We start from the raw sequence: 60,948 nt of genomic DNA, 5'->3' as shown, positions 1-60,948 counted from the left end.
GGTTTCTTAGGATATATTCCTAGAAGTGGGATCATTGGGTCAAATGGGAGTTCCGTTTTTAATTTTTTGAGGAAACTCCATATTGTTTTCCATAATGGTTGCACCAGTCTGCATTCTGAAGTACTCTTCATGCAATCTTGGTGATAATGTACCTTTATTAACAAAAATGCTAGTTATAAAATACTTAACAGGTTTATTCTTTTTTTAGTGAATCAATACAAACATTCCTCAATATGGAAAAATATGACCCACATAAATAACAGTTCTTTTTTTAAAAATATATTTTATTGATTTTTTTACAGAGAGGAAGGGGACAGAGAGCCAGAAACATCGATGAGAGAGAAACATCGATCAGCTGCCTCCTGCACACCCCCTACTGGGGATGTGCCTGCAACCAAGGTACATGCCCTTGACCGGAATCGAACCTGGGACCTTTCAGTCTGCAGGCCGACGCTCTATCCACTGAGCCAAACCGGTTTTGGCAATAACAGTTCTTTAAGGTTCTCATTGATATGTAGCAGTGCAAAGGGGTCCTGAGACCAAAAAATGTGAGACCTGCTGCCCTTGGATGCCTTCTCCTTATCCTGCTGCCCAATCCCAGGGCAGAGAGTTAAGATATTACAGTGTTGACTGGTCTCTCTAAAAACCTTCCCTGACGCCCTAGCTGGTTTGGCTCAGTGCATAGAGCATTCACCTGCGGACTGAAGGGTTCCGGGTTTGATTCCCATCAAGGACTCCTCCCTGGTTTGGGCCCTGGTCGGGGCACGTACAGGAGGCAGCCAATTGATGTCTCTCACATTGATATTTCTCTGTCTTTCCCTCTCTCTAAAATTCAATGGGAAAACTGTTGTGGGGTCGAACCCTGGAGTCAAAAATAAGACCACCGGAGGCTGCTGATTGATTAAAAAAGCAGGCAAGGATTTATTGAACTGGCCAGGACGACCGCGCCGTCCCAGGTGTAGGCAGTCCTTTTAAAGGTCCAAACCACAAAAATTTTCCTTTGTTCTAAATTCTAAATTCTAAAGGCTGGGAACAGCCTGCAGGGGGGTTCCCAGCCCCTGCTGGACATTATTGGAATGTGGCCCTATCTTGCGAAAGCAGGTTTTTACAGAAGCAGAACCAAGCGGACTCAGTTATCTCTAAAGGTTATCTACAGTTTCTACTCCTGGAGCTACTGAGTCAGTGGGAATCAATCTCCTGTGGTTCTGGTCCACAGGCACAGGGAAATGACCTCTGTGAGTCTCCAGGTCTCAGTCTGGAAGCTGAGGTAACCACCCTATTGTCCAAGCAAGCAAGTGTGTGCAGAAGCCAGAATAGCAGGGTTAAAATTCAAACAGCAGTTTTTACCTAAGTATGGTTGCTACCATACTTCAAAAACATCCTCTTGCCGAAACCAGTTTGGCTCAGCGGATAGAGCGTCAACCTGCAGACTCAAGGGTCACAGGTTCGATTCCGGTCAAGGGCATGTACCTTGGTTGCAGGCACATCCCCAGTAGGGGGTGTGCAAAGGCAGCTGATCGATGTTTCTAACTCTCTATCCCTCTCTCTTCCTCTCTGTAAAAAAATCAATAAAATATACTTTAAAAAAAAAATCCTCTGGTGAGGATTAAAAAAGGGGGAAAAGGCCGTGCACTCCTGGATCCGGGTGAGGCTGGGTCCCTGGTCCGGGAGAGGCCACGTGCCCCTGGGTCTGGGTGAGGCCACGTGCCCCTGGGTCTGGATGAAGCCGTGCCCCTGGGTCCGGGCGAGACCAAACCAGAGGGAGTCGGACCTGCATTACCACCATTTGTCCACCATCCAGAGCTGAAAAGTCAGTGCCGACATGTGCACATAAGGAACTGGTGGACATTGAAATTGGGTCTCAAAAGAACTGTTGGTCCAGAAAGAAACTCACTACAGACTGATTCATTTGCCTGTCAGCATAACTATTATTGCTCGTCTCACATTCCGTTCTTATATTTCTAGTAACACATGATCTCACTCATCTAGGGGAAATGATGAACAACATAGACTGATGAACAAGAACAGACCCAGAAACAAGGAGGCATCGATTGGACTGTCGGGCCTCAGAGGGAGGGTGGGGAGGGTAGGCGTAGGGGAGAGAGATCAACCAAAGGACTGTGTGCATGCATATGAGCCTATCCAATGGTTAAGGACAACAGGGGGGTGGGGTGGGGGATGGGAATGGGGGGATGAGGACAAATATGTGACACCTTAATCAATAAAGAAATAAAATAAATAAATAAATAAATAATAAATAAATAAATAAAGGAGGGAAACAATCTTCCCTGATGGACCACAGTCTACTCACTACCCCTATTCTGCATCCCCTCTTCAGTTATGCTGTTCCAGTTTCCCCTGCTGCATTCAGACCTCTCTGGTTCTTGGCAGGTACGGGTAGGTAAAGGAACTGGTATACTTTCTCTGGGCTGGACAGCCGCTTCCAGGTGCGTCCTCAACTCAGCGGTCAACCTTTCTAGGGAAGAGTCCGACATGTTCACATCAGGGAGCACTACAGGGACACTACCGCCTGGAGAGGCCTAAGGAGAGCGGGAGGGCTCAGAGGTACCCTCCAGCATCCTCCACCACCAGGTGAGTCAAGGCCCGCCCCGTCCCGTCCCGCCCCGAAGCTTCCTCGCTTTGCCTTCTGCCGCCAAGCAGGGAGCCAGGGTCCGCCGGCTACGGCCCTTCACGACAGTCCCAACGCTTTCCGGCCGGCTGCTCCCTGCTGACGTGTCGGGGAGGCGGGGCTTAGGGGAGCGGCCCCTCTCCCGTGGGTGGCTGCTGCGGGTGACTTACCTGCGCAGAACGATGGCGATGTCTGCCCGGTCCTCGCGGGCCGCGTCCGGCTCAGGTAGGCTCAGAGCCCCACCCTGCGGCGGAGGGAGAGAGGGGCGCTGGTCTCGGAGTGGCGGGGACAGGAGGACTGCCCTGTGGGTCCTGGGGATGGGGCTTCCAGAGACAGGTTGCAGCCTGCAGTTTGGGGTGACGGTGACATGCGATTAGCGATTAGGGGGCTGTAGTCTGAGAAGTTCTGGGGCATTGGCGCGTCCTGGAGGAGGGGCTGCCCCGCAGGGTGTTCCTGGTAGAGATCAGCGGGAGAACCCAGGGAGGCAGAAGCCCTCGGATTGTTGGGGCTGTTGATTTGGGAAGGAGCCGATTTTTTTTTTTTAAATATATATTTTATTGATTTTTTACAGAGAGGAAGGGAGAGGGATAGAGAGTTAGAAACATTGATCAGCTGCCTCCTTGCACACCCCCCACTGGGGATGTGCCCGCAACCAATGTACATGCCCTTGACCGGAATCGAACCTGGGACCCTTCAGTCCGCAGGCCGACGCTCTATCCACTGAGCCAAACCGGTTTTGGCAAGGAGCCGATTTTAAAGCACCTCCACCCCACACGTGCACACATCTTTCTCCATTTGTTGGTTACAGATAAAGTACGGAAAGACAAGACTGCACAGACCTCAGGCCCCGGTCAGGCCAGCCGCATGGGGAAACTCTTGGGTTTTGAGTGGACAGATGTATCCAGCTGGGGGAGGCTGGTGACCCTGCTGAATCGGCCAATGGATCCTGCAAGCCTGGCTGTCTTCCGTTTTCTCTTTGGTAAGTCCAATTTCTGGGAGGGGCCAGTGTGATTGGGGCGGGAGCGTGACAATGGGAAGGTGATTTGAGATGGACATCTAGAAAACGTCAAGTGCCTGCTTTCAGAACTCGGAAACTGGGATTAGAGTCTGCGCCGATCATTAGCCTTTGCTTTTCTCTTGTTCCACAGAGAGGCCTCTTATATACCCGATTGCTTGCATCAGAGGCTTATAAACTTTGGGAGTATCACTGCCTCCCAACCTTGTCTATTTCTTGGTTACTTACTTTGTGGACTTCCCTCCCCTTTTCTCACATCGGAAGACATCAGTGTCCTGGAAGAGGTTATTTGTGGAGTTTAGGATCAAACCCAGCTTTGTCTCCTCTGATTAGCGTTTGGAGGCCAGAAATGCTTTGATCTGAGGCTATAGGAAATATAGAGGCAGAGGAACAGGGATTCATTTTCCTTATGTCATGCAGGTGTTCAGTAATTACACTAAGGACTAGACTTTAGAGAAATAGCAGACATGTTGGCTGTAACTCCCTAATCCAGAGCTCCCGCTTGGAATGGGTTATGATATGCTGAGATATTAATCCCGATAGCCCAGTGGTTCTCAATTTAGGGCTTTTTTTTTTGTTGGGGAGGGGGCGACACTTGGCAATGTCCGGGGACATTTTTATTTGTCATATGTGGGGCGCGGGGATAGGTGGCTGCTGGCATCTACATAGGAGCCAGAGATGCTGCTTATTGGACCTATGATGCACAGGATAGTCCCTCCCAGCAAATAATTAACCAGCCCCAAATGTCATTGGTCCTGAGGTTGCGAAACACTGCCTTAACTGGAGCTGCTTCCTGACCTGAGTAGCCCCTTCTGTTTACCCCAGTGTGCTGGCCAAATACTGCTGTTTTCTGGGTATGCCAGGAAGTGGAAAAGGTTGAGAAGCAAACACCATCCTTGAGCACTTTCTGTAGCCCAATGTGACAGACCTTTGTAAATATTAACTATCAAAACCTGAACAGCTTTTATAGCATTTTGTATGTTTCTCTCATTTAATCCTCTCTGTAACCCTGTAAACTATTATGAGCCCCCTTTTCCAAATGGGGAATTGGCTTAGTGAGGTACAGTAGCTGATCACACAACTGGCATAGTGCCTGTCACAGAGGAGGTACTCAGTAATGCTTGTTGGATGAATGAATAAATGGTGAAGCCTGGTTAGGAAAGAAGTCTGACCTTGGAGCTAGATTCAGTCAACTGTATTCAAATGTATTCTACTGCTTCCTTTGCTGAGGCCTAATGGCCCCCGCTCTAACTGCCTTCTCAGGGCTGTTGATGGTGCTCGACATTCCCCAGGAGCGGGGGCTCAGCTCCCTGGACCGAAGATACCTGGATGGGCTGGAGGTGTGCCGCTTCCCCTTGCTGGATGGCCTGCAGCCACTGCCACTTGACTGGATGTATCTTGTCTATACCGTCATGTTTCTGGGTGAGGGGAACAGGGAATATTGATTGGCCTATCTAAAACAGAGAAATACAAAGTATGAGCAAGGTCTTGGGTTCCTTATTCACTTCTATTGTGACTCATAATTTCATCTTCCCGACCTGTGTGTCATCTGAGCTGTGACCCCATAGCTCTTTTTAAAAATATTAAAATAACATTTAATTTTGATTTAGTGGTACCTGATTATAAGATGTCTGATGACTTTTCTTAATCCCACCCACAGCCTGTCCCAGGGGAGCTGGGCCTGTGGTGACCTTTGACCTCTTAATCCTCTCTCCCACAAATCCCAGGGGCACTGGGCATGATGCTGGGCCTGTGCTACCGGATAAGCTGTGTGTTATTCCTGCTGCCGTACTGGTATGTGTTTCTCCTGGACAAGACGTCATGGAACAACCACTCCTATCTGTATGGTTTGTTAGCTTTTCAGCTGACATTCATGGATGCAAACCACTACTGGTATGAATCTAGGGAAAAAGAGGGGAGGGGTCGGCTGGGTCAGGATGTTTACCAGAGATAGGGGCCCATTGAGGTCCTAGAATTTGCCCCAGCAAGAATAATTTCAGCAATGCTTTGCAAAGGTCACACTTTAATTTGGATGGATTTGGGAGGGGGAAGAGTCAGCGAGGTTGTGGCACTTGGGATGACAAAAAGCAAAATGGCTCCATTCCCACCCCTTCACTCTTTCCGTATCTCCCCAGGTGCCTTGATCTTTGCACTTCCTGTAATCTTCTTAGAAGAAGAGAAGACTAAAGCCAGACATAGCCGTTTTCAGATACTTCAAGGGTGGTCATGTGGAAGAGGGAGCAGACTGTCTCTGTATGAGCCCAGAGGTGCAGAGTTAGAGCTCAGAGTAGACGTTGCTGTGAGGCAGAGTCATGTCAGGAGGAGAGGGCCCACCAGGGCTGCTCAGCAGCGCTGTCCTGGGAGGAGGTAACCTCCTCCACCTCTGGTTTAAGGTGACCATCTTTCAGGGGAGGTGGAGAAGGGATCTGCAAACCAGATGGCAGGGCAGACAACCTTTGAGGATTTTTCCCTTTATTAAGTGAAAAGCAAATATGAGATCTCAGTAAGATGGGTATAAGTAAAGAATCTCAAGCATTGAATTAATTACTGATTTATCAGTCATTAAGTTTCATTTGTTAATACACACATACAAATACTCCTTTTATAAACCATTAGACTCATTCAGAATGGCCAACTCTGCTCATATAGAATTAAGAGACAGTTTTGGCAGAATACTCCTGACAAAAATTTTTTTAAATACATACCACTTACTTACTGATGGATTTCCAAATACCATGCTAAACACTTTAATTTTTCCTCAGTATAACCCCATGAGGTCCATAGTGCTTTCCACATTTTACAGATGAAGACACTAAGGCTTAGGGAAGTAAAAGATTTGCCCAAGGTCACACACCAGCAAGAGGCACAAGTGAGAATCGAGGCCTCCTTAGCTGTAGGCTCCAGTGCTCTTGACCACAGTGTAAGCTGCCCTTCCCCAACTTCTCGGCTCATTCATTGTCTTCTTGAAACTCTGCTTTGCTTCTGCCTCCCCAGAGTACATCTAGTCTTAGAGCCTGCGTTTACCCGTTCTCTCCCAAGGTAGGCTGTTGGTAGGGACCCTCTGGCACTAGATCCTGGCATCCAGGTCTACAAGTGTCAGTTTGTTTTGGATATTGAAAAAATTTTTTAATCTATTTCTATAAACCTCAAACGTTTTAAACACTTCCTTAAACGAATTCTTTACTAAATTCAGTCATATTCTAGCATTGTAGTCTTTTTACTGACTTTTCCCATTAGGACTAACGAATTTGCTAAGTCACTAATGGTAAACACGGAACTTTTTGTTGTTATAACTCACTAGTAAAATTTCTGTTAGGAGTTGAAATAATCACAGTTCCAGTTTTCTCATATAATTCTAAAGGGCCTCAAAATAGTCCAGAGGACCCGAGAGCATATGGGAGTTGTCCTGAGATAGATTATTACATTTATAAAGGAAGGTGGAAATGTGGCTGGACTGAGAAGCTCTCCTCAGTCCTTACCTTACTTGGTGTAGGTCTGTGGATGGCCTGCTGAATACCCGGAAGCGGAATGCCCACGTGCCTCTTTGGAACTATGCTGTGCTGCGTGGCCAGGTACAAGACCTTAGGAAAGAGGGGGGTGTTCTTTGACCGTCATTGTCAGCATGGCCGTCCCACGGCAGATTGCACTCTACTCTGCCTCCCTAGGTCCGTGGTCGGCAAACTGCGGCTCACGAGCCACATGCGGCTCTTTGGCCCCTTGAGTGTGGCTCTTCCACAAAATACCATGGCCTGGGCGAGTCTATTTTGAAGAAGTGGCGTTAGAAGAAGTGTAAGTTAAAAAAATTTGGCTCTCAAAAGAAATTTCAATCGTTGTCCTGTTGATATTTGGCTCTGTTGACTAAGGAGTTTGCCGACCACTGCCCTAGATCTTCTCTTTCTTCCCTTTTACTGGAAGGCTAGGCTGGCTTTTCTGTTGTTTCCAAAACCCTAATCTCTGGGCTGTCTCACCTTGTCATGGAAAGAATAGGGCTTTGTCCCTGCCAGGTTAGAATCCTCATGAGAGAGAGAATAATATCTGTGCTTTATGACTCTCCTTGGTGCCTAATACTGTGCCTGGCATTGGTAGGAGGTCAGTAGATACTTGTTGGATGAGTGAATATCTGAGGTGAGTGAATAGGAGAATGGAACTAATCTTCCTTGGTCCCTTAACTGAGATGAGATCTTATCCTTCCTTCCTTCCTTCCTTCCTTCCTTCCTTCCTTCCTTCCTTCCTTCCTTCCTTCCTCCCTTCCTTCCTCCCTCCCTCCCTCCCTCCCTCCCTCCCTCTCTCCCCCTCTCCCTCCCTCCCTTCCTCTTTCTTTCTTCCTTCCTTCATTTCTTTCTTTCTTTCTTTCTTTCTTCTTCTTCTTCTTCTTCTTCTTCTTCTTCTTCCTTTCTTTCTTTCTTTCTTTCTAATTTAAATTCTTTATTGTTTAAAGTATTACATGAGTCTCCTTTCCCCCCCCATTGACCTCTCCCCGGCCGCTCCCACCCCCCAGCACATTCCCTCACCCTGCTACTGTCTGTGTCCATTGGTTATGCTCATATACATGCATACACGTTCTTTGGTTGATCTCTTACCCCTTTATCCCCCTTCGATGCTTCTGTATCTCTGGCTCTATTTTTTGTTCATCAGTTTACTAGCATGTTGTTCATTATATTCCACAAATGAGTGAGATCATGTGATATTTATCTTTCTCTAACTGGCTTATTTCACTTAGTATAATGGTCTCCAGTACTCTTTTTCTTTAAACATTTGCTTTGTGTTTTGTGTTTGCAGATTTTCATTGTGTACTTCATTGCGGGTGTGAAAAAGCTGGATGCAGACTGGGTGGAAGGCTATTCCATGGAGAACCTGTCCCGGCACTGGCTCTTCAGTCCCTTCAAGTGAGTGGCAGTCCGGGCAGAGGCCTCACTGAAGCACAGGTGCAGAGTGGGTGACTCACCTCTGTCATGTCTGCAGTAATGGCTGCTGTTCCTACTTCGCCTGAATTTGCAACATACTTTCCTCTGTCCACTCATCTCCCTATTCAGCAGAAGGCTGCCCCTGTGAAACTTATGCTGTGGGTGGCAATGGAGGGAAATAAATTTAAAAAGAAGGGGAAAGCCCGACCGGTATGGCTCAGTGGTTGAGCATCAACCTATACACCAAGAAGTCTCCGGTTCAATTCCTGGTCAGGGCACATGCCCAGGTTGCGGGCTTGATCCCCAGTAAGGATTGTGCAGGAGGCAGCCTATTGATGATTCAATCCCATCGATGTTTCTGTCTCTCTTCCTCTCTTTCTGAGATCAATACAAACATTAAAAAAAAAAAAAAAAAAAGGAGAGGAAAGAGCTGGAACTAGGTGACTTGGTGAATGAGTTGGTTGCCACCCCAGCCTCTCCAGGACTCCTCAGCCGTGTACTGAGAAGATGGACAGTGTGCCTGCCCTGACACAACCAGTGCTACCAACTCTTCTCACAGCAGAAGTTCGCCTCTCTGACTTCTCTCTTCCTCCCATTTCTTCTCTCTTTTTTTGCTTTGTTCTTTTTCCTCTTCCCTGGTATTTCTCAGTTCCTGTAGTTTGACTTCAGAATCATATTGGTCAAGCATTCACCTTTTTTTTTTTTTTTAAATATATTTTTATTGATTTCAGAGAGGAAGGAAGAAGGAGAGAGAGATAGAAACATCCATGATGAGAGAGAATCATGGATCGGCTGCCTCCTGCAAGTCCCCCACTGGGGATCAAGCCCACAACCCGGGCAGGTGCCCTTGACCGGAATCGAACCTGGGACCTTTCAGTTCGCAGGCCGACGCTCTAACCCCCGAGCAAAACTGGCTAGGGCTAGCATTCACCTTTTAAAATTTCTTCTAATTTGTAACCTCTATGCGGAGCCTCCCTGCCACAGCACCCACACTTCTCCGTCAGATTTGCCCTAGGAGATTTGCCCTTGCTTCTGACAGAGGGTATGTTGAAAACAGCTGGACACCTAATGTGCATGGAAATGTACAGGGGTTGGAAAACCTCTGGGGTGTCTGTGTGCAGAGTTCTACCCACCCGCCGGGGCGGCTCCTTTGGCAAGGACAGGGTAGCAGAGGTGCTTTTGCTGTGCGTGTGCTGTGTCCGCCAGGCTCCCAGCGGGCGGGTGCCTGACCCTGTCCCCGGTGTCCGCAGGCTCGTCTTGTCCGAAGAGATGACCAGTCTGCTGGTGGTGCACTGGTGCGGACTGCTCCTTGACCTCTCAGCCGGTTTCCTGCTCTTCTTCGACGCCTCAAGATCCGTGGGCCTCCTCTTCGTGTCCTACTTCCACTGCATGAATTCCCAGCTTTTCAGCATTGGTTAGTACCTGTCGTCTGGCAGGAAATAGGAAACCACAGGGAGGGACTTGCCAGAGGCGTTGTTTGGGACTGGGAGATGATGATGGGAATAGCAGCCCCATTGAGCCCGATGCAGTCACTGTGGCATGGAAATAAACTGGGAAGAGAGAATTGGGACTTCTGGGCTCAGCTAGTCTGCTGTATAGTAAGGAATCTCTGGGAAGTAAGTATCCTTTAGTTAAGGACTTCTTTTATCGTAAGTGGGATACTTGAGAGAGGTTTCTTAAGGGAAAGGGGTCAAGGGGATTACCCACATTTCCCCAAACCAAACTCCTGAAATCCTCATTTTCTCCTTGCTTTTCTTTCTAGGTATGTTCCCCTATGTCATGCTGGCCAGCAGCCCTCTCTTCTGCTCCCCTGAGTGGCCTCGGAAGCTGGTATCTCACTGCCCCAAAAGGCTGCAAGAACTGCTGCCCCTCAAGGCTGCCCCTCAGCCCAGTGCTTCCTGCATGTATAAGAGGAACCGGGCCAAAGGCAGCCAGAAGCCAGGGCTGCGCCATCAGCTAGGCACTGCCTTCACCCTGATCTACCTCCTGGAGCAGCTCTTCCTGCCCTATTCCCATTTCCTCACCCAGGTATGTGTAGGCTGTGGTTAGCGTGGAGAGTGGCAGAGTGACAGCCATAGGGAAAGAATGGCTGGTTATGTAGCCCTTTCTTGATAGAGGATGGGATTAGCCTAAGAACCATTATGCTGATCTCCTCTGCCTTGCCTTCTCAGGGCTATAACAATTGGACAAATGGACTCTATGGCTACTCCTGGGACATGATGGTGCACTCCCGCTCCCACCAGCACGTGAAGATCACCTACCGTGATGGCCGCACTGGCGAGCTGGGCTACCTTAACCCTGGGGTGAGATTTCTGATGCTGACAATGTATTGTTCTTCAGAGCTTCCTTGAGCTCTGGGATCTGGTTTGGTCCTAAACACAATTGTAAAATAAAACAAATTTGGGTCACTCCCCTTTCTCAGGAGCCAGGTTCAACCTTCTTTTATGTGGGTTGAAATAGGGCAATGTCATTCACCTCCTTAAACTGAGATTAGATTTAAGAAAGGTAAGTAAACCACTAGCCCAGCAAGGAAAAACTCTTCCCCAAAAACAAGGTCAGGTTTTTATTCCTGGTCAAAACAACCAGATCTCTTTGAACCATTGGCAGTGCATGACTCATCCAGGAGGCAATACGATGAGGTGGGACTAATATGGGGGTTTGGGACAGGTATTCACACAGAGCCGGCGATGGAAGGATCATGCAGACATGCTGAAGCAATATGCCACTTGCCTGAGCCGCCTGCTTCCCAAGTACAATGTTACTGAGCCCCAGATCTACTTTGATATCTGGGTGTCCATCAATGACCGCTTCCAGCAGAGGTGGGCAAGGGGAGCAGGGAAGGGGGAAAAATGAAGTCCAGCTCCTTTTGCCAAGATGAATAGGCCACGCTCCCCAGTGCTGTCTTGCTTGAAAGGCTATCCTCTGATGCATGTCCCTGTAGACCTGGCTGTGGGCATAGCTGATTGCTTCCAGCAGGGGGCCCCATCACCCAGAAGAAAAGGTAATATGACTTGTTCTGCTAGAAACTTAACACTATTCTCAGATGGCCACTAATCCTCATTCTTCCCAGTGCTCCAGAATCTCTTTCCCCTCTGTGCCTCTGACTGGTCATAACATGCTGACACAGGCCATGTTTTCTATCTGGAAACCCTGTTCCCTCTCTCTGGGAATGGTGATGAGAGAAACAGAACCGGAAATTCTGATGGGTAGGTGGCTGTGGCCTTCTTAAAACATGGTTTTCTTTCCTAAGGCTTTTTGACCCTCATGTGGACATTGTGCAGGCTGCCTGGTCCCCCTTCCAGCCTACACCTTGGCTGCAGCCACTGTTGATGGACCTGTCTCCCTGGAGGGCCAAGTTACAGGAAATCAAGAGCAGCTTGGACAACTATACTATGGTGGTCTTCATTGCAGATTTCCCTGGTATGGAAGAAAGCTAGGAGACACTTTGCTGTCTTTCCTTCTTGCTTCCTTGGTCAGGGACCTTGCATGTGGTGGAGAGGGGAGGGGTACTCATGGTAGGAGGAATGTTTTTGAAATCTGAGGGGTGGTAGTGGTGAAGTGTAATGCCTGTTCTGGCTGGAAGTGAGTTCACTCACGGTGGGCATTGGGGAACTTGGTTGTCCCTGTCAGGGCTGCACCTAGAGAATTTTGTGAATGAAGACCTGGGCAACACTAGCATCCAGCTGCTGCAAGGGGAGGTGATTGTGGAGCTGGTGGCAGAACAGAAGAACTACACTCTTCAGGAGGGAGAAAAAATGCAGGTATTTTTGCTGGAATTAACAATAGCAGAAAAGTTTAGATGAGTGGAGTTCATTTATTATAGACTCAATGTTTTACCATAGCAGTAATGTTGTGGGGGCTCAAAAAAGTAAAGATTCCTGGGGCTGTGAATAGCCTCATCTAGGATTCTAGAGGTCAGTTCCTTTGGACTCCAAAACACAGTAAGAAGAAAGATGCCCGGTGGGTGGGGAGCGGGTGGTGTTAGGAGCCCGTAGGCTGACTAGGAAAAGTTTAAAGAGTGAAATATATTCATTTCTATCCCCTGCTCAGTTGCCTGCTGGCGAGTACCATAAGGTGTACACAGTGTCACCCAGTCCTTCCTGCTACATGTACATCTATGTCAACACTACGGAAGTTGCACTGGAGCAAGACCTGGCATATCTGCAAGAATTGAAAGAGAAGGTGGAGAATGGAAGTGGTGAGTAAATAAATATTCGGGCTGAGGTAACCCCCGAGTACAAGAAGTTAGGGTTGTAAATGAGGATCTAGCCATTAAAAATGGAACTTGAAGCCTCTAGCTGGTGAAAGGAGAGTTGTAGGAGAGAGAATGCTCTCTCTCTCTCTCAGTGATTCCTCTTTTTGCTGACTTTGAGCAGAAACAGGACCTCTACCCCCCGAGCTGCAACCTCTGCTAGAAGGGGAAGTAAAAGGAGGTCCTGAGCCAACACCTCTGGTTCAGACCTTTCTTAAACGCCAGCAAAGGCTCCAGGAGATTGAACGCCGGCGAAACTCCCCTTTCCATGAGCGATTCTTCCGCTTCTTGATGCGAAAGCTCTATATTTTTCGCCGCAGGTAAGTTTTACCCACAATAATACTTGTTGCCATCAGATATTTGCAAGTTGGGTAACTTCCCTGGTGAGAGTAACAGTAGGGACTTTGTCCCAGGAAAGGACAGTTGAGGGCTAAATAGCTTTTCCCATCCCTTCTCATCTCCCTGATTTAATGGAAGAGTAAATGATGTGTGTCTGACAGCCTGCTGTCTTGCTCTGCCTCAGTTGACATCCAGCCTCCCCATGGGTTATTCTTCCCCCACCCTGGAATCCTGCCAGACTATATAAGGAGTGGGGTGGGGTGCCTCCAGCTAGGATATGGGGGCCCCTGCGAGGCAATTCTCATTCGTGCCTGTGTGAGAGAAGGTAGGACCAGGTGTCCCGAAAGGGCTTTGGTAGGAATTCCCATGTTGAAACAGGAGTTTGGACTGGGTGGCCTTTTTCCTCTTTTTCAGCTTCCTGATGACTTGTATCTCACTTCGAAATCTGGCATTAGGTCGCCCTTCCCTGGAGCAACTGGCCCAAGAGGTGACTTATGCAAACTTGCGACCCTTTGAGCCACTTGGAGAGTTGAATCCTTCAAACACAGATTCTTCAAATTCTAATCCTCCTGAACCAAATTCTGAGCATATCCACTCAGAGTTCTGAGGGGGGCCAGATATTGGGTACAGCCAGTCATAGGACCATTACCTGTGCAGTGGAGATTTGAAAAAACTTTTACAGATATTTATATTTTTCTTCCTTGTCTATAGCTCTTTTAAATTCAGAGATGATATCTTAGAAGAAGGAGCCAAGGAAGTAAAGCAAGGATAAGATTTATCAATCCAAGGTTTAGAGGCCAGGAGGGGGTTAAAAGCAATGTGAAAAGGTCCTTCTACGATAAAGGGGACAGTCAGGTTTAAAGTGACTGGCTCCTTGGGGAAAGAGATTTTATGTACCATGATGAAAATAGTAGCCAAGTATTCTCAAGTGCTTGCCATATGCACAGTGCTTCACACAGTGCCTACATTACATTTAGTCCTTAATGGTCATTAGTCTTATTTTACAGTTGGAGAAACTGACATTGAGAGGTACTATAATTTGCTCAAAGACATAAACCTAGTAAGGGATGGATTGATGGTTTGAACCTCATGTCTGACTTAAGGTCCTTCACCCTGTCTCTTGTAATTTTGAGAATCACAATAATTCTGAAATAATGTAACTTAAAACTTGTCTTCTTAATTATAAGTATGATGATTAGTATGGTGATGAGGTTCTGAATGCACAAATTTTCTCTTCACTATAATTCTGGTTCCTTCTTAGTTTCTCATATCTACGTATCCTGTAAGTTTTTCACTAGCAGCTATGAGAGTAGTTAGGATAGCAGAAAGTTAAACTATAAGGAAATTTAATGATTGGTATTAGTATTTTGCTAAAAACAAGCTTAACATTTAGCATTATTCTAGCACTTACTGAGAAGGTAATGTAAAGTGAGTATTAACCAAACTTGGTGAGGGATAAGGGAATGTAGGTTTGGATATACAAGGAAACTCCTCAGGTCCGTGAATGTTCAAAGGCCTGGCACTGGGCTAGGAAGTGAGAATGCAGTTTTAAAAAAAGAGCTCATGATTTGGTAACAGACTGGCAGTCCCAGTACTTTGATAAAAGATTGCATCTGTTATCAATCTTCCCGTGCCCCACCCCACCTAACCCCCTTGGACAGTGGGCTCAGGGTTCTTTCCCAGGCATTTTTTTCCCCTGTACACACTATTCTATGGTTTCCAGTGATGCTATGCTTAGATTTCTTTCCTGTGCCCTAGACCTTGACTTATGTCTCTACCTTGATATCCCAGAGCTTTCAAACCCTGTCCTGAATAGAACTTAGCTTCATTTCCAACTCAAGACCTGCTCCTCCTTTATTAGTGAATGGCAACTATATTTTTTTTCACCGAATCATCAGTCTCAAGTCTTTTCCTCACATTTCTTGTAATTTCCAGTCCCAGCAATTCTACCTCTTATTTCTTAAATCTATTAATTTCATCTCCTCTGCTATAGGGAGATCAGAGCAGGGCTACCATGAAGATGTACAGGTTGGGCCAAGTGGGGCCTGGCAGTGAGTCCCTTGGATTCATACAAGGCATTGTATGCAATGGCTGTGCCACGAGGTCGTTTTTTTTTTTTTTTAACCCTTACCCGAATTATTTAGAGTGGGAGGGAGGGGGAAACAGAAAAACGGATTGGTTGCCTCCCTAGAATTGAGGTCTAGAGCAGCAGTCGCCAACCTTTTGGACCTCATGGACCACCAGTTGGTGACCATGATCTAGAGTGGAAGGGAGAAACTGAAATGATTGGTTGCCTCCCTATCGAACCTGCTACCCAGCCAGGTACGAGCCTGGGAATCAAAGCCGTGACCCTTTGGTGTGCGCAGGCCAACGCACTAGCCACTGAGCACCACCTCCACAGGTATTGAGCAAGAATGGTGTGGGGGAAACTGCACAACTCTGACACAATGTACCTCAGCACTATGTCCTTTGCCAGTAAGTTCTACCTTCTGTTCCCGGGTCCACCACCCTCTCCCCTTTGGTAAGAATAGCAGCTTTCTCCTTCACTTTGGGAGGGGACCCTCACAAGGATGCTATTCCCAGACTGCTAGTGTACCACCTCTGTGACTTGTTTTCCCAGTGGAAGTGCTGGGAGGATGGGATAGAGGGAAAGGGTGGTCATCTTAACTGTTAAACATTGTTCAATGTAATAAATCTGGGTTATTCAGATTTTAGGAGGAATCAGGTCTAAAATCTGTTTTGGGAGTGGGTTATCAATGTCCATTTAGCCAGAGGCATTTTAGTATTTAGATCTCCCGATTGATGTCACCCTTTAACTTTATAGAAAGGCAAATGAACTGTTTTGACATTCTCTTCTGAACTCTTAACTACCCCGTTTCTTGCCTTTGCTCTTCTCTCTGGGCTCATGCTCCTCTGCCTTTCCGGTCTTTAAAATCCTTTTCCCCCAAAACAGGAAAAGCACCTCTTCTTAAACCTTCCTAGCTATAAGGCAGGTACTTCTCTGGTGCTGCCCCTCCATCCTGCAGGGGTCCACTCATCCTCAGATCCCCTTTATTTGGCCAACGTAATTATGTCTTCAGACAGCAGTGCATTATCTAAGCATTCCAAAACCTTCTGGAGCTTTTCCCTGTCGTGAAAGTTGAAGCTCTTGTTTCTGAGCAAATTAGAGAAACTATATTCATACTAAGATTTAACACCCCTCAATTTCTAAAATTTTAAGCCTCCAGGTGAGCAAGTATAAGCAAGCATTCCTTGGGTCTCACATTTGCAGCAGGTCCAAGTAAAAAGTTGAACCACTACTTGACTTCCCACATGTGCTGGTGTAAACATATGCCAGCTAGCATGTGCCCATCTGTACTTCAGCTCCTAGACCCAAAAAAGGACAGTTCAAAGATATGTAGAATAAGTTCCTTTTATAAACTGCCACAAATTTAGAGTAACTCATTGGAAATTTGTATCTTCACTGTTATTTTAAATTGTAGTCCATTTATTATCCTAGCTTGGAAGCCGTTTCCCATTTAGAAACTTTTCAACCTCCAACACCTATTTGAAAATGGGTTTATAGATTTAAGACTGAACAGTACCACTTCCTTAATATAGGTATCCCCTCCCTTTCCAAGTTTGCAGTAGGCCACTTCACTTTTAAAGACCTGTTAGTACCTGTTTGTGCCGATAGGAATCTGAAGAGGCTTTTTGTGTTTATGCCGGTGGGGGGAACGGGGGACAATCTATTACGGAGCCTGTTTTATTGCCCTCAATCTTAGATAATGCAAAACATTGGCAGTGTAGCAATGGCTACTGTAATAAAAAGACACATGAAATTTTGACTATTTCTTTGGCCAAAAAAGACAGTGCTTAAAAAAACCAAACCTTTGCCCTAACCAGTTTGGCTCAGTGGATAGAGTGTCGGCCTGTGGACTGAAAGGTCCCAGGTTCAATTCCGGTCTAGGGCATGTACCTTGGTTGCAGGCACCTCCCCTAGTAGGGGGTGTGCAGGAGGCAGCTGATCTGTTTCTCTCTCATCGATGTTTCTAACTTTCTATCCCTCTCCCTTTCTCTCTGTAAAAAAAAAAAATCAATAAAATATATTAACAAAAAAACAAACAAACCTTGAACTTCCTTAGTGCTGGGGATATATAGAATTTATAAACATATTAAATGTCTGCAGTCAGGATTGAGATAATTGCCCTGAACAATGGGTAGAATTACAACTAATCAAGGTCAGAGTATGTTCTCAGATCACATTCATACCAAATACTTAAAAAAAAAAAGATGGACACAGTTAAGGTAGAACCTAGCATTTTATTTAGATCTTCATTAAACTGTTGGAATTGAGAACCAGACATACGTAATAAACCTCCAAAAATAGATCCTGAAAGGCACTTTCTGCTTAGGGCAAGCAGTCATGGAATAAGCATGTAAACAAGCTGGCTTCTCTGTACCACACCAGCCAAGTCAGCTTTCTCCATGGCCAGCTGCACCAGCTCTGCCCTCCCTTGTTAACACCAGCCAGAACCCCTGTAGGTCTAACCCAAGGTTTTTCTGTAGGACACCTTGGCCTACCTGGGAATGCTGGAAACATATTAAAGGAATCATGGTGTTGAGGAAAAAAAAAAATCTTTTAAAAGCTGCCATCTGAGGTGATGGCTTCTCTGTACTTACGCCATACCCCAGAATACAATAAATAAGCAATTAGAAAATGTTCAAGTATGAAGGGATTTTCCTCCTCCCCGCCAAAAGCACTGCTGTCTGAAGGAAGCTGGTTTCTCTGTAGCTACACCAGCTGTTCAGAAAGCTCATTGGACCTGGTTTTGAAAACAAAACAAAGTTAAAACCTTGGGAGGAATTATTGTGCAGTGTGGAGTACTTAGTCTTTCTTATAAAGAAAAAAAAAAGTTATCTGGTACCAAAGTGTGCAACCTACAGACCCTCAGGTACTGCCCTATGACTTCTCTGTATGATATCACAAGGGTGCCAAGTGCCTGTTTTTCTAGAGCTAGGAGTTGGTGGTTTGGCTAGTGCTGAAACCATGCATAGGATTGGTTTACTAAATAAAACCTTATTACGTACGTCCTCCAAGACAGCTGAGTAAGTGGAGAGATTTGATTTGGTGCTGTTTAAGAGATGGCAATTAAGAGCATAAGCACCAGGGAGATGGTTTAATGGTAACTGCCTTTTTTTTTTTCCGTCAGGCTAGAGCTCCATCTGGAACTTGCGTTACATGCAAGAATGATTGAATAGGGAACACTCCCTGACAAAAAGCTACATAATTAGAAATGGATCATGTTATAGGGAGGATAAGGAAAAGCTTCACATCCATAATAGAGCTGGAGACATTACAAATTCATGCTGACAGGGCTGTGGCATTGCCAGACAGAAGCTATAATAATGGAACTACTAGTACTTTACGTGCACATTACAAGGACATTTTCAGCATTTGGTGAGGAAGTCAATGCAATTAGAATTTTAGGGGGTTGGATGATAGGGCACAAAGGTTCAATTTCAAAGCATTATTTACTACAGTGTCGTTGGTTTGTTTCTAGGCAGTTACATGGATCACCTATGCTCACTAAATTCATTATAATGGTGAACAAAAAAACCTAGGGACAGAATAGCAAGCGAACTTACAGTCAGTCCCCCACACAAGCTAAAATTCATGTCATTGACTAGAGTGACTGCAACTGCTCAGGAGCTGAAAGAGGACAGGAAATTTTAGGAAGAAGGGCCCTTTCCCTCAGAGCTTGAAGGCTTCTCTGTAGCCTACGCCAACAAGTCTGGGGAAAAAAGGCTAACACTTTTAATATTTAAGCTTTCTGGGCACTTCCCATGGGAAGCTGTCCCTACCAAAGTGGCCATAGGCTGCAGTCCTCTGATAAATTGGCTTCTTCAGATCCAGATCCCTGGAATATACAAGTCCGTAACTTAATATGTAGCAATTAATTAAAAATTAAGCAAAACAATCAGCAAGACTCATTTTCAAGACTCCTGGCAAATGAGTTCAGTTCTCTGGTGTATGCTAGGAAAAAAGTTTGTGGCAAAAGTGTTTGTTACTTCCCTGGTGTCCAAACTCCTTGCACAGTCCTTATTAGTAACTATAGTTCTTGTTTTTCGGTCCCTGGCTCAACAAATATGAAAACTTGTCATTATTCTGAGAAATTCCAAGTATCAAAAGCTCATCTGAGACCATGAAATACTTACCAAAGTCCCATGTCCACCCCCTACCATGGTTATTTTATCAATAGCCTTGAGTATCCCATTTATCTGTACTAATTTCTTTGAAGTAAACATTCTTAGCTAAGATGAGCACAAAGCCCAATATGAAGTATGGAGGACTCTCTAGGGTGGTTAAGCCATGGAGCACTATACTTTTGGATTTTTTCTTAATATAAGCCTGTCCTGAAGGCAACTTAAAAGATAACACCAACACATTCTAGGAACTAAAATATTTCCCGCTTTAGTAGTCTTCCTTCACCGTCTCAGATCAAAATATATCTCTGATATACACACACCCACACCCTTAATAGTTTTCACTAGCAATAGGCTTTACCATCTTTACCTGACAATGACACCAGGGCGGAGGTCAAAATTCTTCTTCACAATCTCTAATAGCTCTCTCTCACTCTTCTGAGAAGTGCCATAATGGAAAATGGAGATAGACAATGGGTGAGAAACTCCAATAGCGTAAGAAACCTAAAAGGATTCAAATATAAGAATCAGTCATCAAGACTCAGACACTTGTGTAATACACTTGTATAAAAAAAGACAAGTAGATAACTACCCTCCCGCTAACATGCCTTTTAATCACTCATTATATAAAAAGAGTACACTATACCTGCACAAGAACCCTTCTGCATAGACCTTCTTTGACAAGGGATTTTGCCACCCAACGAGCAGCATAAGCTGCCGAACGATCCACCTTGGTATAATCCTTTCCTGAAAAGGCACCTCCTCCATGAGCTCCCCAACCGCCATAAGTATCCACAATGATCTTCCGGCCAGTCAAACCAGCATCACCCTGAAATTACGAAGGATTTAAGTCACTTTATGCCTTATCCTTCCAGTAAGTGGTCCTAGATCAACTTTGTTAAATGCATATTCTGTATCACTCAACAAATATCCTCCGAAGATTCACATGTAGGACTCAAAAACCTAGAAATAAGTTGGTGGTAGCCAAATTTTTACAAGTAACCATCACAGAAAAATAAACTGGATTGACATGAATGCCTTACCTGAGGCCCACCAATAACAAATCTACCACTTGGCTGTAGATGATAGATTGTATCCTCATCAAGGTATTTTGCAGGTACAACGGCTTTGATGACTTTCTCCTTTAGGGCATCCCTCATCTCATCCAGACAAACTTCCTCATCATGCTGAACAGATATAACGATTGTGTGGACTCTGATGGGAATCACAGCACCTCGATCCTGCATATACTGCACAGTCACCTTGAAGGCAACACAGGTCATCAGAATATCAGTCTAGTTTTGTTTTTGGTTTTCTACCCTAAGTTACAAAAGACAAATGCTATTCTTTTTTAAATTAGTCAGCTTTAATCAAACATCACTAATGTTTGATATTAAGTGTAATAATCATGTGTTATCACTTACTTGAGTCTTAGAATCTGGGCGTAACCAAGGTAAAGTGCCATTACGGCGCAGTTCAGCCAGTTTGGCATTGAGCTTGTGTGCTAAGACTATGGTTAAAGGCATGCATTCTTCGGTCTCATCAGTGGCATAACCAAACATCAAACCCTAAAAAAGCAAAGTCACCAATGTCATCAATCCAAGCCTCAGAATTTAATGTTAGAAGAGATGCAAATAGTGTCTATCTCAATACCTGATCTCCCGCACCAATGTCTTCCTCATTCCGGTCAAGGTGAACACCTTGAGCAATATCTGGTGACTGTTGCTCCAAGGCCACTAGCACATTACAAGTCTTGTAGTCAAACCCTATAACAAAACCAAAGATTAAAAAAAAAAAAAAAAATCCCATAGCAACAGAGTTGACCCTTGAATAATACATCTGCCACTTGGCTGTATATAGGTGATACAGACAATTATTTGGGAGTGGGGGGTCTGGTGTCAGTGGTCAGTCAGGTCAGTGCCCTAACCCCCTATATGTTGTTCAAGAGTGACCTGTACTGCTAAAGAAGGCAAATATACTTAAAAGCTAGTACTTTTGGAGAATGGAACAGAGCTGGAATCAAAGGATAGTAAAACTATACAATTGGAGTTAAAGATTAACAGGAACACCCTAGAAAATAGAGCTAGAGGGTTGAAAAAAATGAGCTTAGAAAAGCCAACTCATTAAAACGCACCTTTGGAAGAATCATCATATCCAATGTGCTTAATAGTTTCACGAACCACTTTCTGGTAGTCAATAGCGGCTCTGGATGTAATTTCCCCGGCAAGAAGGATCATTCCAGTTTTAGCAACAGTTTCTAATAAAAGAGAGGTTTATACTCAAATGTCACTTTTATAAAGTAATTTTCATAATGCTAACTTTCTCATCAGTTAAGAAGCAATAGTGTGAACCTACCACAAGCCACTTTGGCATCAGGATCCTGCAGAAGGTGAGCATCAAGGACAGCATCACTGATCTGGTCACAAATCTTATCTGGAAAAAAAATTCCTAAGCTCAATTTCTTTTACTGTTAATATAAGCATTATCATACCTCCTTTCTTTTCTTTTTAAACATATTTTTTAAAATTGATTTCAGAGAGGAAGGGACAGGGAGAGAGAGATAGAAACATCAATGATGTGAGAGAATCATTGATTGGCTGCCTCCTGCACACCCCCTACTGGGGATCAAGCCAGAAACCCAGCCGATGCTCTATCCACTGAACCAGATCAGCGAGGGCCATGCCTCCTTTCTTATGACCCACAGCTGTAAAGATCTTTGCTAGAGCTTCCTTTTATAATTGTGGTTGAAACCTACATAAGACTTAACAATTTAAACATTTTCAAGTGTACAATTCAGTAGCATTCCAAATATGGAGACCTTAACCGCTGTATAATTAAAGCACTGCTTTACCAAAAGCCATTGGCCTGAAGAATAAATGCTGGATGTAATAATGTTACATGTTACTTGAAAACTTGACACCATGGTCTTAATATAGCTGTACCACAAGCTCACCAATTCAGATAAGCCAGCAGAATATCCAGCATGTTTATTAATACATTTAAACTTGTTACTGCATATGTATTTTATACCCAATGTGGACTTCAGTCCCGTATCTCCAGTATACCAGACATTTTGAGAAATTAAGTCCCAAGCAAAATAAATTCCATTGTTAAATAGCCACATAATCGAGATTAATCAAGTGAAAGCAGAAATAAAGTGATTTATCTTCAAATCCACAGGCAAATCTAGGAAAGAGCTTTGGAGTACTGATTTCCATTTTCAAACAATACTTAACATTTTATTCCCCAAATTTAAAGTTTGCATTGTAAATCCAACCAACCAGAAAAGGTAAACTGTTTTTTAATCAATTTTTTTCTGATCCTGAGGAACACTAGATGGGGAAATGAAAAATGTCAATTAAAGAGTTAAAACAATGAAAGCAAGTCTCCCTTCCTCTCTGTAAAAAACAATGAAAGCAAGGACACTTTACGAAAAAAGGGAATAAAATGGCAAATTATTTCGTTTTTTATGAGTGGTCCAGGAACATGAGCTGAACAGACTGGGAAATGCCCAAATGTATTCTGAATCCTTGTTGATTTTCTCTTTATTAAAAATTGGGAGAGGAACGGAATACCACTTTCCTGAATTTCAAGGCCAAAGCTCACGACTTAATCTTACAAACTCAGAAATGCCTGTGACTTAAATGATTAAGCCACTTGACCTTCACTCATCAGGACCTTGGGTTTTGTCCTCTCCTACATTAGGTTGTGCTTGTGGAATTTAGTCAAAGGCACAATAGACTTACTAAAGAAATGGACCCTGAAACCACCACACTAGATAACTATGTCATTGTCGTCAACCTCAGGGCAGTAGTAGTCCAGCAAAATAATAATCTTTACCAGGTGATGTTTCTGAGTACCGATCGCAAGTTCCTTCAAATAGCTTCACTGGTTCACCTGTAAGCTGATCCCCGCAATGGCGGGCCGGTGGACAAAGCCCAGAGAAGGAAGCGTCCAGTAAAGCCCTGGCTAACGGTAAGCACCAAAGGTACTTTAAAACGCAATGGCAGCCTGCGCTTAATTCATGCTTCCCATCCTCCTCAAACGTGGCCCAAATAAGGCAAACCTTCAACGCGCGCTGTATTTACTCGGAGGCGGTTGCCTCGAAGGGGAGACCATATACTGCCTAAGGGCAAGTCCGTCTTCTCCGCGAGGAGCGACCCAAGCCAAGGAATTCACGGAAGAGAAAGCGTCCCTAGGGACCGGCGCCCAGGCAGCCCGGTCGCTCCCCCGACCCAGATGCCACATGCGGCAGACACGTGGTTGCGGCTGCAATGCGGGGGGCGCGCTCCCGAGGGCCGGGCGGGCGCGCGCGCTCCGGGCGGGACGCCCACTGGACGCTATTCGGATGGCGAAGAGGAGGAAATAGTGCCCTCCCCGGGTAGAGCACGAGCTGCCACGGCCCCCCGCCCTTCTCGTTTTCTGGAATCTTCTCCACGCCGGAGCGCGCGCGACCGGGTGGGAGGAAAGGAGCGGAGAGGAAGGGCGGGGGGAGGGGAGCGGCGTACACGCGCTGGGCACCGGCGGCGCCACGAGGGAGGCGCGCAGCCGCCGCTCTTTTCACCGCCCGGCGAGCGAGGGCAACCAGTGTGGGAGCCGCCGTCGGCGGGCCCATCCAGGCCAGGCCCCGTCCCCACGACCCGCCCTCTCTCTTCGCGCCAGGCCCGGTCGCCTCACCTGAGTGTCCTTCTCCCACGGACTCTGAGGTGAAGAGGAAGGTGCCCTCCTCGATGAACGCATCGTGGAAGCCGTTGAGCTGCCCGTTCATGTTGGTGGTGGTGGTGAGTGACCGTGACGTTGAGGAAGGAGAGAAAGGAGCGGTGCGGCGACGACGGCGACGTGCGCAAGCAGAAGACAGAGTTCCACTGGGCGCGGACCGGCGGTGCGGAGCGGACTGGGTGGCGGGCGGCGCGGCCCAATACTTATACCGAGCGCCCCGCGCGCGCCCGGCTCGGCCCCGCCCCTCGGCGTCGCGCGCCTTTGCACCACTCGCGCGGGGGGCGACGGGGCGGCGCGCGCGGGGCGCCCGGGCTAAACCACTCGGCGAGGCTCCCCTCCGGCGATCGCTCGCTGTAGAAAGCACTCCTGACAGGGCGTCAGTGGGGACGCGAGCGGACGGGGTCGCCGTGCCCTTCCCGTGGGATGTAGGAGGAAAGGCGACCGGGACTTTATGGGGCCGCTCCCCTGTGCTGTGCGGTGACATGGCACCTCCCTCCCGACCGTTGGCCGGGCTCTCTGTCCGCGAAGTCGCGTCCCCCAGCGGTGGCGGTGGGAATCGTGAAGGTTTTGTCCTCTGGCCCTTGCCCGTGGGTCTCCGGCCGCCCCGCGTCTGGATGCCCGGGTGGCAGGCAGCGCGTGGCCCTCAGCCCCGCGACGGTGGCCATCTTGGCTGGCCCGCGGGTTCTCCGCACCGCCTTCCTCATCCCGCCTTGCGTGCCGCGGCCGGCCGGCAAGCCTGAGGGGGACGCCCAGTTGCTAGTTTTTTTTGTGTGTGTTTTTTTCTCTCGTTGTTTTCTTGCTAGAAAGATGTATTCCTATATGTGATTTCTTGGTTCAAGCCTCCGTGGTGAAAATGGCGGAAAAGCAGAATAGTGAAAGTTCTGTCATCGATTGTAACGACTGCAGTCCTCCCTCCACACCCTGCGCTCAAGTTTCCGAAAGAGGCCCTCCCGCCCCTTTGTTGATCCTTCAGTTCCGGCTTCTTCTCCCTCCAAGAAACGAGGCCCCCCACATGGCTGACCTTGCGCCTGCTGACTTTTCCTCCGTCTTTTTTTTTGGGAGGGGAGCGGTGGGGTCGAGGTTTAGAGTGCCATTTCAATATTCTGTTCCAGAGACTGCTGACATTTTTCTTGGGGGAAAGCCTTTGTGTGTGACTAAGCAGATCCCTTCACGAGGTGAAAGGGTCCGTTTCATGAAGCTTTCGCTTTAAAAATGTCCACCTGCGATTGTCCCAGTTTTGCTCATTAAAGGGATTCTAGGGAGAGAAGGGAAAAAAAAAAAAAGAAAAAAACTTGAGCCAACAAGGAGTAGGGAGTCGGGAGCCGAGTCCCCGTTAGGAAGCAGCCCACGAAGTGGAAAGGAGGGCGGGTGTCACCTCGCCTCGTGTAGGGGCCGCGGACCGGGTGCAGGTTTGGCAGGGGCTGCGGTCGGTCGTGGCCCCGAATGCATGCACCTCGGGTTTAATGATGTCATTAGGCACCCGCCCGCTCCTAGGACGGGGTGTGCATTCCCGGGGAAACCAGTGAGACCCGCTTTAGCAGCCTCCAGCTGCTTAACCTCAGAGAATTAGGTAGGTTACGCAGAACAGTCCTCCCAGCGGTGTGAGGGAGGAGGAGAGTTTGCGATTGGGAAACAATGGAAACATCTGGGCTGTGCCTGGGAGCTTTGACAAAGGTAAAGAAAGGGCTCATCTCTAGACTTCATGGCCATATCCATTTTCACTCAAAGCAGGCAACATAAAAGAGAGAATGTATATGTTATTTCATTTGCTTTTCAAACTAACTTCATGGAAAAATGATGTTAAGACTATTTCACCTTTTTAAAGTGTATTTCACCTTTTTAAAAAGCAGAATGCCAATTTTTTAACTTACAATGAGTAATAAAATTGCCAACTGGAGCACATCGCATGTGTAGGCTGGTCAGTGCATTATCTCCCAGAAGAAAAATCTATATGGGAAGCCAGAATGTAATTACAAGATTATTTGATTAATATGGAGCCAGAACAAAGGGATTAGTTAAATTCAATGATTAGCTCATTAAACCCTGATACCTCTATGCTACCAACTCCACAGTGGGGCTGTTCCTGCCAAGGAGATTAGAATCAGCTGTTCATACTTGCTTACCTACTCTTCCTTGCTCATAACGTGTGTAATATATCCTGGTGAAGAGTAGGGATTTTGAAGTCCAGCCTCTGCCACTTATTTCTGTACCTCAGTGTCCTCAGTCTGTAAAATTGGGATAATAACAACATATGATTGCTTCAAGGAGTAGATAAAATCATGCAAGTATAATCTTTAGCATAGTATGTAACACGTAATAGGTATTTTTTAAATGTTAGCTGTGATAATCCTTCAGTGGCTTCCAGTTGCTGTTAGGATAAAGACTAAAATCTCTACAATACCCTGAAAGGCCTGAATATGCTGTAGCTGCTACTTCTTCAGCAGCAGTCAGGGTAAAACAAAGATTACATGGGGGAAATATGGATTATAGGTATGGGGAAGTAGGAGGCTGGGGTGGGACTCCATTGTTTGGGCCGAAGGTTGTTAATCTTTCCTTGAGAGTGGACCTCATTACAAGGTTGACTCCCAGGTCCCGGGGTCATACAACTCTCAGCCAGGTCAGAATGTCCTTTCTTTAACCAACACAAGGCAATCATGGTTTAACAGAGCATGATTAATATTTCCCATAACCATAGCTAGTCCCAATATTCTATTTTTGCCCCTAAGATTGCTATGACAGTCCTGGTCTCTGCCCACTTGTAGCTCTAAAAGGGGGAACATGCCTAGCTAACTCCTCCTCATCCTTCCTACTGTTCACGTAAAAACATGCAAACCTGTAAAGAATTTTTGTGAGATTATTTGAGCCAATCTGTCGACAATTGCCGGGAAGCAGTATCTCAACAGATTGGGATAATGCTCCAGAGAATGTCGGTTTTTCATCTATTTTTATACATTGCAATCAAAGGAGGGCACATAGGTGGGTTACATGAAATCCATTGGTGATAGATTAGAGAGGTGGGGGGGGGGAAGCAAAGGGGGGTGGCGGGGGGACCCTGGGATTCGATAAAAAAATAAAATGATAGACACATACTTAAGTGGGTGCAGGATAGTTAACAGCCAACAATTAGTATGATAACAATAACAATGAAGGAATTTGTGGTATCTGTCTTGCCGCCCAGGCACATTAGGTTGTGCCCCAAGGGGTCCGGAAAAGGGAAATTACAAGTTACCCAGACATTTCTAGGGTATGTTATCATAGATACAAAAAGACAGACAGGCTCAGTTAAGGTAAAGGTTGACCTTGTCAGTGAAGATACCAGCCTAGGACATAACTACCCACCATAACTGCTCTAAGTTAAAGTTTAATTTTAGACCATCCTTTGTGGTTACTTTAGGTCTCTGAGTTTGCAAAACCGCCATGCAGGCCTTCCCTGATCTGGTCAGGTTAGCATGTGGCCCCTTTCGTCCACACTACCCCAATTCAGCTGCCATTTCCTGGATAAAGCCTACACAAACACAGGTTTCTCACAGGGTTTTGTGTTTTCCTATGTGGCACTAAGTGCTGTTTGAAATTACAGATTTGGTGATTATTTAATGATGTCTCAATTCCCATTACGTGTATAAACTCCATGACAATGAAAAGGTGGTCTGTTTTGCTCAATCCTTGTTGCTGAGTGCCTGACACACACAAGGTGCTTAAGAATGAGAGGGAGAGAGTAGAGAGGAAGGAAAGGAGATGAGAAGAAAGAATCTTACCTAATAATAGACAAACATGTAAATTGGCCGTACTGCCACTACGCCCACAGCCAATCAGAGTGAGTATGCAAATTAGAAGGCCAAAGATGGCGTTGCCCTGCTGCTCCAGGCTCGGAGTGGCCAGGCGAGGCAGGACGCCTGCTATGAGAGGGAGGGGGGCGGGCAGCGAAGGGATCTACAGGAGTGGAGTGCCCCAGCGGAGTGCCCCAGCAAAGACAAGACTCCTGAGTCTGCAGCGAAGACGAAGATGGCAGACTCTGGCCGCAGCGAAGGCCTGGGTCCTGGGTGCCAGAGGAAAACCGGTGCTGGAAGCTAAGGGAAGGAAGGCCTATTGCACGAATCTCTTCTTGCAACGGGCCTCTAGTAAATATATATAAGGGATAGAAGAAGGACATGAGATGAGAAACCCTGGAGATCATGTGAAATCAATGAAAGAGCTACTGCTTTGTTTTAGTCACAAGCATTAATTGAGAATTTTTACTAACAGGGAAGCTCATCACCATCCTATTCTGAAAGGAATCCAATTTCTTTTTTGTTTGTTTTAATATATTTCCTTTGATTTCAGAGAGAGGAAGGGAGAGGGGGAGAAAGAAACATCAATGATGAGAGAGAATCATCGATTGGCTGCCTCCTGCACACCCCATACTGGGGATTGAGCCAGAAACCCAGGCATGTGCCCTGACCGGGAATCGAACTGTGACCTTCTGGTTCATAGGTAGATGCTAAACCACTGAGCCATACCAGCAGGGCAGGAATATGATTTTTTATTCCATACATTAGTGTCCTTAGAGTAAAATAAACCAGGGTAAGTTACTGGTTTATTTCATATTTAACATTAATGAGATTTGTTGAATGTGAAATGTTATAAAATACATAGGAAAAATCTAATCACTGCCTGAAAGACTCCAGATTTCTCAACCCAAATAACATTAATGTGGCAGTAGTCCTATGAAAGAGGCCAGGTTGGGATTGGATAAACGTGTTTTCAACTCAAATATAACAACTCTAGGTCTTAGCAGTCTGCCATCAAGGAGAAAGTTCTAATTAGTAAGAGAAAGCATTTGCACTTCAAGAAGCCATTGATTAGGAAGAAGAGAAGAGGAAGATACTGGATATATCAAAGAGCAATAGTGAAGGTGTGGAGATGCTCAGAAGAAAGCTCCTAAGCTGTGAGTTGTAAGTACCTTCTATGTGAATACAGGCCAAGCAGAAAGAAATCTGGGCCAGATAGCTCTAAAATTGTACCAATCCATAAGGGCCTCAGAAGCATCTCAGCCTCAAAAGCAAGCTAGTTCTAGTGGGTCTGAAACAAGTACTCTGTGAATCCTCTCAACTTTAGGCTTCTTGTAATTTGTTTTTTTCTGTTTTCTTCTCCTGGTACTTAATCAAATCTTTTGTTGATCCCAACAAAGTAGTGAGGGATGGAAGGATGCATAGGATACAAGGAAGACACTGAAGGAGACAATAATACGATGACAATATAACTTATTGTTATAGGCACTCTTCTAATATTTACCTCATAACAATTCTAATGAGGCAGGTACTATTCTTTCCCTGTTTTACAAGTGAAGAAACTAACATGTAATTCACACGTCAGATCAGTAGTGGAACTGGGACTTGAGCCTTTGTCTGAGCTCTAAATGCATGTTCCTTGTTACAAGTCAAATAATAAATACTAGTACATCACACTCCCTGAGGTAATGAAATTTAGTTTATATTCTTGCATACCTTTTTCTATGAACTTGTACACACACACCCAAACACACATTTTACCCAAAATGTAGATTTTTCTCTTAAAAATTGTTATGGCCATTTCTTCAGGATACTATGTAGGATAGCAATCATTCTTATTCTTTTTATTGTGGTAAAGTAAACAAACACAAAATTTACTGTTTAAACCATTTTTAAGTTTACAGTTGTGTGCCATTAAGTATACTCACTATTGTTTTGCAAAATTATTATTTTTAATAACACTAAAATATACTACAGTATAACTCCATTATACAATTTATTCAGCTATTACCTATTTGAAATTCAGGCTGTTTTTCATTGTTGCCCTACACGCAATTGCCAGTTTAGGCCCAATCCCGGGGACCAGGCCTAAACCAGCATTTGGACATCCCTCTCATAATTTGGGATTTCTGGCTCCTAACTACTCACCTGCCTACTGGCCTGGTCGCCCCCTACTCCCCCCCCACACACACACACACCAGCCTGGTTGCTCCCAATTGCCCCCCCTCCCTCCCCCCCGCCAGCCTGGTTGCCCCACACAACCTGCTGTTTGGTTGTTTCTGTTACTGTGATGGTGTCCTGGACAATTTGCATATTCCTCTAGTATTAATATAGATACCAAATGAGGACCTGTCTATATTGGATTCAGTTGATTTTGTGAGGATCCTGATTTCCAGGGTTTTCAAAGTTTATTTATTTTAAGTCCTCACCTGAGGATATGCTTTTTTTGAAAGAGAGGAAGGGGGAGGGATGGAGAAAAATATCAACCAGTTGCCTTTGGCACGAGCCCCTACTGGGGATCCAACTAGCAACCTGGGTATGTTCTCTGACCAGGAATCAAACCCACAACCTTTTGGTGCATGAGGTGACACTCCCAGCTACTGAGCCACACAGATTTTAAATATACCTAGTTCCCTGAATCATATGGGTGTATCTGGTGGTATTAGTAAAATCAGGTTAGATTTAAGTTTTCTGTTACTTTTCCTAATTGGATAATATGTTTAACAGCCTGTTTTACTAGTGGGTCTGGGCATCCTAAAATTTGGGAGGAACCCAAAAAGGATCTATCATAAGTTCATCAGGACTTAATTTAAGCATTCCTTAGATCAGGGGTCCTCAAACTTTTTAAACAGGGGGCCAGTTCACTGTCCCTCAGACCGTTGAAGGGCCGGACTATAGTTTAAAAAAACCAAAAAACTATGAACAAATTCCTATGCACACTGCACATATCTTATTTTGAAGTAAAAAAACAAAACGGCAAAAACACCCGGCGGGCCGGATAAATGTCCTCAGCGGGCCGCATGTGGCCCACGGGCCGTAGTTTGAGGACGCCTGCCTTAGGTGCTGCCCTGATTCAGGTCAGGGCAATTAGTAGTAATTTAAGCCAGGTGTCATGGTTTCCTGGCATAGTTTGGCCAGCATCCTTTTGAGCATTTTTTGTGAGGACTGTGGTCTCTGAAGATGTAAGGCCCACCTAATTTGGAGAGCTTGCACTACTTTCTCTATTACGGCCACTGTGAAAGCTGGCCTATTGCCGTTTTGAAAGGTGCTGAGGAGTCCAAACCTAGGTATTATTTTTTCAAAGCAGTGCCTTTACAACTTCATTGCTCCTTTCAGTTCAGCATGGGATAAGGCTTGAGATGAGCAGATCATGTGAGATCTATATAGTGCACAGTTTCCATCTTTCACAGAATATGGCTCCTTTATCCCCTGTCCCCAGTTTGGAAACATTAGGAATGAAGCTCGGATTCTGAGCTCAAGAAGGTACAGGAAACAGCTGCAGGCACAGGTTGTTCAAATAAGAATGAAACAGGAGGGGAAATGAAGGAGAATCAGCAATGCCACGAGGGGCCATGTACACAGGCACCGCCCCACCTCACCTCTTCTCCCCAGCCGCAGGCACTCGCAATGGCAGAGTCACCTCCTACTGCAGTTACAGTCACTGTTCCTCTCAACCCTCTGGCTCTGGACTCCTAGAGAAGATGGACTGAAAAGGCCTCCTCACAGCTATCCCCCATGTCCCAGGTAGGGATGCTCCCAGCATACCTGGTTTTATGGCTAAAATGCCACAATTCCGACCCAATCTGCTAAAAAGAGGTTCTAGGTGGTATGGCCTCCCTGCATCTGTCTCCCAGCTCACACCTTAGCAGTGCAGTATTCTGTTCCTAAACTTCCAGAACTGCCCCTAGCTGTGACAAATCACTGGGCTGCTCCACCTTGCTGCTTCCACAGCAGGGCAAGTGCCTGGGTCAGCCCATTCCACTGCCTGTCAGCGGACTCCCAAAGCCATAGGGGCCTGTGCTGGGGCTTAGTGGGGGCCACTCCCCAAGAAGGGAACACAGCTTAGAAGCACCTAATCTTGCCTGTGGATGCAGAGAGCAAGCTCTCTCACCTCGACCTGCCTCCCCTCCACCCGCCACCCCACAGCTTTGGAGGAGAAAGGGGGAGCTAATAGGCTGCTGCTCAGAAAAGAAGCTGAGGTCTCAGGAATCTTCTTGACTTGATTGGGTTCTGACACCAGGGAATGCAGGACTGTGCACCTGAGTCAGTGATCTCAGAATCATCCTTGCAGATGAATGGATGAAGAACCAGTAAATTAAGTTTTTCATCACACTACAAGCAGTTCATTTCCCCGTGTCATTTCCACCTTCCTCCCACACCATGTGGCTAGGAAGCCCAACCTTTTGGCTTCTGTTACTCAAAATATATACAGGTGGTTGATTCTACCTACATTTTTAAATCATAGTAGACTTTTCTCCTTTTTTTGGCACCAATCCAGTCAGGTAATCTTAGTTTTCAATACTCCTAGCGTATTTGGTCTATGTCCGTGGTCGGCAAACTGCAGCTCGCGAGCCACATGCAGCTCTTTGGCCCATGGCTCTTCCACAAAATACCACGGCCTGGGCGAGTCTATTTTGAAGAAGTTTAAGTTTAAAAAATTTGGCTCTCAAAAGAAATTTCAATCGTTGTACTGTTGATATTTGGCTCTGTTGACTAATGAGTTTGCCGACCACTGGTCTGCGTTATCACACATTTGGTAAAATTTTTGAAATCAGACCTGCTCATAGAACATCTCTTTATGTCAATGAGACTCTTTGAAAGATGTTGCATATAATTTTTCCCCTTTATCATTCAGACAAAGGAAAGCAGTGGGAGTCATTAAAACAGCATACAAATGTGCTTCATTTTGGGGGGCTCAAATAAAACTAGTCATTCTTCCCATATACCCCCAAGCATATATCTTTTGCACCATTAGCCATAGACTGGCTCCCAAGTCCTACAGCCAAACCTTTATCTCTCAGTCTTGCTTATCTTCTAGATAAGAGATCCTCGCTTCTATCCCTGATTACCTCCACTGGCTACATGAGCTCACTTGCTTGTCCTCAGCAAGGTCAGTCTGATGGGAACCTCACTGTTCTTCAGGGAACTGCAAGGTTTGGGTGCCATTCCTATTTCCCATCGTGAGTTCTACCTTGGCTCTGGGTGCTTCAGAAAGTGCACTCCTGCCGAAACCGGTTTGGCTCAGTGGATAGAGCGTCGGTCTGCGGACTGAAAGGTCCCAGGTTCGATTCCGGTCAAGGGCATGTACATTGGTTGCGGGCACATCCCCGGTGTGGGGTGTGCAGGAGGCAGCTGGTCGATGTTTCTCTCTCATCGATGTTTCTAGCTCTCTATCCCTCTCCCTTCCTCTCTGTAAAAAAATCAGTAAAATATATTTAAAAAAAAAAAAAAAAAGAAAGTGCACTCCTTGGATGGAAGCAGGTTGGGGGTTGCAGGGGAGCCTTTGTGTGTAAGGTAAATGATCCTATCATGGGAATGCTGAACCCTAGGAAGTAAAAGAAGCTGCACTTAAAAAACAGTGCCCCCCTGAATCCACAATAGACTCCCAGCCTAAAGCAAGGCTGCCTTGGACAGGACAGGCAGTTTCCTACAATTGACCCATTTTTTATATTAATTTGTATAAGCCCTTCATCTCTTTAAGTAAACAAATAGAGCTCTTTTTATCCAGTTCTGGAGGATGCACCCTAAGGGGCTACCTAGGGGATTGAATTTGAGTTTCCCATAGCTGCACTTTTACATATAAGACAAGGCAAATGCAAATATACACACAAAGAACAAAATTCACCTCCTGCAAGATAAAAACTAAAGGGTGGTAGACACTATGATCTCATAACCTTTAGCCCAGCGTTTCCTGACGACCAGACAACCAGATCAGAGATTGTCACCCGAGGATATTTTGGCATTCCTGGAGGCATTCCTCAACCCTCAAGTGAGACTTAGGTGGGGGCCTAAATCAGTGTCACACAACCAGCCTGAAACCAAGAGAGCACCAGAAATTAAAGTATACTTTTGATAACCTGATATCCAGACCAGGAATAGAAACACTAATTAAAGCACCACAGGGGCTGATTTACCACCTCCCTTCCGAAGCACTTGAACAAAGCGGGTTCAGGTGGCCACTCTGCTTCACTGTCGAGGCGGACCAAGCAGCCATTCCAGTGGTCCGTACCAAGCGGGAGTCTCCTATAGAACAGATCCCTCATCCAGTGGAGATACAAGCAAGCAAGCTCTGGACGAGCTGCTGCCGCCAACTGCTTCTACCAAGCATCCTTACCAGTCCGAGAGGGAGTCCCTTTAAGAGAGTTCCACTGAGTTACCAGATTTGTACTGTACTCAAGGGGTTCACTGCTTGGGATGTTCTACTCAAGAGAGGTGGTTGTTGAAAGGGAGTTTTATTTATTTAGCAAGTAAAAAAAAGACAGGATTCACATCCAAAGCTCTGCCTTCCTGAAGGGAGGCTTCGCCATTGCTTATATGCTAGTACACTATTTGGTCAATTATACATTGATGTCTTTGCAGTTGGCTACACTCATCCTGTTGAGTTCCTGTCAAGCTCATCCTGTGCTGCATCTGCAAAATACTCTGCTACATTTTAACATTTAGCAAGATAGTATTTAGTAAGAACTGCCTAGACCTTGAGACCCTTGTCCTAACATTTGTACTGTCAAATTAACTCAAAAAGAATCTGCAGGCTTTGGCTAGAAATAAATGACAAAAGATTTATTCAAGGGACTAGGGTTTGCAAACCAGAAACACAACTAGGCAATACACAGAATGTTTCAAGGAAGAAAGAAAAGCTAAGAGTTGTTATAGTAAAGAGTACATTCTTTCCTCTCAATCCTAAATACAGGGAAGATCTTATGTCTTAGTATTCTCTCTGCTGGAGGTTCATGCATCCTTGGAGCCCCTGGGTGGAAGAGGTTGACTAATCCAGTTTGTCTGTTTCTCCTTCCATGATTGCAGCAGCCTGTGGAGACTAAAGTAATGCATTTCAGCAGCTCCAAGAGCAGAGTAGTCCTGGCTCCAGTGTCCTGAGGTCCTGATGCCTGTCAGATGATGAACAGAGCCTAGCTCGGCCAGGATCCCCCGCAAAGAACAGTGCCAGGCATGCTAACTGAGAATGGGCAGCACAGGAAGACTTGTGGCAGGCATCATAACACTCAGGTGTTTCTCTGATCAGAAAATGTCTTCCCTCAAGCTGGAAAGGAAGCACTCTCTGATTGTGGGGTCCATGTGCCAGCCAAGCAAGGATTGGATATCTACACAGATGAACCTGAGCAAGAGGACAGAAACAGCTGCACAGGGAGAGATGGGATGGCATTTGAGGGTGTGTATGAAGTAGACAACAGTAAACCCTTAAGTCAGACCTTCACTTCCTGCTGGATTTTAGCACAGTTTCCCCTATGCTGGTAGATTCAGTTCTCCATTCCCAGTCTGAAGATGCAGCAGATTTTGGTACAGATGTGATAAATGCAACCGGAAATGCTGAAGAAACTCATCAGTGCCTTAGAGAAGCTGAAATAAGATACAGGCCCAAAGTGTACTTCATGAGGAAACAACCAGAAGGCATGGGAATGATTCTGGTGGACAGGCTGATTTGAGGCCAGAGAAGAATATAAGCTCTGAGCTGAGACTCTCTACCTGGCTGTCAACTTCCTGGACAGGTTTCTTTTGTGCATGTTTGTTCTGAGAGGGAAATTGCAGCTTGTAGGAACAGCAGGTATTCTGGCTTCAAAAGATGAAGAAATATCTACCTGAAGTAGATAAGTTTGTGTAACTGATGATACACAAAATGAGAACTATTTTGTGGAACACTTTACTGCTCCTGAAAGTCCTAGCTTTTTAAAAAAAATATATTTTTTTATTGATTTCAGAAAGGGAGAAGGAGAGAGATAGAAACATCAGTGATGAGAAAGAATCATTGATTGGCTGCTTTCTGCACACCTCACACTGGGGACAGAGCCCACAACTGGGCATATGCCCTGACAGGGAATTGAACCCGACCTCCTGGTTCAAAGGTCAGTGCTCAACCACTGAGCCATGCCAGCTTGGTGCAAACACTATTTTTAAAGTTGATTTTAGAGAGAGAGGAAGGGAGAGGGAGAGAGAAACATCAATCGGCTGCCTCCAGTCGGCACCCCGATTGGGATCAAACCCATAACCAGGGAAGCCATTCCCATTCCTGTCTGGGAATAGAACTTTAGGCCTTTACGTTTATGGGACAACATTCCAACCAACGGACCCATGCTGGCCTGGGCTAAAGTTCTAGCTTTTGATCTAACAGTGCCAACTATCAATCAGTTTCTCCTTAAGGAGACAACGAGTGTGTTTCAAAACTGAGAACCTGGCCAAGTATGGAGCAGAACTGAGTCTACTTGAAGCTGAACCATTCTTTTTTCTTAATATATTTTTATTGATTTCAGAGAGGAAGGGAGAGTGAGAGAGAGATAGAAACATCAATGATGAGAGAGAATCATTGATCAGCTGCCTCCTGCATGCTCCCTACTGGGGCTTGAGCCCGAAACCCAGGCATGTGCCCTTGTCCAGAATGGAACCTTCAGTCTGTAGGCCAATGCTCTATTCACTGAGCCAAACCGGCTAGGGCCCATTCTTGAAATATATTCCTACTTGATGACTGCAGCAGCTTATTGCCTGGCAAACTGTACTATGAACAGGTGCTTCTGGCCAAACACTCTTGCAGCATTTACAGGCTGTTCATTAAGTGAAATTGTGCCTTGCCTGAGTGAGTTACATAAAGCATGCCTTGATATACCCCATTGACCTCAGCAAGCAATTAGGAAGAAGTATACAGCTTCAAAGTACATGCATGTACCTCTCATGGAACCACCTGCAGTTCTTCCTCTACAATAAATTGCAGAACTAAAGCACTTTCAGAATTTAACCTCCAGATCAACAGAATTGGTTCTAATTTTTTTAGATTTCTGCAGGTTGGATCAACTAGTGTTACTACAACATAGATGACATTTTAAAAAATGTAAATGTATTTAGCTTCTCTTACATTTTGTAGCTTGTAAAATATTCTAACATTTAAAAAATGATAACTTGCCTTATAAAAAACAAAAAAGTACATTCTCCCCCCTCCCAGCCCTCACCCAATCAATTCAGGGTTTTTATTGCATCTTTAAAAATATAAAAAATAAGTCTGAGGAATCATCTGGCATCTTGCTGTTTCTGCAGCTGGACAACTCAGTTCTTATTCATCAGCCTGCTGAACTGTTCCCTATACCATCCAAAATTTTTCTGATATTGTTTTTAATTGTTGTAGCTTGCTGAATCAAAGCAGCTGAATTTGATACCAGTTCAATGTTTCCTTCAATAATTAACTCATCTTTCAAGGCTTGAGGTACTGAACAAGCAACGCCCAACCTTATCCAAACCCCATGGATGTATTTTTCACCCAAGAAATTTCAGATTTCAACAAGAAAACCATTCTCCTGAATAACAACACTGTTGGGGAAATGAGCATACATAGACCTCATCTTGTAATGGAAGCCCAGTGTAACACCCTTGATCATGTTCTGTGCCTGACTACAGATAGTGCAAACAGTACACAGTTCCGTTCTATTTCCCCACCATTTGTCAATTTGGAGTCTCTTTTTCTTTCCATGAGACTGAGTTCTACATTGATGTGATTGAAGTTCCTCCACAGGGTGCCCCTGAGGCCCTTCACAGTAACTGTGTGTCCCTTCAGAGTGATATCAACATTTTTTAGAATGTCGACAGTCTGCTGAGAATGGTCTTCATCCTCGTATCGTAATAGATGAGACAAAGATAAAGAGTACATTCTGGAGAAGAACCAGCTCTGTATAATTAGCCTCTGGATTGGTCTGAGATGGTAATCCTCTAGATGACAGGTGGCCTAGATACACGAACATTCTTTCCTTAGTTCTTCAGGTTATGTGGAGATTTGGTGTCTACCCAGGCATCGACGTAGGACTGGAAAAATCAAAATTTTAAGTTCCCAGGCAAGAATAGAATCATTTTCTTATACCTCAACCTACTTGATTTCAGTAATTTGTCAGTTTGCTAAAGTGACTCCATTTTATTTCTTCATCCTATTCGCAGTATACTTTTATAAACCAATGGGGTTTTTTTTTTTTAAACATGTCCCAAAGTGGGATTGCCGAGACAAAGGATATGTGCACTTTGCATGTTAGCAGTTATAGCCAGGTTTCTTTACAAATGGCTGTAAAAACTCACATTTCTACCTATAGGCTATGAGAATATCATTTCCCAACTCTCTCACTAATGCTTAGTGCTACCATTCTTTAATTTTTGTTAGTATGACAAATGACAAATGGCAAGATAATATTTTTTAAATACATATATTTTTATTGATTTTAGAGAGGAAGGGAGAGGGAAAGAAACATCAATGATGAGAGAGAATCATTGATCAGCTGCCTCCTGCATGCTCCCTGCTGGGGGTGAGGAGGCCGCAACCCCGGCATGTGCTCTGTCCGTGAATTGAACTGTGGTCTCCTGGTTCATAGGTCAATGCTCAACCACTGAGCCACACCAGCTAGGTGAGAATATTTTTATACCCTTGGGAGACTTTTGCAAGCAGGATGGAATATCCAAAATACACAAATAAAAAGACTGAATAAAATATTACTGGCCCTGGCCAGTGTGGGTCGGTTGGAGCATCATCCTGTACACCAAAAAGGTTGCGGGTGATTCAGGTCAGGGCACATACCTAAGTTGTGGGTTTTGATCCCCAGTCTTGGCACATATGGGAGGCAACTGATGGATGTTTCTCTCTCTCTCTCTCTCTCTCTCTCTCTCTCTCTCTCTCCCTCCCTCTATCTCTAAAAAAAACACACACCAATTAATAAATAGGAATAAAAGATCACTCTATGTAAAAGAAACGATAGGAGAAAACATTTGCAACACATATGACAAATGGTTAACACTAATTGGTAAGAAAATGACAAACAGCCCAATGAAAACTAGGAAAAATGTATAAGTGAGTAATTCACCAAGAAGGAAATGCAAATTGTCAACAAACACATGAAAATATACTCAACCTCACTGATAGGGAAATGAATTAGTTCATTTGTATGGTGAGTTTAGGAAAAACAAGGTGCATAGAAGATAGAAGGTCTCTAAGTAATAGGATGCTGGTCTCTAACTCCTCCATTAATTTGGCTTCATGATTCTGATGATGTTTTCCAGAAATTCGAATGGTGCCATTCATGGGGGTGTAAAGGGTTCAAGCACTAGGATTCAAATTTTTCTCCCACCCAAGTATGGATGGAGTTCTTAGGATTGAACCAAATCTACCTACGGTCAAGGGCTATGGCTGGCAATCAGGAACTTCCGTAAGATTTACTCTCACCATTTCTGTTGGTGCTTAGACCAACCACTTAGCTATTAGCTCTACACTAGAGGCCCGGTGCATGAATTCATGCACAGGTGGGGTCCCTCTGTGTGGCCTGCAGGGATTGGGCCAAAACCCGCAGTCAAACACCACCTGCAGCTCCCGCTCATCCCGGCCCCACTGTGCCTGCCACTGGCTGGTGCCCAATCAGTCCCGATTGGGAGAGGCCCGGTGGGAGCATCTGTCCCCTGGTGGTCAGTGCATGCCATAGTGAGCGGTTGAGCAGCCTTTGCATATCATTAGCATATTATGCTTTGATTGGTTTTTCAGTTATTCTGCCCTTCGGTCTATTTGCATATTACCCTTTTATTATATAGGGTGGCTCTATTATCCTGAATCATCAGTACAGGCATCTTCATTTTATTATGCTTCATTTTATTGAGCTTCACAGGTGTTGCAGTTTCTACAAATTGAAGGCAAGACCCTCCACCACCAAAAAGTTATGACTCACTTGCTTTATCCTGGAACCAAACCCATAATAACTCCAAGTTACGACTGTATCTTTGTTGGGACAGGTTGCGATTGTTTTTACTATCAGGTACACTTACCACCTGCAAGCCTCAGCTTTCATCTGAAGGCTGGTGCTATGCCCCACAGATGACGTATCATTTGGAGACTTACCTCTTCAGACACCAGCCCAACACTTCAGGAATAATAAGACTGGCCTTAGTTTAGACTTGCCCTGAACTCAGGGCTGAATCTACCCCTGGATGGTTGCCTGCTAGTATACCTACTGGCTTCTGCTTCCATCTCCAGGTTTGTTTGCTTGGTCCCTGGGACTCCCTGACCTACCTTTTCACCTCTGACTCTTTCTTCCTGTCCCCCCCCCCCCTTTTTTTTTTGGCTGAGTGCATTTGGACTAACCTCCCATTGATATCTGATTTGGCCTTGGAATCCTTCCATTGTAAACTGCCTCCACAGGCAGCCAAAGGAAGATCCTGTCCCATGCCCCTGATATACTGAGGATGTTGTGCTAGAAGTAGGAAGGAACTTCAGTACCCTTTGTCTTGCCCAGTTCTGCCCTGTAGGAGGACACAGTTGCCCCACGAGAGAGAATGCTGAATTGGTGGGGCTCTTGGGAGCATGTGACTGTCCTCCATTGTGTTGCTTTCACAATTCACAGAGACCTTACATGCTTGTCAAGGTTTTTGCCATCCTTTGACAACTTTTCATTCCTTCATGCTACACCGTTCTCCAGGAAGCCTGGTTTGTGGGTGTTCTTACAATCCCATTTACCTGAAAAAGGCAGTCCACAAGGGAGAAATGTAAGGAGATTTTGGTGTCACTGCACTCTGTGATAAAGACCTGGAAGAGGAAGACAATATAAACCAGGCATGGTCAGGATTCACTGAGGTTGAGATCTCACCTGCGGGGGAGCAGGACTCTCGTCTTTGCCCCCAAACTTGATCAGGAGTAATGTTACCCTTTATATGCAACCCCAAAGGGTTTGTGGCATCTATCACAAAGAGGGTAGTCTGGCAGAGTGATTGCCCTGTATGTCCCGCTGGAACAAACCTGTCCTCTGTATAGGCTCCGACATGGGTTTCTTCCAGGCTTCTAGCTCGGTTGGAGGCTTCAACCCAGTTCTTGTGGTTTAGGTTACGTGCAAGTCAGAGCTGGAGGATCTGTTTCTGGGGTCCTCTGACAACTACAACAGCTAGCATTCAGAGTAATGAGCAACGTTTCTCAAGTAGGTGATTCAGAGGAACGATTGTGGTTTCAGCCCTGGCTACACATTAGGACCAACTGCAGCACGTGAAATTAACTGATACCTGGACCCCACCCTAGACTTAAGTCGGAATCTCTGGGTTTGGGACAGGGCTTAGGTATGTTTTAAAAGCAACCCAAGTCTACAAGATTTATTGGGGTGATCACATCATAAGTTATATAAATGTCTAATCACTATGTTGTACAGCTGAAATTAATATAATATATGTCAACTCTAATTGAAAATTTGAAAATTTTTTTAGAGGAACCAGGTGATCTAATAAACAGCCAGGATTGCAATCTATGAGGCTATCCAGTTATTGGTTTAATCAATGGTAATAATCTTACACCTTCAAGAGGCCTACAAGACCCATACTATATATATGATGAAGAGTGCCATGGCACATTTGCTATAAGCAGTGGATTCTCAGAGTTTAATGTGCATATGAATCACCTGCGGATCTCCTTAAAATATGCATTTTAGCAAGATTCTATCTACATTTCTAACAAGTTCCCAGGTGGTGCTAATCCTGCTGGACTATGGACCACATTGAGTAGCAAGGATCTAGACCAATAGTCTGTAAATTGGAATAAAGTACTGCAACTACATAAAGCTCTCCAAGGTCTGTTCAGACATTAATAGTTTTTAAAAATATATATTTTATTGATTATTTACAGAGAGGAAGGGAGAGGGATAGAGAGTTAGAAACATTGATGAGAGAGAAACATCGATCAGCTGCCTCCTGCACACTCCCCACTGGGTATGTGCCTGCAACCAAGGTACATGCCCTTGACTGGAATCGAACCTGGGACCCTTGAGTCTGCAGGCTGACGCTCTATCCACTGAGCCAAACCGGTTAGGCCAATAGTTTTAATTGAATCAATTTCCAGGTCCTCAACTTCCATATGAATTATTTTCTAAAACTGAACTGCCTGAGATGAAAGAATAAGTTCTTATCTCTCAACTAGAGGCCCAGTGCACGAAATTCGTGCACAGGTAGGTCCCTAGGCCTGGCCAGAGATCAGGACCGATCTGTGGGGCGACTGGCACCCACCTTGGTCAGCCTGGTGCCACCTGCTCGCCAGCACCCCCCCCCCCCCACCGCTGCCGGTCGTCTCCCTCTGGGGGGTGATGCAGGGCAATCAGGGGGGGGGGGTGGGGGTGGGGGCTTGCTGGCACCTGCCTTGACTGGCCTGGGGCCTGAGGGCTAAGGGGAGTTCCTGCATTGAGCACCTGCCCCTTAGTGGTCAGTGCGCATCATAGCAATCGGTCGTTCTGCCAGTCATTCTGCTGTTCAGTCGATTTGTATATTATGCTTTTATTATATAGGATTATATAGGATTCCCCTTTCACAAGTGGCCTTTCTCTTAAGCAGTTAAAGGAAGGAAGACCTTTTACCTAGCTGACTTTCTGGGGTGCTAAACAAAGGAACACATATTTGTATAGGTATTGAGAAAATGATTCTGATAACCAAAAAATCTTTTTTGCAAGTTGAATCCTTTGTTTCTACATAATTGGATGTATTTATGACATTGTTGGCTGATAGATCATTAAACATAATTTTGGATGATAGATCACTGTAGTTTTTTTGTTTGTTGCTTTTTGGTATTTAATTCAGAAGTAATTAAAAACATTTAGTAAAATTGCTCTAACAAAATTCTTTTCATAACAGCTTATTTATATGAACAAGATTACTCAATAACATCTTTAAAAATGAAAAATAGGATTAGAATCAATAATGAACCATGTCTCTTTCTAAAAATAAGTAATGTTCTTCCATGGATTTTAAATTTATTGGGGAAAGAAAAACCATCCATTTCATACATGCACTTATATATTTTTCTTTTTTTGATTGATAATTATAAAAAATCATATTTCTTTTTTGTTGTTGTTAATCCTCACCTGAGGATATTTTGCCATTGATTTTTAGAGAGAGTGGAAGGGAGAGGGAGAGACAGAGAGAGAAACATTGATGTGAGAGAGACACATCCATTGGTTGCTTCCTGCACATGCCTTGACCTCGACTGGGGCCAGGGATCAAGCCTGCAAATGAGATACTTGCCCTTGACTGGAATCAAACCAGGGGCCCTTCAGTCCACAGGCCAACACTCTATCTACTAAGCCAAACTGACTAGGGCAATATTTCATATTTTGATTGTATACTGATTTTATATTATTAAGTCAAGCCAAAGGAAATATTTCTCACTCTTTAATTTATAATAAACATTTTCTAATGTATTTTAATTTATATGCATATTTTGGTACAGAATAAGTGATAGGATGATTAATAAAAGATTTTTAAGATAAATCATAATATAGATTACATTAGTATAAAATTCTGTTGGAGAAGCAGATCAGAGTTCACAGAGAAAAAGAAACAATACAAAATTTCTCACTGTTAAAGGAAAATTTGTTCAAGTATTTTTCTTTATGTGTTTTTAAAATGAATGATGGTGGGTATTAACTATATGGTATTTAGATTCCATTGGGTCTATTTAAGAGTGCTGGTTTATCATATTACTAGAGGCCCGGTGCATGAAATTCATGCACGGGGGTGGGGGGTGTCACTCAGCCCAGCCTGTACCCTCTCCAATCTGGGACCCCTCAATGGATGTTCGACTGCCTGTTTACAGGGATCGGGCCAGGGGGTGTGGCCAGCCTGGGTGAGGGGCTGATGGCTGTTTGCAGGCTAGCCACACCCCTGGCGACCCAAGCTCCCAGCCCCTCCTTTTTAAAAATTTTTTCAGCGCCTCCTTGAGCGGAGGCCAGGGCTGGCTGGAATCAGGTATCTGGGATTTATTTATCTTCTATAATTGAAACTTTGTAGCCTTGAGCGGAGGCCAGGGCAGGCGGGAAGCTTGGTTTCCTCCATCGCTGGGGACAACCCAAGCCTCCTGCTCGCTCCATCTCCGTGGCCGCCACCATCTTTGTTGGGTTAATTTGCATACTCGCTCCTGATTGGCTGGTGGGTGTAGTGGAGTGATGGTCAATTTGCATGTTTCTCTTTTATTAGATAGGATATTTATTTAAATGTCTTTTTCTTTGTTGTTGATTTCAGAGAGAGGAAGGGAGAGGGAGAGAAACATCAATAATGAGAAAGAATCATTGATCGCTGCCTCCTGCACGCCCCTACTGGGGATGGAGCCTGCAACCCAGGCATGTGCCCTGACCAGGAATCAAACCATAATCTCCTGGTTCATGGATCCATGCTCAACCACTGAGCCACACCAGCCAGGCAGTTTATTATATTTTAAATGCTAATATTTACAATATGCTGAAAGTTACAAACTTCCAGCTGCACTTATGATGAAAACCTTAAATATCTACTTTAAAAATATGTTGGTAGCATATATTTAAAATTATATATTTTTGGAGTTAAAAGCTGCAAAAATTTGAAGACCAATTGAAATGAAGGATAATCCAAGAATTCAACCTCAGTTGTTTAGAAATGGATTTCTCTGAGTTTGTGTGAAAGTGATTGTAAAAGAGACAACCTAAGATGATTCAGGAAGAAACTTCATGTGAGCAGGTCCATGTAGCCTGTGGAAATAATATAAAAATGTCATCATTCTCGCACTGGTCAATGTTGTTCAGTGGTTAGAACGTCAGCCCGCACACTGAAGGATCTTGGGTTTGGTTCCTGGTCAAGGGCACATACCTGGGTTTTGGGTTTACTCCCCAGGGGTGTATGGTGGGGATGTGTTCCAGAGGCAACCGATCCATGTCTCTCTTTATCTCTCTCTCTCTTTCTCTCCCCTCCCCCCCCCTTCCTCGCACTCTCTCTAAAAATCAATAGAAAAAAGTATTGTATCCTCCGGTGAGGATTAACAATAACCACAAAAATATGTGATCACTCTGTGGTCCAAAACGTGTGTCGATGCTATTAATCAAGTACTTTGCAGGGCTCCTCTCACCTTGGCAGTACTGACATTTTGTGCGGATAAGTCTTTGTTGTGAGGAGCTGTTCTGTGCATTGAAGGATGTGTAGCAGTGTCCCTGGCCTCTACTCACTGGATGCCAGTAGCACCCTGCCCCCCAACTCCACATTGTGACAACAAAAAATATACTCCCCAGTTGAGAACCACTATTGGAAACATTGTGGGGTTATTATTGGTTTTTTGTTTTGTTTTTTTAATGAATTTTATTGATTTTTTACAGAGAGGAAGGGAGAGGGATAGAGAGTTAGAAACATCAATGAGAGAGAAACATCGATCAGCTGCCTCCTGCACACCCCCTACTGGGGATGTGCCCGAAACCAAGGTACATGCCCTTGATCGAAATTGAGCCAGGGACCCTTCAGTCTGCAGGCCAATGCTCTATCCACTGAGCCAAACCGGTTTCGGCTAGGGTTATTATTGTTAATGCTGAAGTTCATAAGTCAGGGTCCAAATTGGCTGTACCCTTTCCGGAAGGCAGCCTTGTTTTCATTCCCTTTGAGGATTGGAATGAGGTTGTAAGTCCCTAACAGTCTTACAAGATGAGGCCATGGCCCTGCAGAGTGTAAGGCCCCAGTCTGTGGAGTACCACAGACTCGAGTCTCTGGCTCTGATAGGGAGTAGTCCCACTTGGCGAGGCCAATGGACACTGGGTATGGGAGCCACCTGGGCAATTAGGGGTGGTGAAGCAGATTTGAGGCTGGCCACTCCCTCACTGCCTGGAGGCAAAGCTGCAGGCAGCCTAGAGATGGCCTCCCAACCTGAGAACCAAGGACACCAGCTGACCACTACATCACACATACCTGAGTTTATTGAGCCTAACGCCATCCAGTATCACAGGAAGTGTTTGTGGCCATGATTATGTGTCTGAGTGGCGCTTCGCCTTTACTCTCGGGGCAAGACACGCTGGTGAATTCCACTATCTCCTCTCCTTGCAGGTAGTCCTGGGCCTGGACAGGAAGGGGCCCTTGTTAGACAAGTACCTGCTCAACATTGCTCAAGACCTGCAAATTCACTACCCGTGGTCAGGAGCCGCAGGGAAATGGCAGCTCCCTGTGACGCGGTGGTTCCGAGTCTTTTTCTTAGGTCTGAAGAAAGCTGTGGATCTCTCCCTGGAAATATGCACCACTTGCACTCACACACACAATTCCGCATATAATTTTTGAAGCTGAACCATGTACTACAAGTCAAGAATCCTTTCTAGTATCTCAAATTTAAATTCACATTCCCTCGTATTCTACAGTTTCACCTCTAGCAATCCATTCCAAAGACATATTAGCATTTGATGTGTAAATATGTTGGGTCTATAACAGCACTGTTATAATGACAAAAATATAGAAACAGTTTAATTGGATACTAATAGGAAAATTGAAACATTATTTATTTACTTATTCACAACGGAATACTATGCAGCTATTAAAGAGAATTGGAGGTCGAACTATCTGCAGATTGAAAATAGGTCCATGATAATCTCTGTGTAAAACACATGTGCAACAATATAGAGAGTATCATCTTGTTTTTGTTAAAATTGTTGTATATGTGTAAGTCCAAATATCTACCTAATAAAAGAATAACATAATTGACCGTACCATCACGATGCCCACCAGCCAATCAGGAGTGGGTATGCAAATTAACCCAACAAAGATGGTGTGTTAATTTGCATATGCAGGCGCTGAGCAGCTGGGAATGGGGTGGGATGCTTGCATCATTGCCATGGTGACGACTCAGGCATTCCGCACCACCCAGCCGCTCCAGGCCTCTGGGCAGCATGGGAAGGCAAAAAGGCTGCTCTGGCCAGAGCGAAGGCAGTGCTGGCAGCCAGGGGAATGAAGGCTCATTCTTGCACGAATCTTCATTCATGCATTGGGCAACTAGTATATGATATATTTGTATTCATAGAATAACTTCTGGGAGTCTAATTACAAACTTTACAGTGGGCTAAGATTTACACTTTCTCTGTATCTGTGTTATTTGAAATTTTAAAAATTTGCAAGAATCATTTCTGTAAGTTAAAAACAAAAAAAGATGAACAGCAGCAACAGAAGGGAGTTATCTCTAGAATGTGGAGTGTGATGGATGAAGAGTTTCAGTCTGGTCAGCACCCTCAGGTAGATTAGGCATTTCTATGGCGCATATCCCCTGGGAAGCTCCCAAATCCAGCCCTGCTTCTGAGGCGCCAGCACCACTGCAGAGCCCTTTGTGAAAAGGACAGCCCCTCACGTTCCATTGTGCTGATTCTTCTGAAATCATTTGTCCCCATGGAGACCACTAAATTTTAATTTTTTAAAATATACGTAAACTGTTAGGGTCGCCGAAGGAGGAATGCACGAGGCCAAAGTGGTAAGGGATTATAAATTTATCAGGTCATCTGGATGCCAGATGGCCCAAGCCCCCAAATAGCGCCAGCACCCAGGGACAGAGAGTCAGAGATTTTAAAGGACTTGAAACGGACTTTTTCTGGGCAGAGAATTCTCTGGGTGGGCCCGGATCTTGGGAAGGTCTGTAGAGGAAGGATAATGGTCTTAGGAAGTGGAATGTGGTCTAAGCAAAAGGGAATGTTGGTTGTGAAGTGGCTTAAAGGTCAGTTCCCAGGGGAGGGGGTATTAATTCAATTATTTGATCAGACCTAACACAAACTTTACAAAATATACTACCAAAAATAGACCTCTCTCTCCCTTTCTCTCTCTCTCTCTCTCTCTCTCTCTCTCTCTCTCTCTCTCTCTCTCTCTCTCTCTCTCTCTCTCCTACACACACACACCCTGGATACTGCCCACAGTCCAGTCTAAATTACAGAGTGCTGAGATATCCTATTCCAAAGACTCTATTCCAAAGATACTGCCGTAGACATTCCTTTGGATTGAGAACTTCACTTGGAGGTTGGACTACATTCATGTGTCTGGACTCTTGCTGGGCCTTGAGAACCATCTCTCATAAACTATCCTATGGGGAGCCCTTGCAGGTATGGCCTGGTGTGTACAGACTTTGTCCTCTCCTTGGACTCCTGCCCATGCCAGGCCCACTGCTGCTACCAGTGCCAGTGCCAGACTCTGACCTTTCCCTTTGGCCTTCTGCCACGTGTCCATCCTGAAGTTTTCACAGACACACTTGAGAGCACATGAGTGGGAAGAGTGGGTGCTGAAGACTCACATTCCATTTTGCTCTTATTTATTGTAAGCAACCAAAATCACCAAAGGCAATTTTTTAAAAATATATATTTTATTGATTTTTTTACAGAGAGGAAGGGAGAGGATAGAGAGTTAGAAACATGGATAAGAGAGAAACATCAATCAACTGCCTCCTGCACACACCCCACTAGGGATGTGCCCACAACCAAGGTACATGCCCTTCACCAGAATTGAACCCGGGACCCCTCAGTCCCCAGGCCAACGCTCTCTCCACTGAGCCAAACCGGTCAGGGCACCAAAGGCAATTTTTAATTATAAGTAGATATTTGTTGGTTTTCCTCTTGGAAACTGAACAATAAATAAATGTATTCTTTCCTCTTTACAGTTATTTCTTTAAACTTATCATATATACTAGAGGCCCAGTGCATGATTAAATCATGCACGTGTAGGGTCCCCTACACACTTTTGCTTTCGATCACGGGGGAGCTGGGTGCCTGTCTGCTGGTGCACCAGGCCTTTCAGAAGCCTCCGCGCTGGAGGCTTCTGAAAGGCCTGGTGCACCAGCAGACAGGCACCCAGCTCCCCCGCTTTTGATGGTCCACAGCGGGACGTGAGCTTGCTGCCCCAGAGGCCCCTTCTGTGCTGCAGCACAGCCATGGTGCAGATGCTGAACTCGCGTCCCGCCAGCCCAATCGGCCACCCCGGCCACCCCGAATCCCGCCCCCCCGCGCCTCCTGGCCAATCGTGGGCATAGTGAAGGTACGGTCAATTTGCATATTTGTCTATTATTAGGTAGGATACATACTAGTGGCCCAGTGCATGAAATTCGTGCATGGGGGGAAGTGTGCCTCATCCCAGCCTGCACCCTTTACAATCTGGGACCCCTTGGGGGATGTCCGACTGCCGGTTTAAGCCTGATACCTGTGGGATTAGGCCTAAACTGGCAGTCAGACATCCCTCTCATGATCTAGGACTGCTGGCTCCTAACTGCTCACCTGCCTGCCTGCTTGATGGCCCCTAACCACTCTGCCTGCCAGCCTTCTCGCCCCCAACTGCCCCCCTTGCCAGCTTGATTGTCCCCAACTGCACCCCCCCCCCGCTGTCCTGCTCACCCCCAACTGCCCCTTCTCCCCCCCCCCCCCCGCCAGCCTGATCATCCCCAACTGCCCTCCCCTCCTGGCCTGATCACCCCTAACCGCCTCTGCCTTGGCCCCGCCACCATGGCTTTGTCTGGAAGGTCTCCCAGAAGGTCTCCCGGTCTAATTAGCATATTACCCTTTTATTAGTATATATTTATTTTATTTTTTAAAAAAATATGTTTTATTGATTTTTTACAGAGAGGAAGGGAGAGGGATAGAGAGTTAGAAAATTCAATGAGAGATAAATATTGATCAGCTGCCTCCTGCACACCTCCCACTGGGAATGTGCCCTCAACCAATGTACATGCCCTTGACCAGAATCGAACCTGGGACCCTTCAGTCCGCAGGCTGATACTCTATCCATTGAGCCAAACCGGCCAGGGCAATAAGTTTATTTTCTATATATAATGTAATAAAGCACATCAAAGAAAGTTTGGAGGAATAGGATTGAAAGTCTGGAAATAAAGCTATACATCTATTGTCAATTGATTTTTGATAAAGGTGCCAGGAACACTTAACGGGGGCAAGAATAGTCTTTTCAACAAATCATGCTGGGAGAACTTGGTAGCCACATGCAAAAAATGAAGTTGTGCCCTTACCTCATACCATATACAAAAATTAACTTAAAATAGATCAAAGAGCCTGAGTGGTGTTTCAGCGGTTGATTGTCAACTTATGAACCAGGAGGTCAAGGTTTGATTGCCAGTCAGGGCACAGGCCTAGGTTGCTAACTCAATCCCAGTTGCGGGTATGCAGGAGGAAGCCGATCAATGATTCTCTTTCATCATTGATATTTCTATCTCTCTCTCTCTTCCTCTCCCTTCCTCTCTGAAAATCAATAAGCATATATTTTTAAAAAATGGATCAAAGATCTAAACATAAGAGCTAAAACTACACAACTTTTAGGGAAAAAACAGGAGCAAATCTTTGTGATCTTAGACTAGACAATGGTTTCTTACCACTTCACAACTACTAGCATGGCTATAATAAAAAAGATGGACAATAACAAGGGTTGACAAAGATGTGGAGAAAATGGGATACTCACATATTGCTGCTGGGAATGTAAAATGTTGTAGCTGCTATGGAAAACAGTTTGGTAGTTTCTCAGAAAGTTAAAAAATAGAGCTGCCATGTGACCCAGCAATTTCACTCCTAGGTATATACCCAAGACAGTTAAATATATATTCATGCAAAATTTGTGCACAAATGTGGATGGCAGTTTTTTCAAAACAACCCAAAGGTGGAAACAAACCAAATACCTATTGATGGATGAATGGATAAACAAATGTAGTATATCCATACAATGGAATTTTATTTGGCCATAAAAAGAAATTAAGTACTAAATCATACTATGACATAGACAAACCTTGAAAACTTCATGCTAAGTGAAAGAAATGAACTTGTCACAAAGGATCACATATTATATTATTCTATTTATATGAAATGTCCAAAATAGGCAAACCTACAGACATAGAAAGATCAGTGGCGGCCAGGGGCTGAGAGGAAAAGGGAATAGAGAGTGATCGCTAATAGGTATGGGGTTTCTTTTGTTTTTATTTTGGGGGGGGGATGATGGTTGCATAAGAAGTAAGGAGTGGCCAGCTGGTTGGGTCAAGCACCAGTGGACCAAAGCTCCAAGAGTAGGTCCTTCTTTGAACTTTCAGGGGCCACTCAGTTCTCTTTGATTAGTTGAGGCTCATACTTGGGCAAAGATGAAATTCATGGAGTTACATCAATATATTGTTTCATGGGAGACTAGACAAGGTTTCAAACACCCAGACTCCTAAACTGATCACCAAACAGGCAGAGGATATGAGCAGTCTACAAGAAAAAGAAGTAGATCATAGACATGGGAAAGGTCTTCACCTCACTCATAGTTAAGGACATGCATCACAAAACAATGAAATTCCACTTTTCGTGTTTCAGACTGGCAAACAAATGTAAGTTTGGTAATGCCCAGGGCTCACAAGGTTATGGGGAAATAGGCACTCTCGTCCACTGTTCCTGAGAGTGTAAACAGATTCAACTCTTGTGGAGGGCCATTTGGCAATGTCTGTCAACATTTTGAATGTTTGTTCTCATTGACTCAGCAATTCTATCACTAGGGATTTACCCACAGGATATACTGACAACATTATGCCAAAATCATGTACCAGGATGTTTACTGCAACATTGTAATAACAAAAAGCTGGAGAGCACATGTATATCAATCAGCAGGTTAAATACATCTATGTAATGGGAAAGTATGCAGTCACTAAAACATGAGGTAGGACTAGTCATGTGGACACGGAAAGATCTTCTAAATGCGTTTTATTTACTTTTCATTTTTTTGTTCTCTTTTTTTCTAAATATGTTTCATTAAAAAAAATCCCCCCCAAAAAATGTGCACCACAATATGATCTCATTTGTGTTATATTAAAAAATAGATATAAAGGTACACACTGACTATTTTTCCAGGAAGGATACATACATAGTGGTAGTGACTTTTGGGGAGTGGCACTGTTTGGAGGGAGGAAAAGGTAAGTTTTGCTTTTTATTTGACACTTTTCTATAATATCTGATTTTTTTTTAATGTCATGTGAATGCGGGGTTTTTCCTAAAATAAATATTTTAAAAGCAGACAGGGACCCTAGCTGGTTTGGCTCAGTGGATAGAGCGTCGGCCTGCGGACTGAGGGGTCCCGGGTTCGATTCCAGCCAAGGGCACATGCCCAGGTTTCGGGCTCGATCCCCAGGGGGGGATGTGCAAGAGGCAGCCAATCAATGATTCCCTGTCATCATTGATGTTTCTATCTCTCTCTCCCTCTCCCTTCCTTTCTGAAATCAATAAAAATGTATTTAAAAAAAGCAGACAAGGAACATGGAAGGATAAAGAAAAGAGAAAAGAGAGATCCCTTTGACCGGAGATTATGGTTTGTCCTGACACAGGATAATCTTGCTTTAGCTGCATTAATAAAAGCACTGTGACTGGATCCTTTGAGTTTTAGGAAGACCACCAGGGCAGCAGCCTGGAGGACGGAAGGGAGATGTGAGACTAGAATCAGGGCAACTGGTCATCATGATTTGCAACCGAGCGGGGCTCACATTTAGGATGTAGAGGTGAGTTGGAGAGACTGCCCCAGAGAGGAGAGTTATTGAAAAGGGAAACTGAGAGTCTTGATGCCTGATTGGATGAGGAAGATGAGGAGGCCCGGGCATTCGCCTCAGGCAGCTGAGTGAATGGCGATGCTGCCCAAGGAAACACTCAGAAGGAAGTAGAGGGTCAAAGACCAGAAGAGGGCAGGGAAGAAAAATAATGAGTTTCCTTTTCGAATATGTTGAGTTGAGGAAAATATTCAATTTGATCTCATTGAATAGACATATAGGTATGGAGCTCAGAGAACACATCAGCCCAGGTTAAGTAGTCAAAACTGATCCTAAGGAAATGGTGTAGAGTTAGACCAACAAAACAGGCCTGGTGCGGAATGGGACTCCAGAGATCACCTCACTCTGGGCTGATGGATAGAGAAAGAAGGCCCTGGGGTGAGGCTGAGAGGAAAGCAGCGGGTGGGGTGGGGTCACAGAGTATAGTCTCTGCTCCTGGGGCTGATGTTTGAAGCTGCTCTCTCACTCTGCTTTGCCACAGCTTCCCAGTAAAACCCCAAACCTGGGTTTTCTGCTTAAGCTCCTGAAAAGGCCACCCAACCAATGAGAATGGCCCCACTTCAAGCGTATGGTTTCTACCTCCTCAGGGCTCTTTCCGCACCACCCCACAATTTATTTTTATTTCTCTCTGGCTGGCTCTGGCTCTCATTCCCCAGTTATTCTCAGTTATCACCGTGTTCACTTCTCACATCTCACTTCCCCTTTCTTCAGGGAGCCACTGAGCCCCTCGGGGTGGGATGTGCGTGTCTTTAACCTCTCAGCCCTCTCTCTATAAATGCATCTAAAACAGTATCCACCTTCTTACCCACCTTCTTTCCCCAGTGTCCAGCCTCCTGTTTAGCTCTAGCGTCCCTCCAGGAGACCTTCTGACCCTGTTCCATCCCTGAGCCTCGGTTACTGGCTCCTCCTTCTGTCTATATCACTGTATCACACATTATATATTTCTCTATCATGGTGTTACCTCGATGAACTAAAGGTATGTCACTGTCTGTCTTGTCCAATTAACTTGATCCTATGAAGGGCATTTACCCCCCTTAACTTCTTATTGATAGATAACATCCAAGCAAAATAGAATGCACATCTTATGCATGTATAGCTCACAGAATTTTCACAAACCGAACATAGACATGCAATCAGCACCCAGGTAAACAAACTGCCCTGGCCGGTTCTGCTCCGTGATTAGAACCTTGGCCCGAGGACTGAAGGGCTCCAGGTTCCATTCCGGTAAAGGGCACGTACCTCTCGGTTGCAGGCTCGATCCCCAGCCCCAGTAGGGGTGTGTGCGGGAGGCAGCCAAACGATGTGTCTCTCTCACATCGATGTTTCTCTCTCTGTCTCTTCCCCTCTCTTCCACTCTCTCTAAAAATCAATGGGGAAAAATATCCTCAGGTTGAGGATTAACAAAACAAACCAAAGAAGAAACCAAGCATGACAGCCCCAGACTTACTCTCTCTGTCTCCTTCCCCAGGGGAACCTCTATCTAGTCTTTCAACAGCATAGATTAATTTCAGCTGGTTTTTTAAAACTTTTTTTTTTAAATAGTATGTACTCCTTTGTGTCTGGCTTTCATTCACCATCATGTTTGTAAGAATCATTCACATTGTTGCATGCAGTCATAGACAGTCCATTTCCATTGCCATATAATATTCCATTGTGTGAATAGAGCACAATTTATTGATCCATTCAAGGATGGTGATAGTAGCCCCATCTGGGGCTATTGCAAATAGCAGGCACTATGTTTTACTTATCTTCGTTATCTCCAGCATTTCACACATGGCTGGCATAATGGTTTGTGTATAAACAGGTGGAGGAGCCGAAACCGGTTTGGCTCAGTGGATAGAGCGTCGGCCTGTGGACTGAAGGGTCCCGGGTTCGATTCCGGTCAAGGGCATGTGCCTTGTTGCCTTGGTTGCGGGCACATCCCCAGTGGGGGTTGTGCAGGAGGCAGCTGATCGATGTTTCTCTATCATCGATGTTTCTAACTCTCTATCCCTCTCTCTTCCTCTCTGTAAAAAATCAATAAAATATATATATTAAAAAAAAAAACAACAGGTGGAGGAACACAGAGTTCTCTTCCCCTGTATTCTTGGATGGTCAGATAACGCCTGAAATGTTAGATCCAATCCTGGATACCATGTTAAAAATCGTTAAAAGGGACCATTGAGAACCTGAATTGTCTGTAGAAGGTAAGCATGGTGGTGTGTCTGGAAGCCATGCAGGTTTGGGTATGCTAGAAGACACTGAGATGTTTATTATGGGAACAAAAGCTGAGGAGATTGGACCTGGACAGGTTGCTTCTGAAGATGACTAGGCCAATGGCTAAATATTTGGGGGAGGCAGCTCTCTGCTCAATAATAATCCTAACACTGGCTCATATTTAGACATCACTTACCGACACCAGGCCCTGGCATGTGCTTAGGGCTTGGTACCCGTAGGCCAATAGGAAAATTACTTTTTAACGATGAGACTTGAGCAGGAGCTTCCGAGTTAAACGGTGATCACGTCACGGCTGCACACACTGGTGGTCGTGCCCCCTGGGAAGTCTCATTAAAGGGTCATGGAAAAGCCCTCCTCTGACTCGGCTCCCTACCTGCTCACCTCCTAGCAGAACTGCCTCCTCTCCTGGGCGTGACCTCCTCAAGTGCCTCTGGGTCCCACCACAGCAAGCAGATCACCAGGTGTCAGGAGCTTCCTTCTTCTCGGGCCACCTGCCTGGCCAGGACCCTCTGCTCTCCCCCCCATCCCCACCCCCCCATGTCTGCGCAGCATGGCTCTCTTCTTCCAGTGACTCAAAACTGTCACCTGCGGCGGCTGGGGGGGGGGGGGGGGGGGGGGGGGGGATGACTCAGGTTGGGAGGGTGGGGGTGACCTTATCCTCAAGTTTGTTTGTTCATTTGAGACGAAGAGTGTGAGGCAGGAGCAAAGAAATGTAATAGTGCCTGGAAAACACACACACACACACACACACACACACACACACACACACACACACCCCTCAGAAAGAAGAAAAGCCCAGACAAAGAAATCTGGGTTGCTGAAGGCAAAAGGCGTTTGTTGGAAGAAAACTCTGCCCTCCTCACAGGATAGGCTGTGCTGCTGGCCTCACCCGACAAGATGCTTTATCTCACCATTGGCGCCTCAGGCCAAGATCTGGCAGCTGCAGGATCGCCCCAAAGCCAGCCTCTGAGTCAGACAGGCAGGTGTGGTGAGGTCTGGTGGCTGTGTCCCCTTTCTGCCCGCACCCCCTTGCTTTCACTGCTCCATACCCTGCCCCGGGGCCCTGCTCTCTCCTCACGCTTGTTTCTTCTGACTCCTTTGTTTATTTTATATTCTGAAGGAGGCTAGAGGGAGTCCAAGATTTAGGAAGCTGGACAACAAGAGGCAGATCCCAGAAGCTTGGCTCTCCCCCACTCCAGCAGCCATAGGTCACGTCTTCTATTTCTGCTCTTCTGCCAGACAAAGCCAAACACACTAACAGTGTTAACACAATAAATGCCAGCAGGCCTGACCTTTCTCTCCGGGCCCTGGAGACACCCAGGCTCCCAAGCTGCTGCCACTTGCTTATGCTTAAAGAGGATTAGCACGTCCCGGAGGCTGCAGGGCCCTGCACTCAGGCGGGCTGGAAATCAAAATAGAGATTACCTTATTTGACTTAAAAAATTTCTGCTTGAAAGATAGAACCCTCCAGAGAAATACAGTGGCACTTGTACGTATACAGCTTTAAAATAGATTTTAAAATTAGTTTGCCAGCTGTTCTCGCCCCTTACTGCTGCTGGGTCCTTTTGGGAAACGCGGCCAAGAGGGACACAGGGACTGCCAAGGCCGCAGGATCCTGGATGCCAGGGGACTTTCCCAGGAGCCCTGGCAGTTGTTGCCATGGGCCTTTGGAAACCCTGGGGACCTGGCACCAAGGTCTGGTGTCGCCCAGAGAAACTGACAGAGCTCAGACCACCTCCCCCACCGCCCAGACCTCACCTCAACCCTGCACTGCCTCTTCTAGGCCAAGGTCCGGAAAAAGGAAAGAAAAGACATGAAGGAGAACTGTTTGCAGCAGGAAGGGCCTTTCACACTCCTTGTGGCAAGATATTTCCTTCAGCTCCTGTACCACTTTCAAGAGATGCACACATACATGCTCAGAATCCTCGTCCCCCTCCTCTATTCCCGCCTGACGGCTCTTCATCCCACAATGTCATTTGCTCAGGAAGCATGAGGGGCAGCAGAGTGTGGTGCTTAAGAACACCCGTGTGCCGGGGTTCGAATCCTGGCTCAGCACTTCCTAGCAGTGTGACCTTGGGCTAGTCACTTAGCCATCCATGCCTTAGTTTCCTCATCTGTAAAATGGGTTGCAGGTTGTGAGGACTCAGTGAATTAACATATGGTGTATAGAACATGTTCAGTGCTTCAAACATGGCCTGGCATGCAATAAGCATCTGCTCTTATCACTCTCTACAGTACAACTCCCAAGCCTGCTGCTGCCCTGTGCTCTCCTAGCCTCCCGTATCTCTGTGTAGCATCTGACCTCCTTTATCTTTATTGCTTAATTTTCTGCCTTCATGAGGGCAGGAATCACGTCTGTCCTGCTTCCCGCTGTCCGATCCTTACGATCTAAACTCTGCTCAGCTTATGAGACACTCGAGAAATGTTTTGTGGGTTGATTTGTTTTGTTAATCTTTACCGGAGGATATTTTTTCCCATTAACTTGCCCTTGACAGGGAATCAAACCGGTGACACTTCCGTGTGTTGGCTGATGCTCTAACCACTTGGCAACACTGGCCAGGGCAAGAGACGATTTTGACTACAGTAATAAATGAAATATTAAAAAGAAGAAACGCTAGTGCTCGCTCCGGCAGCACATACACCGAAAACTGGGACAATACGGAGATTAGCGTGGCCCCTGCGCAAGGATGACACACAAATTCATGATGTGTTCCATATCTAAAAAAAAGAAACCCTACAAGGCCAATGCGATCCAGAAGACAGAGAAACCTGAAGCTCTTGGGTCATTTTTCTTCCTCTATATTTCCTTCATATACGTGGCCTTTTCGTTTTGTTTGTCTAACTGTTAAACAAAGAGAGAGTTAATGAGTTTCCAGTTCTGGGATTGTGAGATAAGCCTTTGTAATTACATCTTTTGCAGGAGATTTCCGCCCTATCTAGTTTTTCAAAATCTAATTAAATATTAAATGCATACAAAAAATAGGTTATATGAGCAAAATATTTAAAAACGAACACCCAACTACTTACAACCCAGCTTCAGATGCAGGTTAAAAGCCACACTATGGAATCCCCCTGGTCATCTGTTCCCATCTCAGCCCCCTCCTAATTTTTGTTGATAGTCCTTTGCTGTTCTTCCTATTTTCACCCTTTAAAACACATATCCCTGAGCCTATGCTGGCTTTACATGCTTTTGAATTTTATGTCAAATAAATTATACAGCCCGACCGGCGTGGCTCAGTGGTTGAGCATTGACCTATGAACCAAGAAGTCATGGTTCGATTCCTAGTCAGGGCATATGCCCGGGGGTTGTGGGCTCGATCCCCAGTGGGGGTGTGTGCAGGAGGCAGCCAATCAATGATTCCCTCTCATCATTGATGTTTCTGTTTCTGTTTCTGTCTCTCTCCCTCTCTCTTCTTCTCTGAAATTACTTTTAAAAAATACTTTTTAAATAAATGATGAGATCACACAGTATGTATTTGATTTGCTTTCCCCACCACTCCCGCTGTTTGTGGCACTTGTCTCTGCTGTGAGACGCAGCTGTATCATATGCTGCTATGGGAATGCTCTGCCGTGTTCTTCTCCATGCTCTCAGGGGCTGTGTGGTTGTTTGCCGCTTTTTGCTATTGCTGGCAGTGCTGCTATGAACATTCTTACATGTGACTACTGGGGCCCAGGGTCAAGATTTCCTCTGGGTTTTTCCCCAGATTCTAAAGTTTATACATTTTCAACTTATCTAGATAACACTAAATTGAGCCCTAGCCGGGTTGCTCAGTGGTTAGAGCGTTGGCCCACGGACTGAAGGGTTTTGGGTTTGATTCTGGTCAAGGACATGTACCTCAGTTGCAGGCTCAATCCCCGGCCTGGGTCGGGGCATGTGGGGGAGGCAACCAATCAATGTGTCTTTCTCAGATTGATGTTTCTCTCTCTCTCTCTCTCTCTGTCTCTCTCTCTCTCTCTGTCTCTCCACTCTCTCTAAAAATCAATGGAAAAAATACATCCTCGGGTGAGGATTAACCACCAGAACAACAAATCCCCACAAAACACTAACTTGAATCCTCTGTCCCTGCTATGTCCATCTTCTGGTTCTCTCAGACCTGTCAGAATGGCTCTGAGCTGGCACTGCGATGGCCCCACTCCTGGGCGACTTAGAAAATACCCCTGTGTGACATGGGTGGGTTCCCTCCGGCTCATCACTCAGGGCCCCACAGACAGGAGCGAACGCTGTTGACCCAAAGCCCAGTAGAAACGAGACAGAGATCTGGAAACAGCATTCTGACTAACTCATTTGTCTTCTCAAAATAATAAAAGTTTTAATATTTCTTCAACTAAGTGAAGTGCTATTAAACACATTAATTTCCTTGTGATATAAGCTTGCCTTTGAACTCATTGTTTTCAAATCCCAAAGTGTCTTGATTGTGGTAGGCTTTCTAGAAATATCGACTTTATTTCGCCGCCTCAGTCAGTAGGATAATTTTTAAAAAAATATATTTTATTGATTTTTTTACAGAGGAGGGAGAGGGATAGAGAGCCAGAAACATCGATGAGAGAGAAACATCGATCAGTTGCCTCCTGCACACCCCCCACTGGGGATGTGCCCGCAACCAAGGTACATGCCCTTGACCAGAATCGAACCTGGGACCCCCCCAGTCCGCAGGCGGACGCTCGATCCACTGAGCCAAACCGGTCAGGGCATCAGTAGGATAATTTACAAATCTGTCTGCCAAAGCCAAGAATGTAAATTCTTTTTCCTGTTTTCTCCACTCTCCTCAATGGTTTTATGTTGCCATTATAATAATAATAATTTACAAGGAAGCTGGAACAGTGAACACTGACGCATCCCTAAGACCTGCTGTGACTTTCTCTCCGTGAAACTCTTACATGTTTGGTCACTGTCAGCTCAGTAGGCTGTCCTGGCCCAGCTTCTCTGTCTAGAAGGGAGCTCGGAGATTGTAGGTCATCCATATCTTTTTGAGAAGGCACACTGATCCTTCAAGAAAATGATCCTCTGGAAACTGAAATTGGGGCAGTTTGTAAGCAGAATCCGTTGTTCGAAGCAGTCAGTTATAGCTTGGCCGGGCAGCTCAGTTGGTTAGAGCATCATCCCAGTGCGTCAAGGCTGCAGGTTTGATCCCTGGTCAGGGCACATACAGAAAGCAACTAATGAATAAATAAGTGGAACAACAACTCTCTCTCTCTCTCTCTCTCTCTCTCTCTCTCTTTTCCAGCCTCTCTAAAATCCCTTTGGCAGCACATATACTAAAATTGGAATGATACAGAGAAGATTAATACTAAAATTGGAATGATACAGAGAAGACTAGCATGGCCCCTGTGTAAGGATGACACACAAATTCATGAAGCGTTCCACATTAAAAAAAAAAAAAAAATCAGTCAAAAAAGCATCAAGTTACAGAAATAAGCCAGAATTGTGCATAACCCTAGTTACACCTATCCCGGGCTGAGGCCACAGTCACTTCTGGGTGAATACAGTCTTTTTCTCTCATCACGTGCAGCTGCAAACTCTTACCAATTCTTCTTTTATGTTCCTCCTGCCCATTCCATCATTGCGTTTGGGCCTTTTCCACCTCATGCCTGAACCACAAGGGACTGAAAGCATCTCCCTGCCTGAGTTTCCCCTCATTCTAACCCACCATTGCTGGATGGATCTTTAAAAACTAAAAACCAGCCCTAACCGGTTTGGCTCAGTGGATAGAGTGTCGGCCTGCGGACTGAAGGGTCCCAGGTTCGATTCCGGTCAAGGGCATGTACCTTGGTTGCGGGCACATCCCCAGTAGAGGGTGTGTAGGAGGCAGCTGATCGATGTTTCTAACTCTCTATCCCTCTACCTTCCTCTCTGTTAAAAAAATCATAAAAATATATTTAAAAAAAACAACAACAAACTAAAAACCAAGCAGCAGAAGAGCAAACCCCTTACACAATAACTGGTTTCCTCATGACATCCCTCTTTTTGGCCCCCAAGCTCATTGGCTTCCACACAACAAAATCCAGAGCCTTCAGCCAAGGCGTGCAAAGCTCTCCTCAAACTCCTTTGACCTCTATGGCCATCTCTGCAGAAGCCTGAAAGAGCACACCCCATTTCCAGCACAGTTTCAGGACTCAGGGCCCCTGGAGCCAGACACAGACCAGGGTTTCCGAGCCCCCACTACTCTGTTTCTGTCTCTCAGGTCCCATCCATCCTTCAGGGCCCCACCTCCTCCAAATCTTCCATGACTCCTTAGCCTTTGACCATCGTCCCCTCCTCTAGACTTCTGTCCTGACCCAGAATACATAGTTTATTCTATACAAGAGGCCCGATGCACGAAATTCGTGCAAGCGTAGGCCTTCCTTCCCCTGGCTGCAGGCACCCGGGACCCGGGCTTCCCTCACAACCCTGGCTTCATCCAGGAGGTCATCA

The 60,948-nt window shown here is 45.3% G+C and overlaps 2 protein-coding genes, 2 non-coding genes and 2 pseudogenes across 5 annotated transcripts; 4 read left to right on the top strand and 2 right to left on the bottom strand.

Annotated features, from left to right (window-relative positions):
• The first annotated feature begins 2,751 nt into the window (after positions 1-2,751).
• On the top strand, positions 2,752-17,185 carry GGCX (gamma-glutamyl carboxylase). Its single transcript, XM_008155913.3, has 15 exons — positions 2,752-2,854; positions 3,438-3,608; positions 4,908-5,066; positions 5,372-5,537; positions 7,138-7,216; positions 8,424-8,530; positions 9,799-9,962; positions 10,311-10,576; positions 10,720-10,851; positions 11,216-11,367; positions 11,799-11,968; positions 12,179-12,309; positions 12,599-12,746; positions 12,925-13,120; positions 13,554-17,185. The coding sequence occupies exons 1-15, from the start codon at positions 2,812-2,814 to the stop codon at positions 13,744-13,746; spliced, it is 2,277 nt and encodes a 758-aa protein (XP_008154135.2). The 5' UTR covers positions 2,752-2,811; the 3' UTR covers positions 13,747-17,185.
• On the bottom strand, positions 12,664-24,463 carry MAT2A (methionine adenosyltransferase 2A). 2 transcript variants are annotated; one of them, XM_054728185.1, is made up of 9 exons: positions 24,003-24,463; positions 21,681-21,758; positions 21,460-21,582; positions 20,979-21,091; positions 20,750-20,893; positions 20,369-20,587; positions 19,972-20,154; positions 19,696-19,829; positions 12,664-12,709 (listed from the first exon to the last, which is right to left on the bottom strand). In XM_054728185.1, exons 1-9 carry the CDS (start codon positions 24,091-24,093, stop codon positions 12,664-12,666), a joined length of 1,131 nt encoding a protein of 376 aa, XP_054584160.1. In that variant the 5' UTR covers positions 24,094-24,463. The 2 variants fall into 2 exon arrangements, with proteins under 2 accessions (XP_054584160.1, XP_008154134.1); XM_008155912.3 differs by lacking the exon at positions 12,664-12,709 and adding an exon at positions 17,996-19,039 and having other exon boundaries at positions 24,003-24,462.
• Positions 24,464-34,840: 10,377 nt separating this feature from the next.
• On the top strand, positions 34,841-37,160 carry LOC103299044 (cyclin-A1-like; annotated as a pseudogene).
• On the bottom strand, positions 37,086-37,676 carry LOC103299043 (60S ribosomal protein L9-like; annotated as a pseudogene).
• Positions 37,677-57,153: 19,477 nt separating this feature from the next.
• LOC114227878 (U6 spliceosomal RNA) lies at positions 57,154-57,258 on the top strand. Its single transcript, XR_003613971.2, has one exon. It is a non-coding gene; the product is annotated as a U6 spliceosomal RNA (small nuclear RNA).
• A 2,545-nt stretch (positions 57,259-59,803) lies between these two features.
• On the top strand, positions 59,804-59,907 carry LOC114227884 (U6 spliceosomal RNA). Its single transcript, XR_003613975.1, has one exon. It is a non-coding gene; the product is annotated as a U6 spliceosomal RNA (small nuclear RNA).
• The last annotated feature ends 1,041 nt before the right edge of the window (positions 59,908-60,948 follow it).

This window comes from Eptesicus fuscus, chromosome 16 (assembly GCF_027574615.1).
Source record: "Eptesicus fuscus isolate TK198812 chromosome 16, DD_ASM_mEF_20220401, whole genome shotgun sequence".
NCBI lineage: Eukaryota > Metazoa > Chordata > Mammalia > Chiroptera > Vespertilionidae > Eptesicus > Eptesicus fuscus.
The sequence above is the reverse complement of the archived record's forward strand: the minus strand, read 5'-3'. Positions and strand labels throughout refer to the sequence as shown.

Bases quoted from the DNA above. Each gene is read 5' to 3' on its own strand.
- GGCX (XM_008155913.3), top strand. From the start codon at position 2,812: ATGGCGATGTCTGCCCGGTCCTCGCGGGCCGCGTCCGGCTCAG. The intron at 3,609-4,907 runs GTAAGTCCAATT...CTGCCTTCTCAG, and splicing joins TGTCTTCCGTTTTCTCTTTG to GGCTGTTGATGGTGCTCGAC. The intron at 12,310-12,598 runs GTATTTTTGCTG...TCCCCTGCTCAG, and splicing joins AGGAGGGAGAAAAAATGCAG to TTGCCTGCTGGCGAGTACCA.
- MAT2A (XM_008155912.3), bottom strand. From the start codon at position 24,093: ATGAACGGGCAGCTCAACGGCTTCCACGATGCGTTCATCGAGGAGGGC. The intron at 21,583-21,680 runs GTAGGTTCACAC...CTCTTTTATTAG, and splicing joins TGATGCCAAAGTGGCTTGTG to AAACTGTTGCTAAAACTGGA. The intron at 20,155-20,368 runs GTAAGGCATTCA...TCGTAATTTCAG, and splicing joins TTGTTATTGGTGGGCCTCAG to GGTGATGCTGGTTTGACTGG.